Source organism: Arachis hypogaea, chromosome 18 (assembly GCF_003086295.3).
Source record: "Arachis hypogaea cultivar Tifrunner chromosome 18, arahy.Tifrunner.gnm2.J5K5, whole genome shotgun sequence".
In the NCBI taxonomy this organism is placed as follows: Eukaryota; Viridiplantae; Streptophyta; class Magnoliopsida; order Fabales; family Fabaceae; genus Arachis; species Arachis hypogaea.
This window is the reverse complement of record NC_092053.1, coordinates 121,602,086-121,674,174: the sequence shown is the minus strand read 5'-3', so window position 1 is coordinate 121,674,174 and position 72,089 is coordinate 121,602,086. Positions and strand designations below refer to the sequence as shown.

General features: G+C 33.1%; 3 protein-coding genes and 1 long non-coding RNA gene across 10 annotated transcripts; 3 read left to right on the top strand and 1 right to left on the bottom strand.

Annotated features, from left to right (window-relative positions):
• Nucleotides 1–7,704: 7,704 nt before the first annotated feature.
• LOC114925836 (uncharacterized) lies at nucleotides 7,705–11,301 on the top strand. 3 transcript variants are annotated; one of them, XR_011875904.1, is made up of 6 exons: nucleotides 7,705–8,268; nucleotides 8,717–8,760; nucleotides 9,111–9,192; nucleotides 9,849–10,089; nucleotides 10,649–10,762; nucleotides 11,046–11,301. It is a non-coding gene; the product is annotated as an uncharacterized lncRNA (long non-coding RNA). The 3 variants fall into 3 exon arrangements; XR_011875906.1 differs by having other exon boundaries at nucleotides 9,111–9,300; XR_011875905.1 differs by lacking the exon at nucleotides 9,111–9,192 and having other exon boundaries at nucleotides 7,721–8,268.
• Nucleotides 11,302–12,866: 1,565 nt separating this feature from the next.
• Nucleotides 12,867–16,694, top strand: LOC112771501 (phragmoplastin DRP1E). 4 transcript variants are annotated; one of them, XM_072224130.1, is made up of 9 exons: nucleotides 12,952–13,349; nucleotides 13,893–14,048; nucleotides 14,122–14,320; nucleotides 14,732–14,782; nucleotides 14,868–14,929; nucleotides 15,348–15,438; nucleotides 15,525–15,589; nucleotides 15,740–15,934; nucleotides 16,317–16,694. In XM_072224130.1, the coding sequence occupies exons 5-9, from the start codon at nucleotides 14,906–14,908 to the stop codon at nucleotides 16,428–16,430; spliced, it is 489 nt and encodes a 162-aa protein (XP_072080231.1). In that variant the 5' UTR covers nucleotides 12,952–13,349; nucleotides 13,893–14,048; nucleotides 14,122–14,320; nucleotides 14,732–14,782; nucleotides 14,868–14,905; the 3' UTR covers nucleotides 16,431–16,694. The 4 variants fall into 4 exon arrangements, with proteins under 4 accessions (XP_025672051.1, XP_029150990.1, XP_072080231.1 ...); XM_029295159.2 differs by having other exon boundaries at nucleotides 13,004–14,048; nucleotides 14,122–14,243; XM_025816266.3 differs by lacking the exons at nucleotides 14,868–14,929; nucleotides 15,348–15,438; nucleotides 15,525–15,589; nucleotides 15,740–15,934; nucleotides 16,317–16,694 and having other exon boundaries at nucleotides 12,867–13,349; nucleotides 14,122–14,243.
• Nucleotides 16,695–33,256: 16,562 nt separating this feature from the next.
• On the top strand, nucleotides 33,257–39,868 carry LOC112769055 (phosphatidylinositol 4-phosphate 5-kinase 5-like). Its single transcript, XM_072224129.1, has 8 exons — nucleotides 33,257–34,954; nucleotides 35,163–35,330; nucleotides 35,545–35,710; nucleotides 36,568–36,684; nucleotides 36,927–37,120; nucleotides 37,911–38,087; nucleotides 38,125–38,214; nucleotides 39,208–39,868. The coding sequence occupies exons 1-8, from the start codon at nucleotides 33,771–33,773 to the stop codon at nucleotides 39,497–39,499; spliced, it is 2,388 nt and encodes a 795-aa protein (XP_072080230.1). The 5' UTR covers nucleotides 33,257–33,770; the 3' UTR covers nucleotides 39,500–39,868.
• Nucleotides 39,869–40,169: 301 nt separating this feature from the next.
• LOC112772435 (protein LATERAL ROOT PRIMORDIUM 1) lies at nucleotides 40,170–45,890 on the bottom strand. Of its 2 annotated transcripts, none has more exons than XM_025817380.2 (3): nucleotides 44,824–45,890; nucleotides 44,100–44,422; nucleotides 40,170–40,568 (listed from the first exon to the last, which is right to left on the bottom strand). In XM_025817380.2, the coding sequence occupies exons 1-2, from the start codon at nucleotides 45,533–45,535 to the stop codon at nucleotides 44,121–44,123; spliced, it is 1,014 nt and encodes a 337-aa protein (XP_025673165.1). In that variant the 5' UTR covers nucleotides 45,536–45,890; the 3' UTR covers nucleotides 40,170–40,568; nucleotides 44,100–44,120. The 2 variants fall into 2 exon arrangements, with proteins under 2 accessions (XP_025673165.1, XP_025673164.1); XM_025817379.2 differs by having other exon boundaries at nucleotides 44,797–45,708.
• Between the last annotated feature and the right edge of the window lie 26,199 nt (nucleotides 45,891–72,089).

Genomic DNA, 72,089 nt, shown 5'->3' with positions numbered 1-72,089 from the left:
ATAAGCTTCCAAGAAAAGATTCTATTTTAGAAAAAATCAAAGGAGCAACTTGGTTTTCATCTCTTGATGCAAAATCAGGATATTGGCAACTTCGTTTAGACGAAGAAACAAAGAAATTAACTGCTTTTACTTGCCCAACAAAAGAATCAACAAGTGTGTTGCTCTATGAATGGAATGTATTACCATTCGGATTAAAACAAGCCCCAGGTATTTATCAAAGATTTATGGAAGAAAATCTAAAAGAGTTAAATGAATTTGTTTTAGTGTACATTGGTGATATACTAATTTTTACAAAACAGGATAAAGAAGATCATCTTCAAAAATTATTAATAGTTTTAGAAAGATGTAAAGAAAAAGGATTAGTTCTTAGTAAAAAGAAAGCAAGAATAGCAAAACAAGAAATAGAGTTTCTTGGGTTAATTCTATCCACTCAAGGAAAGCTAAAACTACAGCCAAATGTCCTAGAAAAGGTAAATTTATTTCCTAGTAAAATAGAAGATAGAAAACAATTACAAAGATTTTTAGGGTGTATAAATTATATTTCTGATCAAGGATTTTTAAAGAATATAACAGAATACACTAAAAGCTTATTTCCAAAAATAAGTACTAAAAAAGAATGGAAATGGGACGAAAAAGACAGTATGCAAATTCAAAAGATTAAAAAATTATGTGAAAAACTTCCAGAACTTTATATTTCAGAAGAAAATGACTACTTAATAGTAGAAACAAATGCTTCAGACATAACCTGGTCAGGATGTCTAAAAGCTAAGAAAGCTATAAAAAGTTTAGAACAAGAAAAAGAATCACTAGATTCTAAATATTCCCCAAAGGAATTACTTTGCAGGTATATTTCAGGGACTTTTACTCCAACAGAACAAAGATATACCACTCATGAAAAGGAAACTCTAGCAGCAATTAAATCTCTTAAGAAATGGAAAATTGATTTACTACCCAGAGAATTTACATTAAGGACAGATTCAAGTTACTTAACAGGTTTTATACGATATAATTTAAAAGTTGATTATAATCATGGACTATTGGTAAGATGGCAATTATTTTTGTTACAATATCCAATAAAAATTGAATATATTAAGGGTGACAAAAATGTTATTGCAGATACATTAACAAGAGAATGGAGTTCGTCTACAACGCATTAGATCAAGAAATTCAAAAATATGAGCAAGAACTCGAAAAATGCAAGCATTGTCAGCAAATAAGGACACAGATCCAATCCCTCAAGAAGGCCATTGAAGCAATGAAATCAACACAACAAGCAACACCATCAGAGTTCAGCCAGCCAAGCGTGGTGGACAAATCAGGTGAAGAAAAAATTTCGGAAAATAAAACAATTGTTGAAATTATTAAAAAATCCACCCAAGATAAAAATATTATGTAATTTATAATGGCCCCATGAAAGGAGTATATGATGCCTGGGAAAAAGCAGCACCATTCACACTTCAATCAAGGATAATTCATAAAGGAGGGTTTCTAACACTGGAAGAAGCAAAGGAATCATTCAGGGAATATGAAGCTCTTCATCCAGAACAAACCTTAAAAAGAGCAGATAAAGCTCCAATTCAAACCCAGAGAACAGGGATAATAAGAAACATCCCTACAAGGGCTGAAATAAAGGAAAAGAAAAGGGTCTGCAGATCAAATCTCAGAGAAACCCTTAACATAGTCCTGAATTGGACTGAAGAAAAAAGGGCAATTTTGGGATATTATCCTATTGCCAAAGAACAGCTAACAAAGCTGGTTATATTTCCAGATGCTTCCCCATCTGACACCTATCAGTTTTTCCAATATGGATTAATTGATACAATTTTAATTTTTAATGATCTAAAAATTATTAGTGAGTTTCCTGCAGGATTCGTTGATGCAGTAAAGAGATTTAAAAATATGATTGACAATGTAAATCCAAGGGATATATCCCTAAAATTTACAAACAGTCAACCTATTTTTAATAAAGAAGAAGAATGCTTGGTTCCAGCACACCAAGTAATATTCATGTCCGTCTTCCCAGGAAATTTTCAACCAATTGATCAGATTCAAGACTTAACAATTTACAGTCATGAAGGAAGGCTAGCCAGCACATTAGCAAGGGTCTTTGAAAGAACTCAAAAAATAACGAAGGAATCTCACACAAGGATTAATTATAAAAGTAGAAATACTTTGCTTGTGTCCAGCAAAAGAAATGAAATTGAAGAAAGAGCGATGAGACTCTTGGTGGAATTTGAATCAGCATTCTACAACTTATCCGGACTTTTAGAAAAGCTCCCTGAAGGGATAAAGAGGAATCTCTGCTATTTGATAAAAGACAGAGAAGACCACAAGTGCCAACTATGTGCCTCAGAGTTATCTGAAGAAAGCAATAATGAAACGGAATCAACTCACATGATGAAAGAAGAGGACAATGCATCTGAGGGTCACATGATAAAAGAGGAGGACAACACATCTGAAGCATCTCTCAATATTATTGCATAGTGACGTAAGCACTTAGGTCATAAAGCACCAACGATGTAGCTGGTGCAAGATAAGCAAACAATGACGTAAGCAATGACGTCATAAGAAGGGTAAGGATGGGAATTGTCCATCAAACTCAACTATTATAAATAGGTTGCTTAGGCAATTGTAGAAGCATCAGAAAATAGAAAGCAGGAGGCAAAGAGTACTCACATGCTAGGAGAGCAAGGAGGAAGCTGCCGAGGCGATTCTATGGTCTGAGGAAGAATTCCTTTAGGAAAAATAGTTCTAAACTCCCCTCTGGAGTTAGTATTTACAATCTCCCCTCTGGAGATAAAAACACCTTATGTAAAATATATTAAATAAAGGAAGTTTTTCTCCAGAAAGGTACATCTTCATCCTAGTCTTTCATTTATGAATTATTTAGAAAGTTTAGAATTAACAGAAGAATCTGATTATTATAAATTAACTGCTTTATTAGATAATGAAAAACAGGCTGTTCTAAAAACAGAATTAAATCTCAAATCAAATGAAAATTTTAATAAACAGAACCTTTTAAAAGAAGTTTTTAATAGAAAAAATATAATATACTATGGAAAAATTCAACTTGAAGCCCCTATAAAGATAAAATCCGCCAATGGAGAACTTGAAATAGCTTTGATAAATGATGAAGAATTAAGTAAACAGATTGGAAAAATTAAGGATCAACAAAAAAGATCTAAAATTGGATGGATTCATATTAGTACTATACAAGTCTTAATCAAATCTACATATATGAAATGAATTAATTCACCAATAAGCTTAGCAATCTGTGACAAAAGAATTACTGATGACCCAATAGATCAAATAATTGGAATTGTTCATGGAAACTTGGCAAACGTAAATGTTAAATTCAATGCCCATCTTGGATATGCTATACCTTTATCAACTGAAAATCTTGGAAGATCTATAAGTTTGGCTTATAAATTTCACAGAAAGAATCTAATGGAACAAGATGATGAACCATTTTCAATTACATATGCAATAAATTATGCTTTAACAAATAGCCATCATAGTATAATATTTAAAAACAGAGAAAGAATTTATGTCTATGAATTATTTTAGAAAATTGTAAAAACAGAAATACCAAAATATAAAGCTATTGAAAACCCAGTTCTATTATTAAAAGAATCATCAGGAAAATTATTTTCATCGAATTTTCAAATAAGAGAATCTAAAATTAATAGCCCTTTAAGTTTATCTAAGTTAAAGATTAAAGAAGAAAATTCTGAAATAAAAGAATTAACAAAAAAGGTCGAAAAATTAAATGAAACCCTAAACACTAAATTATGACAATAAATAAAGAAGAAATATATGTAACTTATCAAGACAAGAAACAAGAGCTCTTTGAAAAAGAAAATCGTTTGAATTATTTACAGTTTTCTGAAATAAATCAAAGAGCATTTGAAGCTCTAAAAATAATCTATGACAAGTTAAGAAGAGAAGTTGAAGAGTTAGAAAAATTAATAGAATCTCTAGAAAATAGTGATGAATCGATGATAGAGTTTGCAGAAATTTTAAAATAAATAATGAAGCATAAAAAGATTGAAAAACCAGAAAATAAAATAAAAAGAAAAAGGGCGGAAAAATTAAAAAGTAAAATAAAAGAGTATAAAAGGGAATTAAATAACCTTCAGATCGAAATTGATGACCTTATAATAAAAAGGATAGAAATAAGAATAAATATAAATAAGTTGGAATTAAATTTAAAAAATTTATAAATGCCTGGAAAACCATATTATGACTTAAAAGAATTAAAACTGTTGAAAGAAAAAATGGAGGATGAAGTCGAAAAATTAAGAAGGTATTTAGAAACAACAGAAAGTGTAGAAATAAAAGAAGTTTTTGAGGATTTGAGAAATTATATTAAAGAAAAAGACAAACAGATAAAAGATTTTATATACAATAATCCATGCAAAAAAGAATATTATAAATTAAAACAAGATTGAAAGCTATAAAAATGAAATCACAATATACATCAAGGACTGGTAAAAAATTGGATAGAAATGATAAAAATTGGTATCAGAGCCAAGTTAACAATTAAGGGTAACACTTTTTCTTTAAGCAACATTTTTTAGTGAAACGCTTTTTTGCCATAAAAGACAAAAATCTGTAAAGATGCATCTTTACAGTAGATGGCACCAAACATTAATCATCACTTTCCTATGTATTCTCCTACAATTTTATTGGGCAAAAAATCACCACTAAAATTTATAAATGAGAAAGGAATAAAATTGAACAAAATAATTTAGATAATAATAAAAATAATATAATTAAGTGATAAAAGTGACAAATTTTTAAAATATATAAATAAGTCTATAATAATTTTTTTTATATCATAAAAATTACATTCATAAAAAAAACTACACGCATAAAAGATTTCTCAATTTTTTTTTCTCTAATTTTTAGTCATTAATTTTTATATCAAAATTTGTCATATAGTAATAAATACCTTAATCATCTATATATATAGTTTGCTAAGAGTAACGATAATAGAAATAAATAAAACAGAGTTATTCAACGTTATCAGAGGAATATTATTAATTTGAACTTTATCATCTTATTCAACCTTGTCATATTGCATGATAAATTCATAAATATCGACTAGGACTTTATCTTTTCACTTGTTTATAACATTTGATTTACTAACAAATTATTCTTTGATTAAGTCAAAGATTATAATTAACTAACTTATCCTATTTGACTAAGTGAAATAATATTGTAAGTATCCGATTAATTAATCTTTCAAACTATTATCATATAACTATTTTATTTGACAAAATAAAACAATATTAACTTTTTACAAATAATTTTACTAAGTAAACAATAGAAATTGTGAATAATGTGAATAATAAAATACATCTCACATTCACTAAATATGAATAAATCTAATTGATTTAAAATTTGAATTCTAAAATTAAAATTAACTTTCCTAATTCAATTTATTATTTAGGTTGTTTATTACAAGCGTTGTCCTCTTAGGTAGCGTTTGTTTTTGGAAACAGGATACAGAAACATGAACAACAAATGTTTAAAATATGTTTGGAGGCAAAGACATGGACACGGAACACATTGTCTCAAGGACAATATTTTATATTTTTGTGTCCAATCTTTTAAGAAGAACAATGATAAACATGAAATTTGAGGAGCTGGACACAGACTTTTTTATCAAAATTTTTTTCCTTTCTATCTATAGATATTTTTTATTATTCTACTATTATCCCTTCTTATTTTTTCTAATTTTAGCTTCTTGTCTACATCGTAGTTCTTCTTTCTCTGCATTCTTTTTTTACCAGATACTCTCCTTTTTAGTATAATTTCTTACTTGACTGAATAATTAATTTATTCTTTTTTATCATTCATTCTCTTCTCTATGGCATGATGTATTAATGGAGACTTAATTCACTCTTCTAATTTATGTTACTTTATTTATTCTTAATTTTATTACTTTAATATCATTTTTATCTTATTGGTTCATAGACCATTTTTTTTGTAATTTTCTGTACTGCTACTTACTCTTATTTTTTATTAAATTAATTTGTATTTGATGTAAAAAATTTGGAATCACATGGCTATTTTAGTCATTTCGCATAATATCTTAATTTTGTCCATGTCTACAAGACATTACATTAGTGTCTTGTCCATCGTATCCAAACACAATACACAAAAAATAATTTTTAGTGTTTCTGTTCTATTGTCTCTGTCTTAGTGTCATGTCATGTCCTGTCTTCAAAAACAAACGCAACCTTAGTACTTGTTTCGGTGCCATTAAATCGATAAAAAAAATTTAATTAAAAATATCTTTTTTATTTTTTAGTGTGTTTGGCAAATTTCTAATAGTAAGAGTAAAAGTACTAGAAAAATAAAAAAAATATCTTTTTTGAGAAGTTATAATTTATATTTTTCTTTAAAAGATCTTTTTTTTTCCTAAAGAAAAAAGATGTCTTTCACATAATAAATAAACAAAAAAAATACTTTTATCTTATTTTATTCAAACATAATTAATAGATAAAATGATTTTTTACATGAAATATTCAAACATAAAATCACTTTTACTTTTGTAGAAGATCTTTTAAAAAAATATCATTTAAAAATTTTTTTTTTTTAAGAATGACGTCCAAACAAGCCCTTATACTTTTTCTTTTACAAATTTTGTAAATTAAATATGACAATCTACCGTGATTTTATTCGTGCGTATTTTTTCTTTTGTAAAAATTGAGGATTTAAAGTGTGTGTTTAGATTGACGTTTGTCAAACTAGAGTTTGAATAAATTGATTTTATAAAATTAATTTTGGGTAGAAGTGAGTCTATGCCAACATGATTTATATTTGGCAATTCTATACTAAAATTGATTTTAATAAAATGAATATTGTTTGAATAATATTAGTTAAAATTACTTTTAGATAAATAATTAGTTAATTACTAAAAAAATATAATATTAAATTATAATATTATTTTTTTAAGTGTATTTAATCTTTTTTAATACTTCTTGTAGTATATTTTTCTATAGTACTCAATTTTAGTATGTTATAATTTTTTACTATTATAATAAAAATTAATATTTATTTATAAAATTAAAAATAATATAAAAATTAACAATTTTTAAGTATTTTTTCTATAATAAAATTAATATTTATTTATTAAACTAAAAATAATATATAAAATAATATATTTTAGTATTCTTTCTAAGTATTTTCAATAATCTTATTTGTATTATTATTTTGGATTCTAACTTTTTAATAGTTATGTTTTTATTATTATTTATAGTTAATTTTTTATTTAATTTAGTATTTTTAATAAGAACAATAACACATATTATAAAAAATTAGAATAATAAAATTAGTGCAACTCTCTCTATATATATTTATTCACACATGTAGACTTTTACCGTCACTACAATATTTTTGGCCTAAGGTAACTCTTATTCGAAGCAACATTTAATAAAAGTTGTCTTAGATAGGCAAAGACAATATTTTTGACGAGTTACCTTTGAATAAGGCTAAGATAACCAATTTTTTGGCAACCCACAAAAATTATTGTCTTTGATAACTAAAACAACACTCAACAAATGTTACAATATAAAATATTTAAGACAACATTTTTAAATAAAAATACAATATTTTATAAAAATTATAAAAAAAATTAATTAAATAACATTTATAAAAAGTTGCCTAAAATTATTCAGAGTTACAAATTTGAGAGAAACTTTTCATAACCAATTATTTTCCAATCAAATAACTTAGAAAAAAAAAAGACACAATTGCTTCATCAGTTCAACACTTCCTTCATCACCTAGCTTCATCACTTCATCACTATACTGTAACCCTAACATTTGAAACGAACCACACAGACGGCCACATTCCCTCCACCGATCACGGCTTTCCTCCACAACGACCGCAGCTCTCGGCCACACACCCTCCACCGATTGCGGCTCTCCTCCACAATGACCGCAGCTCTCAATCGCAGTGCTGTCCACCCCAAACGGCGACGGCGCGGTGCTCCTTTCCACGGTCGTCGGCACATTGCTTTCCTCCACGGGATTCTGCGCATTGCTCTCCTCCATAGGCGTCGGCGCGGTGCTCTCCTCCACGCACGCTGCTCCACGGCTCCTCATCTTCCTGTCTCGGCTCCATGTAGAGGGTCTTCTTCGAGAAACCCCTTTCCTGTTCCTGCTTCCACTTCTTCCCCTGTCTCGCCTTCTTCTCTTCGCAAGGTCTCACAATACTACACGCAGCTGTAACCCCCTCCTCCTTCTTTGTTTATTGGTAAGAAAGCTTCTAAATTTTACTATGGAATGAAATTTCTGAATGCATTGATTGTGAATGAAGATTAGAAATGTTCTGAATTTTAGTATGAAAATGGAATTTCTGAATGCATTGAATCTATCTTAATTTTTGGGGCTTCTTAATAATTCTGATTTTAGGGGTTTTATTTCAATTTTTCTGAAGTTTTCATGGTTCTGATTGTTGCTTCTTAGGGTTTTTCTGAATTTTTCTGCATTTTGATTATGAATTTCTGAATGCATTGAATCTTAATTTTTGGGGCTTCTTAATAATTCTAATTTTAGGAGTTTTATTTCAATTTTTCCAAAGTTTTCATGGTTCTGATTATTGTTTCTTAAGATTTTCTGAATTTTTCTGCATTTTGATTATGAATTTTTGAATGCATTGAATCTTAATTTTTGGGGCTTCTTAATAATTCTGATTTTTGAAGCTGTTTCCTGGAGAATAATACGAGGATCTGCAAAAACTGTTAAGGTACATCCTCTATATGATTTCACAATTACTTTTTTTCTTGTCAGAATTCTCTAAATTGCTGCGGTGAATGCTATGGCTATAGTTTCATATTTTTGGGTTATTGTAGCCAGCTAATATCATCAATCATCATCCTGATTTAGAATATGACTGAAAATTCCAAGGTTCATCCAATTTTATATTATAAAATACAACCATAATTTCTACTAACATTAGCAAAATTGTAAAATATGCTGATGTCCATTGTTCTTGTTATATTTGTTGGACTTCTAAAGATTTATGTAATGTAAGTCATGAATAAATATTTTGTCTTAATCTCTATGCTTACAAATATGTTGATTTCATTAAACCAGGTCCATGCGATGCAACCATCGCCTTCCCTTTGCTTGTTGCCGAAACATTTGCCCCAAGAGTGAAACCTTGTAATCAATAGAGGTTAAGACAAACTAACTGTCAAGTTTGCATAAATTGCATTGTTTGAGGACATTGATGAACGTGTTCACCGTTGGTATTCGATTAGGTCATCATGCCTGTATTTGATCGGTATCCCCATCACTATCGTGTGCATTTTATGTTATACCATAAAAGAAAAAGTAATACACTAATCCTGACTGCATGAGAGACATGAATTATAGATGCAGTAACCAATTTTCATTGGTTTATGTGAGTTTTGGGATGAGGACTTCTTAAACAAATAACATTAGAAACTTGAAAGTTCATCAACTTTGCAAGTCAGTATATTTTTAAAGGGTTGCCTCAACCTGAATTTGTTGTAGTGTATATATTCATGGTGTTCCTTTTGAAATAAACCTTTTTATAGTTAAAATATAAATCTAGCTGTTATATATATATCATCAATGTTAAAATTAGTCTTTGTACAATAAGAAGGCCTTTATTTCAGTCTCTACCCATGTAACTTTTTGAAAGAAGCCCCTACCATCAAGTGAAATTAGTGATTATGTTTCACTATTTGATTTTCTCCTCATTTTGCTTTTTTTATATGATATAGAATTTGGCAATTTTTGTTATGTTTCACTACTTGATTTGCTTCTTATTGTGCTGTTTTATGTCTGTTTAATATTTTTATACAGCAACATAATGAAAAATGGAGCAACTTTAAAGAGGAAAAGGCTAGTAAAAAAGTATCAAGCTCATTTGAAAAGAGAATAGGAGCATATTGAAGTTCCAATTACTGAGGATGATAGATCTAGGCCATTCCCAAATGATGGAGGAAATTTTCATATCCCCATGAGGAAGATTATGTTGGTGAATATGAAAATGACAATTTTGATGTGGAAGCAGACCAAGTTATGGAAGATGCTCATGTAGAAGGTGATGTCCTTTTGTTTGTTACTATTTATTTTACATTTTCTGATTATCATCATTTGTTTTACAAATTCATATTTGATTCACAGCTTTCCTTTCTATATGAATAGTAACATGTGCATATACTTGTTTAATTTGGAAAGACTTCTATATGATTCACGGCTGTCCCTTTCTATATGAATAGTGGTTTTTTTTTATTTTAATTTGTACTATTTCTCAATTTTTTAATTTAGAAACTCCAAAGGTTAAAAAAACTCATGAAAAAATAAGATGCCTAAAGATTTATGCAAGAACTTGAAAAGAAAGGGAGAAAGTGACTTTTGATCGTGGAGTAGCCATGGGGCCAACTCCTCAAAGAGTGAAGGAAGTAACCAATTTTATTGGAACAATGGAAAGGAATAGTGATTTTATTACCTTGATGTACACTAATTGAAAAGCTGTGCCTAGGCAAATTAAAAAACGCATATGAAAGTATATTAATGTAAGCTCCATTTATTTTTATATTTATGCCATATGTTTATAATCTTTTTATTCATATGATATGATGAAATCGATGTATTTGTAGTCAAAGTTCATTCTTCCAAAATCCTCAAAATTATGGGTGATGACGGGTGTTTAAGGAGCATGGAAGCGATACAAGACAAGAATCAAGAAGAAACACTTTGAACCATAATTTATTGTAAGTTATTCGATAATTTTCTTGTTTTAGTTGCTGTTTTATAGTTGTTTTGGTTGTTGTTTTAGTTGTTGTTTTATGGCTGTCATGGTTGCTAGTTTATTTGATACTTTATGGTTGTATTGTGGCTGTCATGGTTGCTATTTTATGGCTGTTTAATGGCTGTCATGGTGGCTGTCTTATGGCTGTCGTGGTTGCTGTTTTAGTTGCTACTATTGTTGTAACACTTGAATACACATGTTATTGTTAGGCTAATGTTTTGACTATATTTTTTTTGTCCATTTAGATTTGACTGCGACTTTCTTATGGTTGGATGAAGTTTTCTAAAGAGATAAAGGCAACTCTTGGCACAATGGTGAAGCACAAAGTCTTTTTGGTTTCAATTGGAAAACCAGTTTCTTTTTTGTTCAATTTCATCATGAGAAAAACATGTATTTTGTTTACTTATGTTTATCATTTATTTGACTTGGTAACTTAGCAAGTATGTTAATTAGTACTTAGAAGACCTTTCTATATATATGCAATATATTTTTATTAGCTCATTCTCTTGTTATATTGATTTAATTGAATTTAAATATTTAAATATTGTTCCTTTAAATGTCATATAAATATAATAAAGATAAAATATATTGCTTTAGATATAAAAAAAAAGAGAACTTAAGAAAAACTCAATAAGGTGTTGCTTTAGATATTAGAAAAAGACAACTATAAATAAACTTAGATAAGCATTGCTTTAGGTCTATAAAAAAGGCAACTTAAAAAAATTTGGACAAGTGTTGCTTTAGGTATATGAAAAGACAACTTAAAAAAAATCTGGACAAGTGTTGCTTTATGTAAATACAACTCGTAAAAAGTGTTGACATAAAGTCTTATCTAAAGCGTTGTCTTTGGGTGCTCTAAGGGAACCCTTTCCAAGAGTTGCCTTTTTTGTAGAAAAGGCAACGTTTTTTGAAGGTTGCCATAAAAAAAGTTCTCTTTGATACATAAAAGCGTTGGCTTAGACCAAAGGTAACGGCCGTATAGCCAACCCCAAAAAGCGTTGCGTTTTGTCAGAAAGTGTTGTCTTTGATCAAAAGCAACACTTTTTCGTATTATAGGCAACGTTTTTAAAGAATTGTCAGCCCGAATTTATTGTAGTGCGTACATACATGTGTTTATCTAATTTTGAAATTGCAATGGAATTAAGACTTAAATAGCAATTAGCAAGTCATAAAATGCATGCCACTAAATTCCACCCTACATAAATATGAAAAAGGTCAAAGATTAATGCGGGATAGGGCTTTTTTATTAAAATAAACAAAGAAAAACCATTAATTCCTCGATTACGCATGCATGAAAATAATTTTAAGAATATACAGCCCCATGTCATACAAATCACCTATGAAATGGGGTTGTCTACCAACTCCGAGGAGCCACCCACAAAATGGAGAGATTGATTGACAAATCTGCGTGAAAGTCTAACTCAACTATGGCATCCACGAGATGGGACATGTCAGTGGCGGTGGCAACGAAATGGGCATTACAGCTGAGGCGACCACGAATTGAGCCAAGCCGTGGCTGGCACAGATCATCTCCATTGCGGCGCCCATGAAATGGCCACAACAATTGCGGCAGCAACGAAATGGTATGGGTTTTTGTTGAAGGCTGCAAGTTTTTAGTAACATGGGCGATGGTAATGGTATGAACGTGGAAGAAAATCTTAATCGGTTAAACGAAGTGCATATTGCCGCGCATTTGATTCATAAGGTTAGTGTCATGTGTGGTTAATTTTGTTATTAGTCTCTATCATTATTTAATATTTGCTAGTGTAAACTTAAGTGTGGTATTCCGGTTTTGATGTTGCAATCCGCACGTGTTCTGACGCCGCATGGCACACTTGTTGATGTTTTCACGTCGGAGCCGGTGGATCCAAGCATGGATCTCAGGCGGCAGAGACTTGAACCATATTTACGACGAGTAGGATTCTATTATGCGTCACTAATAAGGCATTTTGAGTTTGACAATCCGCTGATAAGTGCACTACAAGATTTTTATTTATTTATGGGACTTTTTTTATGGATGTTTTTTAAAACCTCCCCAATATTTTTTATTTGTGGCATAATATAAAACTCCCATTAATTACTACTAGTTAAAATTTAAAAATTTTTAAGTCCAATCATCTAAACAAATGTTTATACTCTAAATTATTATAAGCCCAAATAAATTTCACTCTAAATAAAAACTTGTCCAAACAAATTTAGAATTGAACAAAAAAATTTGAGATCTGAACCCTAGATCTACTCGCCGCATCTCCGCCATTATCACCATTAAGCTCGCTGTAGTGTTCGTGATCAGAGGGAGAGTAAGCTCGCCACTGTCGCCGTTCATGTCCTCGTCATTGCCGCCATCAAGCTTCTATGTCAATGTCGTTGCTCGCCGTCTTCCTCTGATCATTCCGCCGTTGCTCATCGTCGTGTCATTTTTTTCTCACCATCGCCTCCTCTGCTCAGTCCTTTGTCGCAGATCATCGCATCGCCGTCCAGATCTGTCGTTGCTCATCATGGTGTCATTCTTTTCTCGCAGTTGCCTCCTCTGCTTGCCGCCTCCTCTGGTCTCACTATTTTCGTTGTTCTTTGCTTTTAGTGCTGTTTATTTTCGTCTAGTAGCCAAACTTGAGAAATTGAATCTATATACTATGTTTGATTCTGCGTATGACTTGCATTGACTGGTAGTGGTAGGTGATATCTTCGTGCTTAAGCTAATTTGGCAGCTCTTCTCGTTAGGAAAACCTTTTTATTGATTTATTCATTTATGTATATGGAGGACATGGTTATGTTCTTCCTAACAGTAAATTAAATTATAAATTTTATTGAGTAAAGTATTGAATCTTATTTGAAGAAAAGTTGGCATATAATACATAGAGTGGGGAATTTAGTATGCAATTCTTTGTGGTTAATTTTGGTCAAGTGAGAAAAAAAGGATTGGTCTTTGAATTCAGTATAATTTGTTTGAGATATGGTGAACCATGAGTAGAACATGTTTGTGAATTTGCCTTAGTGAATGTAGGTACACTGCTATGACTATCATATAATTATGAAGTGAGCATGTAATAGTTACTCACCGATTTTAACTGAAAATTCATATTACTTGCTAGTGCGGGAAAGGGAGTATGGTGTCACAAACAGTTGAGCTCCTCAAGAATGAGATTCCTCTGGAGCAGGAGTCAGTGGTATTAACCGAAGCCACTGTCAATGGTCTTGTTCTTGTGGACATCATAAATGGATTCTATACTGTTGGTTCTGGAAATCTGGTATTCTTTATTAACTAGTATTCAGATTTGAGACCCTACATGTGTGTTTGTGATTGATTTACTTGCTTTTCAGGCTCCAAGAGAAGCCAATAGGCAGATATCAGGAATGATCAATAAATCAGAAAGGCTAGCAAGATTGTTCTGTGAGAAGAAATTTTCAGTCATGGCTTTCCTGGATTCTCACCACCCTAACAAGTCAGAGGACCCTTATCCTCCTCACTGTATTCAATTCAGAGATTAGCACTTATACGATCTTCTGCAATTAAGAAATTGTAATGCCTTCAGATATAACTATACTCTTTCTACTCCTCTTTGCTGTGACAAAACCAATGTGAAGACCTCCTTATTCAAGAAATTCTTCCGATGAGTCGCTTCATTGTTAACATTTCTTTTTCATGGGAACGTAAATAGATTATAACAATAGCACTTCTTAAAAGCTTTTAAATTTCATTTATTTAATTTGCATCATCGTCTTTTTCCCTTTATTATTTTCTTTTTGTATATTATATTTCTATTCTTTCTTTTGTTATTTATATTTGTATTTAAATTCCTGTAAATTGTTATCATATTGCATAAGCTGGAACTAGTAGTTAAATTGTCATTTGCTATTACATAACTATTCTTTCTGTTCTTTGTTTTTCCCCTAATTAAATTATCCTTTTTTTTCTCTGTTTTTTGGGCAGTTGTCAACCTAACTTTGGTTGATCTACCAGGGTTGACTAAAGTTGTTGTAGGTATGATTTGCATTCAATTGCTTTATACGGTATGATATTTCGCTCCTCTATAGTTTGCAGTCATTGATTACTATGCCATTTACAGAAGGACAGCAGGAGAGTATTGTTCAAGACATTGAAAATATGGTCCGGTCTTACATTGAGAAGGTAAAATGAAATTTTTTTAAGAATGTATATATGTGTGTGTGTGTGTATTTTATATATATATAAAAGACAAAACTGAAAAATATAAAAGGGTACTTCTTCAGTTTGTGTAGATTGTTTTGATAAGGTCATAAAGACTTAGGGAGTCAATGACTTATTTGTAGTATTGCAATGCTTTTATTGTTTCCTCTTATACTGGTGTTGAATTTTAGATTTAGATTTTTGTTTTCGTTTAGCATGCTTTTCTTTCTTATATTTATTATTGCACTGGGTGACAAATTATGAATTCCTTGATTCCAAAAAGACACCTTTATTGTGTTTCTCTCTGCCTCTGGGAACCATTTTATGACTTCATATTGTTGATGAATCATTTAGTCTGCAATTGAGATGCCATTAACCAATATTTAATGCGTTTTGACAGCCTAATTGTATTATACTGGCAATATCTCTGGCCAATCAAGACATAGCAACTTCTGATGCTATTAAAATTGCAAGGGAAGTGGAGCCATCAGGTACTTACATGGAGTAATTGTTTGTTCCTTTTGCTTGAAGCCCTGACATCTGTTTTTCACTAATTTCCTATCTGCAACCTGTCCAGGTGAGAGAACATTTGGAGTGTTGACAAAGCTGGATTTAATGGACAAAAGAACTAATGCATTGGATGTAATCTCTCTCTCTCTCTCTCTGTGTGTGTGTGTGTGCACGTGCATGCAGCTGAATATATCCTTTTGAAATTCTTGGAAGTTTGAAAATTGAACCTGTGAGACTAATCTTATAATTTACTCTGTGATGTTACCCTTTTATTGCATCAAGGTCCTTGAAGGAAGATCCTATCGTCTGCAACATCCTTGGGTTGGTATAGTAAATCGATCCCAAGCTGATATCAATAGAAACGTTGATATGATTTTTTCTAGGCGCAAGGAGCGAGAGTATTTTGCCACCAGTCCTGAGTACGGGCACTTGGCAAATAAAATGGGTTCAGAATACCTTGCAAAACTTCTCTCTCAGGTTTGGTCTCTGGTAGCTGCTATTTCTCATTCTCTTAAAGAGATAGAGCCAGCATAATTATGTTAGATTTTTTTTACAGTACTTGGAATCGGTAATTAGGGCACAGATACCTAGTATTATACCTAGTATTTTTTTTCACTTACATTTGGCTTAATTTAACAAATTAAATCTATATAAGGTTAGTATTTTGTGTATGAATCTTATCATAGTATTTATTTACACTACATTTATGTTTCATTTACATTTTTGCTTCATTCTGAAAATTGGATTTATTTTCCAAAGTGGGATGCAACTAAGTTCTATTTTTCTGATATAACAATTAGTATTTATGTGCATGTTGGTAAATACAATAATCTCTATCGTCTTCCAATTTAACATGTAGGTTACAGCTCTATCAAAAATAGCTCAGAGTACTCAAAATGTTGATCCAAATGCTGTTGCTGTTTCTCAAACAGCTTCAATTATATGGGAAACAAGTAGTTCATTTGAGGTTTAGTTACTGTAAAATTCTTTGTAGTTTCATTGAGCTTTCATATTAGGTATAAAACTGCCTTGTTTTTTGTGGATATTATTATAAGTTAGTGGAAAACAAACCTGCTTCAATTGCTCAATTTTTTAAGGGCACTCCCAATCTGGATAAGATTGTAACTCTCATGTAGTGCAATTTAATTCTAGATTCATGTTTGTTCTTGTAATATATACCTCTTGGTTGTATTGGGGTAAAATAACTATGAATGGAAGCTCTTTGGAATTGATCTATGTGTATTTTGATCCGTGCAAAACTCACCATTAGTGTTGAATTTTGATAGAAAATTTTATAATTGATAAGTAGCTAATTAATGAGATGAGAGTATGTAAATGAGATGAGATTAATGAATGATTTAAAATTAAAAATAAATAAATAATTACAGGTTTGTGGAGGTTTGAAAATCTCACAAAATAGTTAATTTTGTTAAAATAAAAAATCAATTTGTGGAGGTTTTAAACTGCCACAAAAGTGATTTAAAACTGTCACAAAAATTCAATATAAAACTCCCACTAAACACACACAAAACCTCCACTAAATAGATTGTGGAGGTTTTTAAAAACTCCCACAAAAGACCTCGTGGCACCTCAAATTTTGGGGGTTTTGGAAACCTCCACAAATCATTTGGTGGGGGTTATAAACCTCCACAAATAAGAAAAAAAACTGCCACAAATAAACAAAAATCTTGTAGTGGTGCATTTGTTGAACGATGGTGACTCGAGACGCACACATTTCATCTCCCGTGGGGTGAGTGTACCATAACACTAGAGGATATGGCTATGTAGTTAGGGTTACCCATTGATGGCAAGCCTGTTAGTGGTACTCTAAGGTCATGGAACAAGTTTCACCAGAGAGATATATGGCAATGGTGCGAAGAGCTACTTGGTGATTTTCCACCCGGACATGTAGGGACAGCGAAGTACAACATAAGGCTGAAACTCACCAAGTAGCTCTTCGCACCAAGTAGCTACATGTCCTGGTGGAAAATCAACAAGTAGCTCTTCGCACCATTGCCATATATCTCTCTGGTGAAACTTGCTCCATGACCTTAGAGTACCACTAACAGGCTCGCCATCAATGGGTAACCCTAACTGCATAGCCACATCCTCTAGTGTTATGGTACACACCCCACGGGAGATGAAATGTGTGCGTCTCGGGTCGCCATCGTTCAACAAATGCACTTATCAGCGGATTGTCAAACTCAAAACGCCTTATTAATGACGCATAATAGAATCCTACTCGTCGTAAATATGGTTCAAGTCTCTGCCGTCTGAGATCCATGCTTGGATCCACCGGCTCCGACGTGAAAACATCAACAAGTGTGTCATGCAGCGTTAGAACACGTGCGGATTGCAACATCGAAATCGGAATACCACACTTAAGTTTACGCTAGCAAATATTAAATAATAATAGAGACTAATAACAAAATTAACCACACATGACACTAACCTTATGAATCAAATGCACGGCAATATGTACTTTGTCTAACCGATTAAGATTTTCTTCCACGTTCATACCGCTACCATCGCCCATGTTACACTTTTATATTCAAACCATAGTACAAAAATATTAGCCAAAACTCACTTTTTTTTCCCTCTTTTCCACGGTTTACAATTCTTAACTCTCTCTTCCACTATTTTTCAATGCATGAAGCACTTGGTCCCTTACCCCGTCTGCCCTTTATATACACACCAATTCATCAACCCCAATCTTACCACCCCATGCACCCAATGCATGCATGTACGGTACTGATGCACTATAAACTTGCAGCCTTCAACAAAAACCTATATACCATTTCGTTGCTGCCGCCATTGTTGTGGCCATTTCGTGGACGCCGCAATTGAGATGATCCATTTCGCGTGTGTCAGCCACGCCTTGACTCAATTCGTGGTCGCCTCAGCTGTAATGTCCATTTCGCTGCCGCCGCCACTGACATGTCCCATTTTGTGGATGTCATAGTTGAGTTGGACTTCCACGCAGATTTGTCGGTTATCTCTCCATTTCATGGGTGGCTCCTCGAAGTTGTAGGCAAATCCATTTCGTGGGTGATTTGCATGACATGGACTGCGTATTCTTGAAATTATGGGAGAGCACACCAACAATTGGACAAGTAATTAGTTGAGTCCATAATACTCTAGTTTTAATACATACAAATATAGCTTATTTAAAAAATATCCTGACTTGCACTTTCTTCGCATACTCATCTTTACAAGAAGCTGAAGATGGTGGTGTATAACAGCGTATATACATTCTTTCTGATTTAAATTCATGCTGATATTTGATGAATACTGAAATATCTCCATTGTATTTCGTTACAGCTACAATACCATGATAGGTTTGATCTTTATATCTATTTGGCTCGAAGTTGTATATATTAAATTAAAATTTTGATATGCAAATAATTTTTAATTTTTTAAAAATACTTTTAGTCAAAATATATACATGTTGATATGCAAAAATTAAAGTGAAAAAGAACAAAAAGCAGTTATCAAAATACAAAAGTCTTTGTTATGATTCATGTAAATTTTAAATTTTTCTTTTATTTTTAAATAATTGTTAAATAATTTTTATGAATACTAAAAATAATTTTAATAAAATATGTTTTATTGTCATTAATTATAAAAGAAGGGTGTTCAAAGTTATATATTTTGATATTTATTGCCAAGGAAATGTGTTTAATTGTTTTTAAAGAAAATACATGTTATATATTTTCTTATTTTTTCCTTATAATAAATTTCTTATTCTTTTGATGGACAACACTTGGAATTCAAAATGCAGTTTCAATACATTAATCAATGGAAGAGCTTAGTGGCATCAAATAATGGAGAGAGGCATGAGGATATAATCATTGTAGCAGGGATGAAAGAAGTGATATGTGGAGTCTCATTCTCAAAGCTAAGGAAGGAGTGGGTGCAAAAAGTATTAAACAAGAAAAGTTAAGAGGAATAGGGATGGAGGGATATAACAAAGGGAAGCACAAAATGGATGAGATTGACGGAAAAAGAGGGGTTGCAGCCACAATATGCAAGGAGTTATTTTATTATTTAATATTTTGTCAGGTGTTTTAAGTTTTGTTGATTGGTATGAGGATTACTTTTCGTGTGTCCTAGTTGTTGGGTTTTAGGATATTCGTTTTGGAGAAAGTTTAGAGGACTTCTATTGAAATTTCAGTATTTAATCATAAAAAAATGATTAATTTTACATCATTAGATATCATCTTACATCATTAAAAATATTTATGATGATTAATTAATATTGTCTTCTAACATTTCTTTTTTTTTGTGTGTGATTTTGTTTTATTTATGATTTTTTATTATTCTTGATGGGGACACCGAAGGAAGTGATTGATAAATCATACACATTATCTCTCTTATTTTGGATCGAGTTTATACCAACAAAAAAATAGATAATATATTGTAAAAATAATATTTTTTAAAAAGATTACACAAATCTATAAATTTATTGTTTGTAAATAATAAATATTAAATAGTAAATAAGACACATAAATTCATTGTTTGTATATATTAAATATTAAATAGTAAATATTAAATAAAGTAATCTCCCTCTAATATAAAATAAGACATAAATATTTCTCTAAATAGTAAATACATGAATGAATGTCACCAATTTTGATCATAGCATAACCATAACATGGCCACTTATCTTTTAATTTTTGTATACCAATTCAAAGATGCGCCCAAAAGTAAAAGTGACAAATTAAACTACACAAAGCTGTGGAAACAAAACAGGTATAACTGTATAAGAATAAAAAGCAGATTAATTAATTTTAACTGCTAAAGTTATATTTTTGTTGGTAGATAATTTAGAATATGTTAATAAGTTACTTAAATTTTAGTATGGATTCGATCGATCATTTAAGAGAGAATCAACTATTTTATTAAAAAAATATATTTTTCTAAAAGTAATTTTATAATATAATATCAAAATTTTTATGGTGTAAAAATTTAAAATTTAATTTTTGTTAAATTAAAAAAGAAAAGAAAGAAAAGAAACCCAAGAAAATGTTGCTATTTGTGTCAACTTTGGCAAATCGGATAAAGCTTCAAATGCCTCAATGAAATGCCAAGCATATGCACGAGTATAAATGACTAAGAAAAGAGAACAAAATCCCTTGAATATGATGAAAGTATATTTGGATATCCAAATAAATTAATTTTTTAATAAATTTTAAAAATCAAGAGTACAATTATTATGAGTAAAAAACAAAATGATGCTATTTTAAAATCCATTATAAACCTGAAATAGGTTGATGAGTTTGGAAAACTCTAAATTAAATTAATGATGATCAAACATTATTAATAGCAAAATTATTAATCTAATTTTGATTGATATATTAATTAAATTAATTTTGCTGTGCAGGTTTTTAATTGGGCCGAAAATAAAATATAAATGATTACAAGCCCAAGTGTGAATTTTTGCTTAGCATTGATTCAAATATTAATCAATGAAGTTTGGCTTAATTATTGTTCTTGTGTTGGGCCAAACTTAATGCTTGTGGTTACAAGCCCAATTATAAATCTTTGCTAAGTGATCCAATACTTAGCCTGAATCAAAATATTATGGGGCCAAAATCAATGTTGTTACTACCAAGCCCAATTTTAATTTTGATGAATGATTCCATTGCTTGATCCGAAACAAAATTTATCAGGAAAGAAAATGTTACCATTGCCTCACACCTTCAACGGATTTCATTTCTCTCTTTGATGGATTTCAAATTTAATTTAAGCATTGGAAACATAAGTAAGTGAGAGAAGATTGATTTGATTGCTATGATAGCTATGTACGCCTCTCAGCAAAGGGAAGTAAAAGCAACCTTTACTTGTGTAATATGTTTATTACATTGAATTGCTTTTTCCAAGTTGTTTATTCTCTCTCATATTTTTCTTCTCTTCGGACATTAACCAGGAAATAATGAAAGCCATGGTAGCTACACCTACTCACCGAAAAGAAGATAGAGCTCGTCTCAAGACCATCATGAAGATGGCAAGAAAACATACTAAAATAAAAATGAGCTGTGGCTGAGATTTTCACCAAATATAGTTAGATTTGGTGAGGTAATCTTGAGCTCTTCATGCTCAAAAAGGAAGAAGAAGATTCGGCCAGTAAGGAGGAGATTCTTGGAGGCATGGCTTGTCTTTGATTCTGCTCAACCACCACAGGAAGTAGCTAGAGTGGCGAAGTGATGGTAGAAGCAGAGATTGAAGCAGATGAAGTCATCATCATTATGAAGCATCAATGGCCAGAAATCCATCTTGGAGAGCAAGCCAAGGATGGAGAGCTCGGATTGATGAAGAGTGATGATCAAGAAAGGACTAGAGGTAATTGCATGTTGGGTTTTGCATGGTTATCTCTTCTCTCTCTATGTGGCCGAACCGGTTCTGTTTCTTGAAGGAAGAAGAAGTTGGCTTGGTTTTTGGCTTCAATAGTGGAGGCTTCCCTCTTCTATAAAAAGAGAGAACAGCCACTGTTTGAAGCAAGGAGAAAGTTTGAGAGTGCAAGGCACAGAATTCTCAGAGCTACCTGAGCTAACAGTTTTCTCTTCTCCTTCAATGTATTCTGTTTAAGTATTTTTCTGTTTAATTTGTCATGTCTTGAGTCTCATGGAAAAAGGCAAACAGTAAGGTTTGTATGAAAAAGGCAGAGAGTGCAAAATTAAAAGAAAAAGCCATAGATGTCTTAGAGTTCCTTTGTTCATCTATGTTGTGTTTCATGATTCTGTGGGAATCCCCTTGTAAGTTGGGTTAGCACTTTACAGTTTGTAATCAGATTGATTATAGTAAAATTTTATCATGTTTGTGATGGAGACTGGATGTAGGCTGCACTGTACTTAGCAGCTGAACCAGGATATATCTGGGTGTAATCTTCTTCTCTTCTCTACTCCATTTCTGTTTCTACTGCACAGGAGCAAAATCCAAAAATATCTCGTGCCAAGTGACGAGACAAAAAGAAAAGTCTCGTGGCTAGGGATGAGACAAAAGACAAAGTCTCGTGTGAAGTGATGAGCTAAAAACAGAAAAGTTTCCTCTAAGTCCAGCAAGTGTTAGCAAGCAAAAAGGGGGCTAAGATTCAACCTCCCTTCTCTTAGCCACTGAAACCATCAATTGGTATCAGAGCTTGGTCTCAAAGAGATCAAGCTTTGCAGCTTGGAGAAAAGATCCTTATGGCAGAAAACAGTGGCGCAAATGTGGTGTCCTATAATCTGACTGAAGGTCAATCGAGCAACAGACCTCCTCTTTTCAATGGGAAAAATTATACCTATTGGAAGGAGATGATGAAGATATTTGTACAAGCAGTGGATTACAGACTTTGGAAGATTATCCTGGAAGGGCCCCAATTTCCAACTACCACAAATGCTGAAGGAGTAGTCTCCCTCAAACCGGAAGCAAGATGGACCAAAGAAGATAGGAAGAAGGTAGAGTTAAATGCCAACGCAATAAACCTGCTCAACTGTGCTATCAGCTTTGAGGAGTACCGACGGGTATCACGATGCACAACGGCAAAGGAAATCTGGGACAAGCTACAAATCACTCATGAAGGAACCACCATTGTAAAGAAGACTCGGACAGACATGTTGAACAGAGAATATGAAATGTTTGCAATGAAGGAAGGAGAGTCCATTGATGAACTGTTTGAACGGTTCAACGCCATCATTGTTGGCTTAGATGCTCTGGGAATTACACATTCTGAATCTGTGCTAGTGAGAAGAGTGTTGAGATGTCTTACAAAAGAGTGGGAAACAAAAGCTTTAATTATTTCTGAGAGCAGTAGCTTAGATTCCATGACACTTGATGATTTGAGAGGAAATCTTCTTGCTTTTGAAAACACCTATTTGAAAAAAGATTCAAAAAAGAAAGGAATTGCTTTTTCTTCTATGACTAACCCTCTGGATGATGAATCCAGCGATAACTCTTCTGAAAATGAGTTTGTGTTGTTTGCAAAAAAATTCAGGAAAATGGTGAAGCTCAAAGGCAAAGGCAGCAGCTCAAGGAAGATGAAGAAAGACCTTAGCAAATTAACCTGTTACAATTGCAAGGAAATGGGGCATTTCAGATCTGACTGTCCCAAGTTAAAGAAGGAGGAGAAGCCGAAAAAGGGAAAGAAGAAGTGACTGATGGCCTCATGGGAAGATTTGGAAAATGACTTAGATGATGATGATGAAGAATCGGAGACCAAGTCACAACCGTGTCTCATGGCAGATCATGTAAATCAGGTAGTCTTTCATAACCCTAACACTGAAGATCTTCATCTTATGATAGACCACCTTTCTGAAAAAATAAGATGTTTTCTGTTGGAAAATCAAGAACTTGAACAACAAATCACCATTCTTAAAGCTGAAAACAGTTTTCTAAAAGAGAAAGTGAGAGAGGCCAAAACTGCTTGTGATCTTGTTGAAGAAAATAAGCAGTTAAGAGCCCAAATTAGAAGCTGTGAAAGTGACCATTCTGTCCTTGCATATATAGACTGTTTTAAAAGAAATGAAGAGTTGCTTAAAGAGGTTAAAAGGCTTAAAGAAGACTTAGCCAAGTTTACACAAAGTTCTGAAAATCTTAATCAAATTTTGGCTAGTCAAAAACCTCTTTATGATAAAGCTGTGTTGGGGTTTTATAAATCTGAAAAATATCATTTTGAAAACATTGCTTCATCTTCAAATGATACAAGGTATCAAGACCCAACCTACTTTAACAAAACAGCAACTCCAAGATTTTGTAGGCTATGCAATCGAAATGGACACTTTCCTATTCAATGTTTCTTTGGTGAAAGAATGATTGGTGATAAAGTTTGTAAAGTTGTTTTTTATTACAATGGTTTAGGACATAGAAGATGGTTTAACGTAAAAGGATCCAAAAAGATTTGGATACCTAAGGTCTCTTAAGCTTGTTTTGTAGGTGTGCCTAGCATCCAAAAGGAAGGAGAATATGTGGTATATGGACAACAGATGTTCTAGGCATATGACCGGAAAGACAACCTTCTTCATAAAGCTTGATGAGTATGATGGAGGACTTGTCACTTTTGGTGATGATGCAAAAGGAAAAATAGTGGCTGTTGAAAAAGTTGGTAAAAATTTTTCATCTTGTATAAACGATGTTCTTCTTGTAAATGGTTTGAAACATAACTTACTTAGTATTAGTCAATTGGTGATTTAGGTTTTGATGTTATTTTTAAGAAGTTTGTTTGTTTGGTTGTTTGCGAGAAAACTGGGGATATTTTATTTGAAGCCAAAAGATGCAACAATGTGTATGAATTAACTCTTGAGGATTTAAAGGAACAAAATGTAATATGTTTTACATCTTTTGAATCTGAAAAATGGCTTTGGCATAGAAAGTTGGGACATGCTAGCATGTACCAAATTTCTAAGCTAGTCAAAAGGAAATTGGTTAAAGGTATTCCAAACATCAAGTTTGATAAGGATCTTACTTGTGATGCTTTTCAATTGGGCAAACAAGTAAAATCCTCTTTTAAATCAAAAGATGAAATCTCAACCAAAAGGCCATTGGAGATGTTAAATATTGATCTTTTTGGTCCTACTAGAACTCAAAGTTTAGGAGGTAAACACTATGGCCTTGTGGTGGTAGATGATTACTCTAGATTTGGTTGGGTACTTTTTCTTGCTCATAAAAATGATGATTTTCATGCCTTTTCCACTCTTTGCAAGAAAATTCAAAACGAAAAGGATTTGAAAATTGCCCATTTGAGAAGTGATCATGGAAGAGAATTTGAAAATCAAGATTTTGAAAAATTCTGTGATGACTTAGGAATTTCTCATAATTTTTCATGTCCTAGAACCCCCCAACAAAATGGGGTGGTTGAAAGAGGAATAGAAGCCTTCAAGAAATGACTAGGGCTATGCTATGTGAGAATGAAATTCCTAAATTTTTGTGGGCTGAAGCTGTGAACACAGCATGTTATATTTTGAATAGAACAATCATTAGAAAAGGGTTAAAGAAAACCCCTTATGAGCTATGGAAAGGAACCCCCCAAATCTTAAGTACTTTCATGTTTTTAGATGCAAATATTTTGTGCTTAATAATAAAGAAAATCTTGGAAAGTTTGATCCAAAATCCTATGAAGGAATGTTTGTTGGATATTCCACCACAAGCAAGGCCTATAGAATTTATCTCAAGGAGCATAGGACTATAGAGGAATCCATACATGTTACTTTTTGTGATTCTAACTTAATTCCCAGTACTGTGATAGATAATGATTCAGATGATGAAGAAGCTGGAACAAGCAAAGAAAATCCCAAATCTATTCAGAATGAAGAATCTGCCAGTCCAGTTTTGTCTCGTCAGAATGGAGGAGACATTTCCATTTTGTCTCCTAAGCAGGCACGAGCAACTGAAACAGTGAGACCACCAGAAGTTCATCAAAGCTCTACACCTGCCCGAAAGCCTAGAGAATGGAAGTCCATGAGGGGTTATCCTCATGACTTCATCATTGGTGATCCCTCTCAAGGAGTAACAACAAGATCATCCACCAAAAGGCAAACCGAACCTAGCAATCTTGCTCTCTTGTCACAAATAGAGCCCAACAATGTCAAACAAGCTCTTGAGGACCCATCATGGGTTAAAGCAATGCAAGAAGAGCTTGCTCAATTTGACAAGAATAAGGTTTGGACACTAGTACCTCATCTGGATGGTAAGAAAGTTACCGGTACTAAGTGGGTATTCAAAAATAAACTTGGTGAGGATGGACAAGTTGTTCGTAACAAGGCTAGATTAGTGGCCCAAGGTTATGATCAAGAAGAGGGTATAGATTTTGATGAGTCTTTTGCTCCGGTAGCTAGAATGGAAGCAATTCGGTTGCTTCTTGCCTATGCCGCCCACAAAGGTTTCAAAATGTTTCAAATGGATGTTAAATGTGCTTACCTTAATGGCTTTATTGATAGAGATGTGTATGTGGCACAACCCCCCGGTTTTGAGCATAAAGAATTTCCAAATCATGTTTTCAAACTAACTAAGGCCCTTTATGGTCTTAGACAAGCTCCAAGAGCTTGGTATGAAAGGCTAAGTGCCTTCTTGTTGGAAAATCAATTTCAAAGGGGTACCACCGACACTACTTTATTTATTAAAGCATCTAATGATGATATACTCCTTGTTCAAGTTTATGTTGATGACATTGTATTTGGATCGGCCAACATTTCCTTATGTGAAGAGTTTGGAAAACTCATGACTAGTGAGTTTGAGATGAGTTTAATGGGAGAGCTTACTTTCTTTCTTGGCCTCCAAATTAAACAAACTCCTAGTGGCACTTTTATTTACCAAGGAAAGTATGCTAAAGAGTTTATCAAAAAGTTTGTCCTAGAAAATTCCAAATCAATGGGAACTCCAATGCATCCTAATACAAAACTTGAAAAGGATGATGATGGCCAAGATGTGGATGAAACAAGGTATAGAGGAACGATAGGTTCACTTATGTATCTTACCTCCTCTAGACCGAACATTGTCCAAAGTGTGGGTGTATGTTCAAGGTTTCAATCTCACCCAAAAGAATCCCATCTTACGACCGTTAAACGCATTATTAGATACATTAAGGGAACTTGTAATTATGGGCTATGGTATCCTAAATCTGATGACTTTTGTGCAGTAGGGTTTTGTGATGCAGATTATGCAGGAGATAGAGTGGATAGAAGGAGCACCTCCGGCATGTGTTGCTTCCTTGGAAGCTCACTCAACATGTGGTCAAGCAAGAAACAAGCCACAGTGGCTCTATCTACAGCTGAAGCTGAATATATTTCCGCATCTGCATGTTGTTCACAATTAATTTGGTTAAAAACACAATTGGAAGATTACAATTTAAAAATCAATAGTATACCCTTATTTTATGATAATATGAGTGCTATAAACATTTCAAAAAATCCGGTTCTGCACTCAAGAACCAAGCACATTGAGATAAAATATCATTTTATTAGGGAACATGTGCAAAAGGGTACTATTGATATTCAATTTGTAAAATCTGAAGACCAAATTGCTGATATTTTTACAAAATCCCTCTGTGAAGACAGATTCTGTGCCCTGAGAAAAAGTTTGGGAATGTTTGATTTAAGTTTCATTGATAAATTGTGAAAAGTTGATTCTGTTCAGTTTTGTCTCGTAGGTTTGGACGAGATAAAATTAGAAGTGTTGGAAGGGCTGTGATCAAGGGGGAGACAGTGTCTAAAGTGAATTCTCATGGGTCCCACCAAATTTTCTTGACCCCACTTTGCCGTTATGTTAGTTATCTCTCTATGCAAATAAGAATCCTCTTCCTTGTGTCATCATATCTTTTTGGAAGTGGTTATTGTCAAATCAAATCCCTCTCTCCATCTAATCCCTTGATTTAAGGCAACAACTTTTCAGTTTTTGATTTCAAAAATAAAAAGGGAATCATTTTGGGTAATAACTACACCATAATGGTCATTAACCGTCCACTAATGGTCATTACCTCCACCAAAGTCTCTCTCTCCAATCCACATTTAATGTGTCACTCACCTTGCTTCTCCCTCACTCAATTCGGTTACTTCATCAATCTTTCATATTCCATTCTTCCATCACCATGAAAAAGAAAACCGCGCCAAGAAAGAGTGAAAGAATCCTTCTCTCTCAAAAACCATCAACCCCTCAAACCCACACTCACATCCACATACATTCTACTTCTTCATCTTCTCCCTCACCCCCAACCAAGCACACCGAAGCTATGAGGAAGAAAGCAATAGCACAGAAGAGTTCTGGAAGAAGAAGAAGCGGGAAAAATAAGGAGCCCCGCATTGAGGAAGAGGAAGAATCTCATACCTCGCCCATTCATTCACCACCACCTTCATCACCAAAGAGAACTATTTCCGGAAAAAAGCTCACAGAAAACCAAGGGTTTTGCACTAAACAGCACCACCGAACCTCCAAATTTGGAATCCCTGGAATTCAAAAACAAGTACAGCAAGACTCACTCTCATTATGATCCGAGCAGATTCAACTCTTGTGCCTCATTTGAGTTTCACAATGAAGTTATAGAAAAACGTCATTTGTGTGCAACCTACCTTGTCAACCTCGACACTCTCACTAACAAAGGCATCAACATCTCCTCTTTGTTTGAACTCCTCAACTGGAAGCCACTTCTTCTCATTCAGAAACCAGTCTATCCTGGCCTAGTCCGGGAATTTTACGCCAATATGCGACTTATTGACGGCTCTCTTCATTCCTATGTCAAAAGGGTTCAAATAGCCCTTGATTCTGAGACCATTGGAGCGGTCCTGGGCTTCAAGGATGAAGGACCACGAGCGTACATGGCAGAAAAATGGGATACACAAGTCGGCATTTCATACAAAACGGTTCTTCAGCACATTTGCGAGAACCTCTCTGGCTTGCATGGAACGACTCCAACACACAAAGCTCTAGGACTAGTCAACTCTCTGATTCACTAAATCATCACCCACATTCTGACTCCCCAAAGCGGCTCACACAACCGAGTAACGTTTTCTGACTGTCTCATATTATTTGCTTTGGTTACCTCTACACCGATATCCTTTGGTTATATTATGATTAGGCATATGTGGGATTCTGTTAGAAGCACCAAAAAGGCTAACCTGCCTTATGGTATGTTTTTAACTAGAATTTTTGAATACTTTAAAGTTGATCTGTTGAATGAGGCTGTAGAGAACAAGGTGTCTTCAATCAAAGGAGGAGGAGCGACTAAGGGAACCAAAGGGCGCAAATCTGTTGCATCCGATAGTGACTATGAGGGCAGGCCAGAATCTTCCAAAACAGCCGAATCCATCAAACAGATCTTGGGTGAATTCTCCAACATGGCAGACATGATGGTTCAATCTCACAAAGAGGCCCGTAAGCTAGCTTATGACAGCGAGAAAGCTTGGAAAAGATGCAAAGATAGGGTCGGTCTGATGCTAGAAAGTCTTAAGTAGGATCTGGGAGATGATAGTAAAGAAGGCGCTGAGGAATCTGATCTTAATCTATCAGATGATTGATGACTGTTGTTTTATGTTATTTGATATTGGCATGATTAGGCTCAATCTTTCTTTTGTAGAAGCATGACTTGATACTCACTGCTCCTTGACACTTTGACATATTTGGCATTTTATGAATATTTTGTTGTATTGCCAATGCTTTCTTGCTGCAGGTACATAATGCCCCTTGATGCCAAAAGGGGGAAGAAATTGATCCAAAATTGAAACTGGAAAACAGGGGATGAAATTCTCTTTGAGAGTTCATGATCACCCTTGTTGATGATGGATAATGCATTATGAAAATGCATTAGGATTATGTTTGATGATGTTTTGTTAATATAGCATTCGGTTCTACTTTAATTACTGCCATTACTTGATGATTATCTTGGTGAAATATGTGTTTGTAAGATATTTGAATTACCTTGATAGAATGATTGATGATTGGATTTATTTTTGGCAGTTCCTTTAGTTTGAAATGATGAAAGTTGCTGTGTTTGGAAAGATTATATCATGTTGATGAAAATATTTTTCCTACCATAACCATGATTGCTCTGATTTGTTGAAAAAAAAATTTTTGAACAGCAATATTTTTCTTCGAAATAAATTGATTATGTTGTTTAAGCAGAAAATCAGTTTATGATATCAAATGAGTTTTGATTATCAATTTAAAACTGCTCATAAATCAAGCATTTAGCAACATATAATATGCTAAATAACATTGTTCTTGAAGCTTGTTTAAAATGTTACAGGTTAGTGCTTCCCTTGGTAAAATAAGCATACATCAATGGGGAGCCATGTGACATTTAGAAAGGGGGAGAAATTCAATTTTCAAAGGGAGTACTTATACTCAATTTTTTAAATTTCTTTCCATTTCAATTTTAATAATGTTTGTCATCAAGGGGGAGATTGATGAGTTTGAAAAACTCTAAATTAAATTAATGATGATCAAACATTATTAACAGCAAAATTATTAATCTAATTATTATTGATATATTAATTAAATTAATTTTGCTGTGCAGGTTTTTAATTGGGCCGAAAATAAAATATAAATGATTACAAGCCCAAGTGTGAATTTTTGCTTAGCATTGGTTCAAATATTAATCAATGAAGTTTGGCTTAATTATTGTTCTTGTGTCGGGCCAGACTTAATGCTTGTGGTTACAAGCCCAATTATAAATCTTTGCTAAGTGATCCAATACTTAGCCTGAATCAAAATATTATTGGGCCAAAATCAATGTTGTTACTACCAAGCCCAATTTTAATTTTGATGAATGATTCCATTGCTTGATCCGAAACAAAATTCACCAGGAAAGCAAATGTTACCATTGCCTTACACCTTCAACGGATTTCATTTCTCTCTTTGATGGATTTCAAATTTAATTTAAGCATTGGGAACATAAGTAAGTGAGAGAAGATTGATTTGATTGCTATGATAGCTATGCACGCCTCTCAGCAAAGGGAAGTAAAAGCAACCTTTACTTGTGTAATATGTTTATTACATTGAATTGCTTTTTCCAAGTTGTTTATTCTCCCTCGTCTGTTTCTTCTCTTCGGACATTAACCAGGAAATAATGAAAGCCATGGTAGCTACACCTACTCACCGAAAAGAAGATAGAGCTCGTCTCAAGACCATCATGAAGATGGCAAGAAAATATACTAAAATAAAAATGAGCTGTGGCTGAGATTTTCACCAAATATAGTTAGATTTAGTGAGGTAATCTTGAGCTCTTCATGCTCAAAAAGGAAGAAGAAGATTCGGCCAGCAAGGAGGAGATTCTTGGAGGCATGGCTTGTCTTTGATTCTGCTCAACCACCACAGGAAGTAGCTAGAGTGGCGAAGTGATGGTAGAGGCAGAGATTGAAGCAGATGAAGTCATCATCATCATGAAGCATCAAGGGCCAGAAATCCATCTTGGAGAGCAAGCCAAGGATGGAGAGCTCAGATTAATGAAGAGTGATGATCAAGAAAGGACTAGAGGTAATTGCATGTTGGGTTTTGCATGGTTATCTCTTCTCTCTCTATGTGGCCGAACCGGTTCTGTTTCTTGAAGGAAGAATAAGTTGGCTTGGTTTTTGGCTTCAATAGTGGAGGCTTCTCTCTTCTATAAAAAGAGAGAACAGCCACTGTTTGAAGCAAGGAGAAAGTTTGAGAGTGCAAGGCACAGAATTCTTAGAGCTACCTGAGCTAACAGTTTTCTCTTCTCCTTCAATGTATTTTGTTTAAGTATTTTTCTATTTAATTTTGTCATGTCTTGAGTCTCATGGAAAAAGGCAAACAGTAAGGTTTGTATGAAAAAGCCATAGAGCGGAAAAAGGCAGAGAGTGCAAAATTAAAAGAAAAAGCCATAGATATCTTAGAGTTCCTTTGTTCATCTATGTTGTGTTTCATGATTCTGTGGGAATCCCCTTGTAAGTTGGGTTAGCACTTTACAGTTTGTAATCATATTGATTATAGTGAAATTCCATCATGTTTGTGATGGAGACTGGATGTAGGCTGCACTGCACTTAGCAGCTGAACCAGGATATATCTGGGTGTAATCTTCTTCTCTTTTCTACTCCGTCCATTTTTGTTTCTACTGCACAGGAGCAAAATCCAAAAATATCTCGTGCCAAGTGACGAGACAAAAAGAAAAGTCTCGTGGCTAGGGACGAGACAAAAGAAAAAGTCTCGTGTGAAGTGATGAGCTAAAAACAGAAAAGTCTCCTCTAAGTCCAGCAAGTGTTAGCAAGCAAAAAGGGGGCTAAGATTCAACCCCCTTCTCTTAGCCACTGAAATCATCGTAGGTTTTCATCACAAATATGTATATTATTTGGTAGGGAGTTCAACCTTAAAAAATAATTAGCCAAACCAAAATAGTACAAAACCATCTTTGAGAAACACTTTAAGAAACATAAAAATTTCTATAAAATGAAATGGTTTATTATTGTATAAAAATAAATCATATGATTTAAAAGAGTGGTATTTAAGTAATTAATTCTAAAATTAATAGTAATTGAGTAAAAAAATCTCATAATAATTCTATAAATATTTATATTGGTAGTATATTAAAATTAAAATTTTATTATCTTATTAGAAAAAAATTTGAATAAAGTGGCAAATAAGTCCTGAGAATTTACACTTCAAATAAATTAGTCTCTTAAAGAAAAAAAAAATACTAATAAAGTCTTTCAAAATAGTAAATATAGACACACTACCTTCAAATTAGCTCCTATGATTAGGATAGAAGATGTTAATTTGAATTAACTTATCCACATTTATTATACTGAAAGACTTTACTAGTATTTTTTTCTATAAGAACTAATATATTTAAAATATAAATTATTAAGAATTTATTTGTCATCTTACTCAAACTTTTTTCTAATAAGATAATAAAAATTTAATTTTAATCTACTACCAATATAAAATAATTTTATATTTATATTTAATAAATTGCTTTTGACATTAACTGCATAAATAATTATCATAAAAAAAATGTGATTGAACCATTATATTGTCAATAAACTCAAGATAATAATAATACACTCATTCATACAACCACCAAATAAAAAAAATTCATTACACTCTTAATTGAATTAATCCCCCTCTCTCCAATTTACAAGAATTCACAAAAAATATAAACAGAATTTTCTTTTTCTAAAAAAAAAATTAAACATGTGAGGGGAAGAATTTAATAAATCAACTAAATTTAGGAGCATGTTGCTAAAATTGGCATTGACAACCTCTCGAATCCTCTCATTCGTCTATTTTAAAGTCTACTATTATTTTTAGGAGACAAATTCGGAATCAATAGAATGATGTCTTACGTCTTCTCAATCTACACAATCTGAAAAAAGTAAATAAACAAAAAACAGTCAACTATCTTCCGTCCAAAAGAAAAAAAATTAAGGAAAAAAAAAAGAGAAAAATTGAGAAAAAAGAATAAAATAAAGAAAATAAAATGCAACTTAAAAAATAAAAAAATAAAAAAATAAAAAATAAAAAAAAGAAAAGAAAAAACAAAAGTCAGTTAGTGATTCCAACCAACCTCTTTTGCACTACCATTCTAACAGGATCTACTTTCTTTTCTTTCAAAATCTGAATACAACCTATTACCATAACCAAATAAGGAGCCAAATTCTGGGCTAGAAGGAAAAAAGATAATTGTTCCTTTGATTTTACTATAGCAGAAACTCAAGATGCATTTTGAAACTCTTCTCTGTATAAACATTTCTCCTTGATTTTCATATTCTATCTTGATGGTGGCAATGCAGTTGCAATGGTGGGTGGTAAAGAAGGTTAAGAAGAATAGGAAAAATCAAGGATGTGAATGTGAACGTAAAGAGAAGGTTAAAAAAGTTTATGCGTCACGAGAAGAATGAACAAAGAGCAAAACCAAATTGTAAAGGCTTGGGAAGCAGCAGTTAGAAAATCAGCTGGTCCAAAAAGAAGGGCAAAGAGCATTTTCACACCAATGTCTGTTGCCCATGTTGATGATGACGATGATGATTTGAATTCAAGCCATGACCGAGGGTTCGGGTTCGGATTCGGAATCGGGACAATGAAAAGAGGAGGAGAAGAATCTGGAACCCATGTTGAGAAAATCCTGTCCAATGGCGACTTCTACACTGGAAATTGCCTTGATAACCTCCCCCATGGGCAAGGTAAGTACCTATGGACAGATGGGTGCATGTATGTTGGGGAATGGCAAAAGGGTAAAACCATGGGTAAGGGTAGGTTTAGTTGGCCTAGTGGTGCAACCTATGAGGGTGATTTCAAAGATGGTCATATGGATGGTAAGGGTACTTATATTGGTTCATCTGGGGATACTTATAAGGGTTGTTGGGTAATGGATTTGAGACATGGAAATGGGACTCAAAGTTTTCCCAATGGGGATTTCTATGATGGGGAATGGAGGAAAGGGATGCAAAGTGGTCATGGTAGGTATCAATGGAAGAATGGGAACCATTACATTGGTCAATGGAGGCATGGTTTGTTCTCAGGGAATGGGACAATGATGTGGAGCAATGGGAATAGGTATGATGGTTGTTGGGAGGAGGGCTTGCCCAAAGGGAACGGAACCTTCCGCTGGGGCGATGGAAGCTTCTATGTTGGGGTTTGGAGTAAGGATCCAAAGGAACAGAGTGGGACTTATTATCCATCAGGATCTTGTGCTGGAAACTTGGAATGGGATCCTCAAGAGCTTTATTCAGTTGATTTGGATGAATGCAGGTTGTGGCCGTGCGAGAAGGTGGCTATTTACCCTTCGCACAAGACGTTGAATCCGGCCGGCTTGGAGGAGGAGGAGGAACCGACGTTTAAGAAGAGCGACGCCTGCGAGCGGCCGAGGTGGAAATCCGTCGACGGAAGGCTTAGTAATTATAGCTCTGAAGATGGTTCTTCTTACTCTTATGATGGAAGTAGTTTGGGAAGTCCTCTTGTTGATCCTTCGCTTCCAAGAGCTCCCAATTTCAGGCTTAAGCCCCCTAAACGCCAAGGAGAGACTATAGCTAAAGGTCATAAGAATTATGAACTCATGCTAAATTTGCAACTAGGTATCAGGTACTGATCGTGCCTTTTTCTTCTCCCATGTGCTTCTTAAATTTCAAAAATTAGATCTTTTTAGCATTAAACGTTACAAAAACATTTCTATCCATCTCAGGCTACTAGCAAATATGCATCAGCATATTTTATTATGGAAAAATATCTGTTCCTTTACATGATTCTAATTTTAACTGTGTGGTTATTAATTTCTTGTGCCATAGCACAGACATGCTGTTGGAAGACCTGCTCCTAGTACATCTCTTGATCTAAAATCTTCTGCATTTGATCCCAAAGAAAAAGTATGGACAAAGTTTCCATCAGAAGGGTCCAAATACACACCACCTCACTCATCTTGCGAGTTTAAATGGAAAGACTATTGTCCGGTAGTGTTTAGGTGAGATTTTTAAGGATACCATAAAGCTGTATTTGACTGTCCTTACGTTTTTATTAAAAAATTTTATGTTAGTTATGTGAACCATGATCACATCAGATTGTAACACCTTGTTAAGTGTGTTCTTGCAAATTATTGTGTTAAATAAATATTATTTGTTTGTTCGGATTCATCGATCATGATAACTCATAGTTTATTGCATATTTAAAATTTGCAGGGCTCTAAGAAAATTGTTCAAGGTTGATCCAGCTGATTATATGTTATCGTTATGTGGGAATGATGCCCTTCGGGAACTCTCATCGCCAGGAAAAAGTGGTAGCTTTTTTTATTTAACCCATGATGACCGATACATGATCAAGACCATGAAGAAAGCAGAATGTAAAGTGAGTTCCCTTTTAGTTAAGCTAGAATGAGGAAATTATCTTATGCTGTCAATTCAATATTGGATTGACAATGAGCAATTAAATATCCAGTAATTATCACTATCAAATAAATATATAAGTAATTACTATTTCTATAAGTATCAATTAAATGTCCAATTTTAAATTGGATTTAACTAACATGTGTTTAAGAATATATTTAGAATAATAAATATAATAAAAATTTAAATTTTATGTTTTATATAAAAAAAAATTTAACTAATAATCTTAAAGTCACATGTTTACTTAAATTCTTTTAAATATCAAAATTATTTGAGAGACAATAAAAATCAATTTAAATCAGCTAAAATTGTCTTATTTTATATTTATTAATTAATTCTAAAATAATAAATATATAATATTAGAGATAATAAATATGTCATTTTAGATATTATATACATAAAATTACAGATATTAAATTAAATAAGATAACTTTAAATTATTATCTCCTTAATATTACTGTTTAAATATTTACTTTTCTACTAATAATTGTCTATTTAGGAATTTTAGGTAACATTATTTGTCATTTTACCACTTATACTCTTATTCGATATAACTCATTTTGACAGTACATTTTCTCAATCCTATTAAATGTTCTTCTATATGCTAAGGACAATTTATTCAATTACATCATCGTTTTCTATAAGTTTAATATTTTTCTATTATTGTTTAAAATTAGACAACTAAAATGATACTGTAGGGACGGAGTAGGCACTATATGTTCAGAAAAGAATTGCCTTTGATGCAAGTCTTCAAATAATATTGCTTTGTTTTTTTATGTTATTTCTCTAGTGAATGATGAATTCATAACATGAATGTAGGTTTTTCTTAGAATGTTGCCTGGTTACTACAAACATGTTAGAGCTTTTGAGAACACTTTAGTCACCAAGTTTTTCGGCCTCCATTGTGTTAGATTAACGGGAACAGCTCAAAAAAAGGTAATGCCAAGGTGTGTAAAATCTTTTTACATTAGAATAAGAATTTAATTTTAATGCACTAATAATATAAAACATTTTATATACATTTATCAAATTACACTATTTGTTAGAAAATTATTCACACTATTAATATAAAAAATTGTTATTTTATAAAACGGTTTTACGCTAACAATGCGTCAAATTAAATTCTTGGAATAATCACTAGGGAGAAAGGTATATTGATTATGTAGTATAAATTTCAGGTTCGATTTGTCATCATGGGAAATCTATTCTGTTCACAGTACCCCATCCATAGGCGCTTTGACTTAAAAGGTTCAACCTTTGGTCGAACAACTGATAAGCCTGAATCTGAAGTAGATCCTACCGTAACACTCAAGGACCTTGATCTAAATTATTTATTTCGATTGCGGAAGGCTTGGTTTCAAGAATTTTGCAGGTATTTGTCACTCTGCGTTGCATGGGTAACACGTATAATTATATTACGTATACACTAAATGTTAATCATAAAATTAATTATTTATATAAATAATATATTAAAATATAAAATATAAATATATGACATACATGTACTTATATGTAAATACGCTATAACTTAGGATAGTGTATTTGTTTCTTATGATTAAACAATGATTTTACAACTTAATTTATTTGGATAATTGAAATCAATTATGTTAGATATACACTAAAATCAGTTATTAGTATAGAATATATATTAAAATATAAATTATATATTAAAAATAAATTAAATTATATATATTTATATACAAATATATAATGACTGATTTTGATTTTAGTGTGTAAATAATATTTTTGAATTAAAATATTTATTTTAAATGAACGATACTCAATTATGTCTTTAAAAAAAGGTGAAAATTATTTTTTTAATTATTTTATTTAATTTATATAAGTATGTCAAAACTGATTTTTATTTGAAAAAGCTAAATCAAACCCATCCTAATTTATGTGAAAAGTTTAAGAACCAATAATTTTAATTTATATTAATCAACACTTTTATATATTTTTAATTAATATTTTTAAAAATATTCCTAGTCAAAAATAATAAATTGTATTGGTTTTGTAACATTATCAGTAATTTATATACACAGTCAATGTAAATAGATTTAATATAGATTTTCAATTATGCATTTTTACGGCCCATAACTGGAATAGTTTGATGCTATGAGAGTAAAGTAAGGTTATACATTTGATATAAGTTTTGAACGCAGGCAAGTGGATAGGGACTGTGACTTTCTTGAGCAGGAGAGGATTATGGATTATAGCTTGTTGGTTGGTCTTCACTTTCGGGGAATATCGTGTGGTGAAAATGTTACGCCTTCTTCTGGCCGCAGTTCAGGCACTCGAACCCCAACTGGTTATGCCTTGTCTTGCATGGATTTTCTTAAGTTATTTTGAACTTGAATGTTTCCTAAATACATCAAGCTGTGTTGTAGGGAGTGGTAATAATTTCGATGATGGAGCCCTTCGCCTTTTTGGAGTGGACGTCGATCCCCTTGCAACAGATCCTAATCGGTAACTACAATATTAGTTTCATTTACTGTTTTACTGATTCAATATAAATATTAGAGTAAAGTGAACATTAGATTTTTGAAGATATTGATTTTGGACTAATTAGTCCTCGAAGAAAAAAAAGTATCAATTAGGTCCTCTAAGATAGTAATTGGTGGACATGTATGTCCTTCTGTCAATAAATAGTGCCAAATGAAATAAAATTGTTCATGTATTTCGTTATTTACAGTGGTGCATGTCTTGTTACTGTCACATGAGCATGAAAACGATTTAGTTGGACAGTGAAACATTTATTATCTTTTGAATTTTCATATACTCTTTATCAACTGTTCTCTATTTATCATAAATTATATAAAAACAAGTGAAGTTTCGTTCCAAAAGTTGTTATTTACATTATTATCTTTTATAGATAGACACGTCATAGTAATTAACAGTATATATAAGCATTACCATTAAGTTTTAATTGATAAATTGAGAGAAAGACATCATGTGTCCCCGGTTTGCTATGTTAAAAAATCAAATTGGTATTTTTTTTCTTTAAGGGCCAATTAGTCCAAAATCAAAATCTTTAGAAAACTAACTGTCACTTTACTCTAAATATTATAATACAATTTAATTTTAACTTGGATAAAAGTTTAATTTCTGCATTTTTTCGCATTTATGTCCTTTTCGATTCTTGATCATTTGTTTGAAGGACAAATTGCTCTTTTACCATTCGAAAGTTTCTAATTGGTCCTTAACAATTCAAGTAACTGGTGAACTGCCTATACATCAGGGCTGCTTAGTCCAATAACAAGAGCCACTTAGACCAATTATTGAAATGGTTAAAGATTGATTAGAAATTTTCAATCAGAGGCTGGAAAGGACATTTGCTCTTAATTTTTTATACTTAAAATTTTGTTCACCCTTGTTATTGATACTAAAGCCATAGGCAAGATTTTGCTATCAAAATTGTTACCTTGTCTGAAAATATTTGCATTACTTGTCTTGTATTAGGTGGATTCACTTAGGAATAAGCATGCCAGCACGAGCTGAATCTACAATGCGAAGAAGTAGCGTTAGTGAGACTCCTCAGCTGGTTGGAGAACCAACAGGGGAGTTATATGACATCATCATTTTCTTTGGCATTATAGACATATTACAAGACTATGACATAAGTAAAAAGATCGAGCACGCTTACAAATCGTTCCAGTACGATCCCACCTCCATCTCCGCCGTCGATCCAAGGCTATACTCTAGACGGTTTCGCGATTTCCTCTTCAGAGTTTTTGTAGAGGACAAGGTTTAGATTTCAAAAAATGACCAGCACTAACCGGCAACACTGATTTCTACACACTAGTTGGAGGGTGTTTTCTGAAAGACAGAATATAACACATTTCTCAACTTTAATTTGTTGATTTTTCCCTTTCCATCTTCAATACACACACCCCCCACTCCTCTTACACTTTGTGATTTCATTTTGATCATAGCATGTATGTTTTAGATTAGATCAATATTGTTCAGAGTTAATTATGCCTTATCTCCAATTGTAAATGAATCAACAAAAAGGGGTCTGTAACAACATTCGAAATTATTCTTTTTTGTTAACCTTTTTTCCCATGTTAACCTTATGTCTAAGGCTGAATAAAAATATAAAAAAGATGAGGTTATGGTGGAATTATGTTTTTGTGTTACAATCTCGTGCGACCTCTTAAATGAGTACGAGAAGACTATACCATTTGAGCTATAACTCATTGGCAATATTTCCATGCATATGAAGTACATTCAAGAGAAGTGTTGTATGAGTTAGCCTTACTCATTTATTAATACTCATTTATTAATATTTATTTTAAAATGTGAAATGGACTATTTAGCCTATTAAAATATTTATTTTAATTTAGCTTGATTATTAGAGTTTATATTACTATACTGCTGTTGAATTTGACACACAAAAATTTTATTAAAAGAAAATTATAACGTACTTTTAAAAAGAAATTATAAAATTTACAATAACTTTTTCCAAAAAAATTGTATCACATACCTATTTTCATATGGATCAAGGTATAGTACCCGTATCTATGCAACATAGATAAAATAAAAATACTGAATGTAAAGTTAAGCAACATCAATAATAATGTCTCTATTCTGATGCAATAGAATGGAACTAGGTCCATGTAACCAAAAACGATGAAACTAGGTCCCTGTGATTTTTATATGCAAAATATAAACATGCTACATATATAAGAGAAATTTTACAAAATAACAAAAGTAAAAGGCACTTAGCAGTTAGCACATTTTTATGCCGTCCGATCCGTTTTCCCCTGCAAAACTGTAGAATGAACTGTCTTCAGAAGGTCATCATGAGATTGATCCATCCCCTGTCATCCACAATTATTAGAATGTTTATCTATTGCTACTCCTCAACAAACAAAATCTTTTTAAGTTTTACGTTTACTTTCAATTTTATTCTTAATTTCAAATATATTTCTATTATATTCTTGTAGTAACATTAATCAGATATGTCGCTGATAATATAGGAAGTGATATTACTAAGTAGATAATAGGCAACAAAATAGGAAATTTTTTTGGTGAAGAATAAATTAAGATGAGGTGAGGTAGGTAATACGAAGTGATATTACTAAAGGTCCGTTTAAAAAGTCTCAAGTTATTTTTACTAAGGGCCTATTTGAAATGTCTCAAAAGTTACTTTTTTGAGTTTCTAACTTATGAAAAATATATAGTAATATTAATGTTTGGTGTAATTTTCAAAATCAAATTTTAGCTTTTTAAGAAACTATTTAAGTGCTTATAGAGAAGTTAAAAAAATAATTTCTCTCATAACAAAAAATATTTTATCATATTTATTTTAAAATAAACACTTTAAAAACTAAAAACTCAAATACAAAATAACTTATTTATAAGTTACTTTTAATATAAATATTTATTGTTTAAGCTATTTTTTCAAAAAAAAATTTAATTAAGTTGTTTACCCAAACTAAACCTAAATAGATAATAAATACAACTTGAAATGAATGAGGTGAGCCTAATACACAACATCCCACCAAACCAACCATAGTATAAACATTGTGTATAGTGTTTTTTTTTTTTTTTATCACTGCTTATCAGAACAGGGTAAGATGTTTAAGAAAGAAAAGGAAAGAATTTCAGTAATTCACGTAATGGAAATAAAGTTGGAGTAAAAGAACCTTCCCATGTCCTCAAGAAAAGCCCTACTACAATGAGTGAGGTGGATAGGAAAGAAGGTTTAGGTGATAAAGGAATGCCAAACAAAGTAGGAGGAAAATTGGATACTAATAATAAGGCAAATTTTTTGGTGTCGAAATTATCAAACTTACTTTTTATGATAGGTTTTAAATATTTAAAAATTATTTATTTTTATATTTTTTAAATTAAATATTAATTTTTTTTAATAAATTAAATATATAACTATATATATAGGCACTGTAACATGTACCTAATAATAATAGCAGTGAAAATGGCAAAAGTGTAAAAAGGTAAAAGTATACTAAGATGAACATGTTAATGGGGGGTGCTAGATCTGACATATGTAAACAAAGCTAGCTATGTCCCAAAATACTATATAAGTAAGGCACGGAATTTCCTCATCAATTGAATGCATGAATCATGAATATAACTCAAACCTATAATAAATAAATAAAATGAATGTGGTAGTGGAAATGTAACAAACACTCTTGTTAATGGACAATGAAAGTGGGAGCAATCTTTCCTAGTTGTCCCTCCTCCTTTGATTGAAAATGACATTTCTTTTTATTATTATTATTATTATTATATATGAAGTGCCCATTATTTACTCGAGTCCCTCGCCCATGTTAAATCTTCAATATGAAATAAAGAAATGGCAAAAGAGAATGAAGGCCTATGATGTTTTTATTTGGAAAGTGGACTACTACTCTTTTTGTTTTCCACCCTTCCCTTAATTTATATATGCTATATCATTACGGGTGACCACATAGATCCTTTTGTTATGTTTCATTTTTAATTGATTTCCTAGCTAGTTCTTTTCCAATAGCTAAATTATAATTGGCGGAAATGCTACTACTCATAGTGAAATGAATCAAATGATGATGTATTAGAATTTTCTATGCTTTTGTTCATGAGTTTATGAAATCCCATGTGAATAGGTCTTTTTTTTTTTTTTTGGGTATTGAATAGGTCTTTTAGTTATTAGCATAGTTTATGTATAACATTTAGGAAAATACCAAAAGAGTATTGTAGTATTTATCTAGCTAGGAAATTTTGTGTGTTTATTTGTGGTGATGCTATGAACATTTTTTTGTCTTTTTTCTTTAGATAGATTATCAATAAAATTACCAAAAACTAATAGCATAATAATATGTTAAACAATTAATCAATGGAAAAGTTAAAAGCTAAAAGCAATTAAGAATTTTTCTTTGCTTATTACTAGTAAAAAAAGTTTGTGTATTATTAAATGCATTTAGCATGAACTTTATAAAAAATAAAAGTTCAAAACTATTCATTTTTGTTTTTTTATGGTGAAAATTAACTTTAAAAATATTAATTTAGTCTTCATATAAAGTTGATAATTAAAAACTATTTGATAATAATCTAATCAACTTTTTACAAAGACTGAATAAGAGTCTACACTTTTTTTTATGTATAATCTTTAATTATTGGATTTGGATCCTCTAAAGTTTGAATTTCACTTTAGAGAATAAAGTGTGATCTCTCACCATTGATTTCATATGTGGGACCAATAATAAATATGAAAGAAAAACTATTCAAGGTAGAAGATCACACTTTACTCTCTAAAGTGAAATTCAAACTTTAGAGGATCTAAATCCTATATTACCATTATTATTGTTATAAAAAAAAGAATAATTATGATTACCTAGTAGTCTAGCACTCAATAAAAAATTCTCCACTACTAAATAATTTGGTGAATATAGGAATGGTAAAATTCTCCTAAGTGCGGAGATCCTTGTGGGAACTGTCCCAAATAGGAACCCGAAAATGGAGAATATTTTCTGCAGAGATGGAGATAAAGCCAAAACTCTCCCGAGGCAGACGTGAGAATTCGAGCAGAGATCTCCTCTCCATCCCTACTAAATCCCTGAATTATGAAATTTATTTAAATATTTTTAATAATTTATTTCTAATATAAATTTTTTAGCAATTTCACGTATCATATATATATATATATATTGAAAAACTTAACTCTAATTTTAAAAGTGTCTTTCTTTCTCTCCATAATACTAACACTGCGTTGTCCCACTCTTCAGTCACTCCCAAAAGGCCAGAACTCACAAATCCCAATCTCTCATAGCGTCACAACCATATCCCTAGCCACTCGTGCTCAATACTCATCGTGTCGTCACCCCCTCGCCGCCTCATTGTCTTTGATCGCGGTGTCTTTTTCCCTTTTCACTAATGTGCGACTGTGTCCTTGTATATTGTAATAGTGTTTTCTGAATTTTTTTTTAATTTTTTATTAGAACTTTCATATAAATGATCAATACAGGAAGATGTAGAATGGAAATCCGCAAAAAATGGGAATCCACAAAGAATGAGGATGGGGGTAATATTTTTTCATGGCAGGGATTGAGACGGAGATAGAGTAGAATAAATCTGGGGCAGAGACGGGGAGCGAGAAAGTATGCCCCCGCCTTCCCAGTTGCCATCCCTAGGTTAATATTCAGATTCACTATTTCCAAGTGGCAACCTCCCCATAGTGAAAATATAAAAATCTTACTAAGCAACCAAGAACCAACAACATAACTACATAAGAATATATAAAATCTTGGTGATATTCATCAAATAATTGGCTATAATGTTTTTAGCAGTGTAGCAATCAATGGAGAATAATATATAAATCTTAAGTCTGAGTAAACCTTGATGAATTCTGGTACCTTTATTTGAACAAGATTATATCAGCAAGCAGAAGCAGGGTAGGCACTAATTGGAACCCCAATTGGAGTTGGAGAGGAACATTCCCCATTGTTGTTGTTCTTCCCACTGTTTCCAAGTTGCAACACTGAAACACAAGGAACTTCATCATTCTTGCCATCAGCACCTTGATCATAAAGAAACCCTTTGAACACATGGCCACAAATGTGGACAGTGGCCAAGTATGTAATTTCATCTTCGCCATTGCTAATAGCAGACACTCTGTGGCACCTAAACGCCGCCGGGGCGCGAACGTGGCTCGGTAAAGATTGTTTGAATTCAGCATCTGCAATCCAAGAGAAATAACCATTTTTTAATTTGTGAGTTCAACCTCCAAATTTTGTGTTATGAAATCGTTATGGACTGTATTCTAGTATAGACAACTTGTAGTATAATTTACTAGTCACATTTTCATTCTTTTTTTTTCTTTCTCTTACAAAACCTAAATTCAATTCGTCAACACCAATTTTTTCTGTAAAGAAGAAAAAGTATATACTACTCAATTTCAAAATTGTTCCGGTTTGAAAGTTCTTAATCGATCTCTCAATCATCCAAATAACTGGTTTAAGCGGTTCTGCTAACAAAAGCCGTTTAGACTAATTACTTGTATGGAGTGAGAAATCGAAAAAGAACATTTATTGAAATGAAAATCATGATCACCCTGGTGACAAGAGGTAGAATCCAAACTCTTAGTTGTGGTAGCATTAGAAGTTGAACTATGAGAGGTATTAGTAGTTGTAGTTGTTTGTGATGACCCAAAAGCTCTAAGCCTCTTATTAGCCCCAAGAGCAGCAGCAGCACCACCACCATCACTAGCAGCAACAACGGCCATATCACGTGCCCGGCGATGCGACACGGGGACCCACGTGCTCTTCACGTGAGTGCTGCAATCATATCCACGCCCCTTGCAACAAGTCCTGCACCTCTTGTAACTGCAATCTTTCTTTGCCCTGTTGCCACAATCCTGGCACACCCTGAATTCAGGGCCATAGATACTACCACCACCACCGTCTCCGTTGTTGTTTCCATCACCACCGCCGCCGTCGTGTTCTGACACTTCAGGACACATCTTGAGGTTCCAGTAACTGTTATTGGTGGTGGTGGTGGTGTTGGTCCCAACAAGAAGGTGTTGTTGGTCATGGTGAACGTTGTTATTGTTATCTTGTGGCATGCAGGGTGTGGCGGTTATGAGGGGGAAGATTCCAAGGCCAACGCTGAGTGATGATGGAGGAAAAGGAAGGTTATTGTTATTGTTATTGTCGTTGTTGTTGGTGGTGTTGGTATGGCCATGGCTATGGTGGTTGTCTTGTGAGATTATGGTTTGGCCTTGTTGGTGATGATGGTGAAGGGAATAGGTTGGTGCTATGAAAACTAGGTCTCTCAGGCCTAACATGTTCATTGAAAAAACAAAGAAAAAAAGAAAGATCTTTTAGGCACTGATGAGTGGTGTTGTTTATAGAGAGAGAGAGAGAGAGATTGAGATTCTCTATATGATTCTTCTTTCGCCTCTTTTTCTGTGATTTGAGTGGAAAAGATTTTGGATGATATGTTACTGCAGGTTCTCTTGTTTTCTGACACTGAAACTCTCACTTGTTTGGATGGGGAATTTAATGAGGGAAGAGTTCACTTTTGTTGCCTTGTTGGTGTTATTATTGTTATCATGTGTTGGCAACGCTGCAAAGGAATTTGGGCCCTTTTGGATCTCTGACCAATCACTCACTACTGCAACTCACTGCAGTTTCAGATTCTTGGCTAGATAGCGCTTCTGCTTCCTTGCACCTTTTTTAAAGGAGTCATTATCATGCCCAAATTATATTAGTTTTACAGGAAAGGTTTATTTGCATACTCTCAATTTATATGCTAACTTATTATTTTTCTTCCAAATATTTGAGATAAATATTAATATGTCAAAAGTAATTGGATATTGTTTTTGTTTTTGATTTCATTAAAAATACTATCAGATGATGATGTATATATTCTTTTTTTTTTTTTTAAATTTAGTAACGAAGAACATAGGTAAAAGAATATAATAGCCATAAAAGTGTAAAAAAAGATTATAATATCTTCAATCTTTTATATTTTAATTTCTAATAATATTATATGTATACTAAAATTAATTATCAAAGTCAACTTTCATATAAAATACATGTTGAATTATAAATAAATATTAAAAATAAATTAAATCATATATACATTTATACATAAATATATTGATGATTAATTTTAGTGTATAAATAGTATTTTTGTTTAATTTTCATTATTTTTCTTGTTGTACGGTTTATGTAATCACCTTTGTTAATATTTTTTTAAGAGTTAATGATTGTGATAATACGCCAATTTTAAAATATTTTGAGACAAAGAAATAATAAAATGACATTTATCCTAGCTTGATTTTATGGGCATAAGAAAGTCATGGTTGCAATAGACTTGCTACTTACCCCAAAAGTATGTAACTTGGAGTTTGAACCATGAACATTGACTCCAAAGTCTTAGCTCCACCGTAATTACCACTACGCATTTTTATGATTCTTACTCTATGCATTGTGAAAATTTTATATAGTGACAAATTCCGTGCATGAGTCTAATCCTTTCGGAACAGCATGCTCTAAGCATGTACTATTATTTTTGGTACACTATGTGACAGACACCGTTTTACACATGTACTTGGACATAAAATGTGTCTAGATATTATTTTGATTTTCCAATGTACCAAAAGAAGTAAGAGTGATAATTTGTAGTTTATATATTATTTTTTTTTTTTTTGGACCTGTAGTTTATATATTATTTAATTAATTAGATTTGATGGTATGAAATACTTTTACTATTCCAAAATTTATCATTTCAAAAGTTTACACATGGGCCTTTTGTTAGTGATAGTTTTTGGGCAACTGATCCAGAAGTTCTTTAAACTAAGGCCCTCTCTTTTTATAAGAATCTTCTTGGCTCTACTAAAGAGGTTGTTGTCAATTGCTTGAGAGACTTTAATTTCTTGTTTTTCCTTTGAGCACTTTGGCTTGTACTAGACTTACTACATCAGTTACCTTTGCAAAAGTGAAGTCATTAATTTTTAGTATGAATTTTTTCAAGGCGTCAGGATCAGATGATTTTCAAGATTTCTTTTTAAAATTAGGATATAGTGGGTGCTGAGGTCTAGAGGATTATTATGACTTCTTTTTAAGGTGAATTGCTAAATCTTAAGATTATGAAAACTCTCGTTATTTTTATTCATAAAGTGGACAATTCTACTATTACGAAAAATTTTAGACCTATTAACTTGTGTAATGTGATTTACAAAATTATCATTGAGATTGTTAGTCCAATTTAGGACAGCTTTTTTTTAAGTCGGGGCACTCCTGAAAATATTCTAGCTTCATTTTGGGTCAGACGTTTTTGTCCACTTTATGAAGCATACTAAGTCTACTAAAACTAATTTTGCTTTTAAAATTGATCTTAAAAAAGCTTATGATAGAATAGATTGGAAGTTCCTTAAATATATTCTCAATATTTTTTGCTTTCCTAGTATAGTTACGAGGCTTATTATATCTTGTGTTAGAGCATCTTCACTTTCTATTCTTTAGAATGGCAACAAATTGGACAGTTTTATTTCTAAAAAAGGTCTGAGACAGGGTGATCCAATGTCACGTTATTTGTTTGTGATTTGTATAGAGATTCTTTCTTGTTATATATCTCAAAATGTGGATGAGGGTGTTTGGAAGCTGTTTTCTGTTTTTAAGGGTGGCCTAAAATTTTTTCATTTGATGTATTTGCAGATGATTTATTGTGGTTCTATAAAGCTATTAAGTCTCAAGTTCAAACCATGATGCACTCTTTGAGTGTTTTTTGTGAGGCTTCAAGGATAAAATTTAATCTTGATAAGTCTAAAGTTCTTTGTTCTAAAAATATTTTAACTCACATGAGGGATGTTTTTAGAGGTGTTTCTTCTATTAGATTTGTTCTGAACTTAGAAAAATATCTTAGTGTGACTCTTAACCATTTTCAGGCTTCCAAGACATCCTTTTATAGGGTGATTGAGATGGTTAGAGAAAGACTAACAAGTTGGAAGGGCAAGCTTCTTAATAGAGCAAGAAGATTGTGCTTAATTAACTCTGTAGTTACTTCTCTTCCTATCTATCACATGCATGTTCTCTCCTTTTTAATCAGTGTTTGTGATAAATTATCTTCCATGATGTGTCAGTTTCTTTAGAAGGAACATTCTGATGGCCAGCTTGGTTAACTGACAAAAAGTGATTACTCCTAAGAAGTTTAGCGGACTAGGTTTTGGAATCTATCTTGTGCTAACTTATTTTTACTTGAAAAACTCATATAACCAGCTATTTCTTTATCTGAATAAGCCTTGAGTGGCTCTTATGAGGTCGAGGCATCTATAGAAGAAGGGTAATTTTGACGGTTGTCCTCCCAGAAATGCTTCTCATATTTGAAAGAGCATCTGTAAAGCTTTTGTAACCCTCAAAGAAGACTTTTTCTAGTATACTGGTTCATCTAATCAATCTTTTTAGTTTGATAAGTGAAGACTTGTAGGTCCAATTGTAAAAGAACTCCCTATGTTCACATTTCAAATTCTCTTTTAACTATTCAGGATGTTTTGCATGATGAGAGGCGAGCTCTTAATAGGATTTATGCTCTTTTATGCCCTTATTCCTGAGAAGGTTAGACAATGCTTAAAATATTACGCTCTAGACCTACAAGTTGGGGAACATCGTGGTTGGATTTGGCATGCCTCGGCCTCAACATCTTATTCTGCGAATAGTGGGTACAGTTGATTGTTAAAAAGAAAGATCAGTCGGGTAGAAGGAGAGAATTGGCTTGGATTTGGAGGCATCATATCCCGGAAAAATACAAACTCTTGATATGGCTCTGTCTTCACAATGTTATTCCTACGATGAATTTCAGATGTAAGTGTAGTTTAGCTACTTCTAATATATGTCATAGATGTAACACTGCTCCTAAAATTATTTTGCACTGTCTTAGAGATTATCCCATGTGATTTGGAATGGTCTAGGTAGGGGTGGCAAGCGGAGAAGCCCGCCCTACCCCGCCAGAAGGCCGCCCTTTAGCGGGCTGGCCTGCCCTGCCCCGCCTAGTGAGGCGGTCCCAGAATCCCAGCCCGCCCCGCCTAATGGCGGGTTGGCGGGCCGGCGGGCTAAACCTGCCAAATATCTTTTTTTTTTTTAACTTTTAACTATTAAATAATATATATAAAGGCATAAAAAATCTCTTCTATATTTTATTTTTAATTATTATAATTTCTAAAAATATAAACAAATTATAATTTTTATATTCACAAACATTAAAGTCTTTGTAATTATAAATATTGTTCCCAAAGCAAAATAAACATAATCCAAAACATAATTATAAATATTGTCTCTAAAACAAAATAAATATAATCCAAAACACTCAATTTTCATCTTCATTCTCTCGTAAGTTGGGTTGTGAGAAGTTGGGTTTTGGCAAAAAGAATAGTAAAAATACCACTCACCAAAAAAATTCTAAGCCCGGCGGGAAAGCCCGCCCCGCCCCGCCCCGCCAAAGCCCGTCGTTTAAGCGGTGCGGTTTAGGCGAGCTTTTGTTATTTGGCGGTCCCAATTTTTCAGCCCAACCCACCTTTTTTGGCGGGTTATACGGACCAGCCCGGCGGGTTTAGACCCGTTTGCCACCCCTAGATCTAGGTTTCACTACAAAAAAACCTTAGACTATCTTTTTGGTTAAAAAATAGCCGCAAGAATGATAATTTCGCTCTTTTTTTCTCGGCTATTTGGTGGATTTGGCGAGCTTTGGAATATTGGTAGTGTGATTAGTTTGATTAGAGAGTCAGCTAGGAAATTACACATTATTTTTACCATGCATCAATTTTTAAGTCATTCCCCTATTTGTCATCCCTCTGCTGATGTTGTTAAAATTAATTGTGATGTTAGCCTTTGTAATTGAAACGGTACGGTTGATTTTGATTATATTTTTCGTAATTCTGGTGGATGTTGGTTGAAGAGTTATAGTAATTTCATTGAAACTGGTAGCGTTCTTCGAATAGAACTTCATGCTATTTGAAAGGATCTTTTCTTGCTTGAGATTGTGATTACCAGGAAGTGTTGTGTGCAATAGATTGCTTAGAAGCTTTCTCTTTGCTGTAAAAAAAGGAGGCTTGGTGATATTATGCAAGAGCGTAATTTGGTAAGCAAAGTCCAAGATATTTTGACCACTGGAGAGCTAGTATTTCTTTGATCCAGAAATTAGTCAATGGTGCGGCTGACTTCATTGCTAAGAAAGCTTTGTTGAATGCGGACCATCATGTGAAATACCTGCAACTTTCCGGTGAGCTTCTTCATCTAATTTCTTTATATTGGAACTCTATCATGTGATTTGACTTTTTTTTTTTTTTAATCTTTGCTGTTGGTTTTCTTTTATCTTTAATCAACAAAAAAAAAATGAACTGAAAAGAAAACAAAAAGAGGAAAAGAAAAAAAAATCATTCCTTTATTTTTTTTTTTTTTGTGGTGGATGAGGATAAAGACTAGCAACGAGCAATGTTGCTAAGTTGGGTGACATGTTAACTGTTAAGGTAAGCATCACTAAATCATTCAAATGCTATTGATGTATCGTTTGAGATCTTTAAAAAAGGGTTGGCAACAAGGTGGGGGACCAACCTATGAAGTTGAGTATGGAATCATATAAATGGTGGATCAGAAAAATTTACCACCTCAAATAAACAACACGGAACCACAAACTTTATATAAGAGTCTACATAGGTCATGATCACAGCCCTAAGTCCCTAACCCTAACCTAGCTCTAGCAAATTGCCAATAAATAGATTTGCCTTATTGGAAACAATTAGCCCGGATCCCCTGTGGCTATGGCCTATACTCTAATATAGGCACCTAAGTTTCATTACATAAACAAAGTTGGCCCATTTCTTTAAATTTGGCCAACTGGATTGACAGTGACGTGGCATAATGACATACTGTTGTTTCCAATATAATATACTGATACTAATTACTTTGGTGATGAGAGTATAATAGATGAATTACTTTAATTTGGTTTTTAAATTTTAGTGAATTAATTAAATTTGTAAGTTGGTCTTTTAATGACTTAAGTTAGTCTCTCATAAAATTTGTAAGTTAGTCTTTATAAAGTTGTAATAATTAAAACAAAATTGCTTCTCATAAAAAAGGAATATTTTTGTTTTAAAAAAAGAAAAAATATAATAATATTTAGTGTTTTTGTTCTCTGAATTTTGTTAGTGATTTTAAGAATAATGAATATAAAAAATATTTAAAATCTTTTCCTCATTCGTAACTTAGAGACGTATTTCGAGTTTGTCACTGAATGTTGGTATATATGTTCTTTTGCAAAATTAATTTTTATTAAAATTTGATTGATATTAATATAATTTCTGTCTGGATATTTTTCTTTAAACATAATTATTATAGAATAAATGTTATTTGAATGGCAATTATCAAAATTACTTTTGAGCATAAAATTACTATAAAGGACATAATTTTTTATATTTTTATTTGATTTATATATTTTAATTTAACTTTCAACATTTCAAGACATACGGTTAATTTATATGAATATTATATTTCACAAAATTATAAAAATTTAAATTTTAGAATACTTGAATAATTTTATTTTTACTATTAAAATATAAATACTTCTAATATTTACAACAAAATTTGGATGTATGTACATCCTTATGCATATCTTCTTACCTTTGTTTTTTTTTTTTTAATAAATAAAAAATCGTTTTGAAATGGCTTTAATGCAAATATAATGGTCAATAATTCCCCCCCCCCCCCCCCCCGAAAAAAGGACAAGTTCTTCATGGTTTCTATTGTTTCAAGTTGAGTAATATAAGGAGTTAAATTTTAATTTGGCCCCTAAAATTTAGCCCGATGCTCAGAATAATCCTTACAATTTCGTTGGTTTCAATTAGAACCCTCAAATTTGTAATTGTGGCTCTAATTTACCCCTGCGATCATCTACGTCACCAGAATGCTGATTTGATGCAATTGCATGACAGGGTAGACACTACTTAAACGACGGCGCATTAGTTTCGTGCCCAAACCCTTTGGAAACCACGCCGTTTCAGTTTTTTGTGGGTTAAAACTCTCTTTCTTTCCACTACGACGATCATAAGTTGCCAAACATCAAGAAAACTTTTACACTACGTGGTTTCCAAAGAGTTTGCGTGCGAAACCAATACGCCGTCGTTTAAATAGTGTCCACCATGTCATGCAATTGTGCTAGATCAGCATTCCGGTGATGAAGATGATTGCAGGGGCAAGTTGGAGCCACAATTATAAATTTGGGGGGTTCTAATTGGGGCTAACAAAATTGTGGGAGTCATTCTGAGTATCAGACCAAATTTCAGGAGACAAATTGAGATTTAACTCGTAATACAAGTTACAAATTTACAATAGGTGATGAAGGTCAGATTCGGAAAGTTAAAATCCATATCTTACTTTAGAGTAGGCAACGGAAAAATTTGGTTTAATTACTCTGTTGGTTCCTATAGTTTCGTGAAATTTTTAATTAGGTCTTTATACTTTTTTTCTTTATAATTGGGTCTGTGTACCAATTTTTTTTTTCAATTAAGTCCCTCTTAGTAGTAATTGGGTCCCTAAACCCTAAACCCTAAACCCTATACTAAGAGGGACTTAACTAAAAAAAAAAAATTGGTACAGAGACCTAAATAAAAGAAAAAAAATGTAGAAACCCAATTAAAAAAAAATTGGTGCAAAGACTCAATTAAAAGAAAAAAAAAGTATAGGGACCTAACTGAAAATTTTGTGAAACTATAGGGACCAGCAGAGTAATTAAACTGAAAAATTATAATGTCAATGCAAGCTTTTTTTAGTTTTTTAAAAGAAAAGGAACATTTAATTAAGGGCAAAAAACGTTAATAAGCCATGGTGACCAATTATTTACACAAATCTGTCAAAGGTAAATCTGGTTCATGTATCAACCAAACCACATTTATATGTAGTTCGAATCACCTAAGCTCGAACTGCGTTTACATATAATTCGAATTGTTGAGTCTGTAGTGGAATTTTGACTTCTAATAGATAGAAAGTAATATGAAATTGAACACTACCCACAATAATGCACTAACTATAACAAAGCCAATATGAGAAAATAGGATGTGAATTAACTTTCTTCTTTATTTGATGATGTTTCAACTACATTATTACAGAAATATATATAGTATCATCTATGCTATAATTTTAATGAATGAGAATAGTTTCCTCCTATGAAAACTCCCTACAAGTTCTTTTCTATTAAAACTCCTTGCAAACCTTATTTTACTCCCTAAGTTTGCTCTTAACCTTTCTTTTATTCTCACAATTCTCCACCTCGTTCACAATTTGAAATCTACTCAAATTTTGGGCGATCAAAGTGTGTTATTCATATCTGGTTGCATCATTTTTTACAATGACTGCCTACGTACCCTTGTTCAGGATCAAACCAATCGTAGTTCCTCTATTTCTCCATGTAATGCCTAACATGAAGTAATATTGAGCAATTCCAAACAGTGTTGGAACTTATTTCCCGACATTACTTTAGTCAACATATCAGCAGGGTTTTCATCTGTGTGTACTTTTATAAGAGAAATGTTACCTTTCTCTATAACATCACGCACGAAGTGATATCTTACATCAATATGCTTGGTACGAGCATGATGAACTTGATTTTTAGCCAAATAAATTGTACTTTAACTATCATAACTCAGATTCACGCAATCTTGCTTCAACCCCAAATCATCTAGAAGACCCCTTAGCCACAATGCTTCTTTCACCCCTTCTGCTAATGCCATGTACTCGACTTCTGTAGTAGATAGTGCCACTGTAGCTTGTAACATCGATCGCCAACTAACTGGAGCACCTTGTATTTTATATACATAACCAGTCGTAGAACGTCTTTTATCTAGATCACCAGCATAATCAGAATCAACAAAGCCGCTGATTTGACATGATTTTCCACTAAAGCATAAACCTATGTCAATGGTACCCTTCAAGTATCTTAATATCTATTTGACTGCTTCCCAGTGTGCCTTACCCGGGTTTGCCATGAACCTGCTAACAACACTGACTGCCTGTGAAATATCTGGCGTGTACACACCATAGCATACATTAGGCTACCGACTGCACTAGCATAAGGTACATTTTCCATGTAAGCCTTATCCTCTGCTGTTGTGGGAGATTGTTTACCAGAGAGCTTAAAATGTGGAGCCAATGGCGTTACCACCGATTTAGCATTTTTCATTTCAAACCTTTCAATGACGCGCTTAATGTATCCTCTTTGGCTCAAGAATAATTTTTGCCTTGATCTCTCTCTTTTAATTTCCATGCCTAATATTTTTCTTGCAGCACCCAAGTCTTTTGTTTCAAATTCTTTACCAAGTTGAACCTTTAACATATCTATCTCTACTTTACTCTTAGAGGCAATAAGCATGTCATCCACATACAATAGAAGATAGATATAATCACCTTCAGGAAGCTTACGAATGTATACACAACAATCATAATTACTTCTGGAAAAACCTTGTTTTAACATAAAGGAGTCAAATCGCTTATACCATTACCGAGGAGATTGTTTCAATCTATATAGCGATTTCCTCAAGCGACATACCTGACTTTTTTTACCCTCAACCTTGAAACCCTCAGGTTGATACATGTAGATTTCTTCCTCTAAGTCACCGTGCAAGAATGCAGTCTTCATGTCTAGTTGTTCCAACTCAAGATCACCATGAGCGACAAGACTTAAAAGCACCCGTATGGAAGTGTGTTTCACCACAGGAGAAAATATCTCATTGTAATCAACACCTTCTTTCTGTGCAAATACCTTTGCTACTAACCTAGCTTTGAATCTTGTACCATCTGACTAAGTAGGATCTTCTTTTCTTTTATACACCCACTTACAACCAATTGCAGTCTTTCCCACGGACAATGGGACCACATCCCATGTCTCGTTCTTATGAAGAGATTGCATCTCTTCCTCCATAGCGATAAACCAACTCTCTCTATCCTTGTCTTTGATAGCATGTTTGAAGGTGACCGGCTCATCATCCTCCACTGAGAGTGCATAATCTACCAAGTTTACCTGCCCATAATGTCTCAAAGGCTTGTCTGACCCGAACTTCTGAACAAATTTATAATTCTTCTTTGGCCTAGTAAATGCCAAAGAATCCTGCTGCTGCTGTTGTAATGCATGTGCATTTTCTTGCTGAATTTCCTCATGATCAAGTTCATCCTCTGCGTCATGTCGAGTAGCATTAGGATGCTCCACCTGAACATTACTAGAGTCTATTTGTTGGTATTTAGACTCTATCTTCACCACTTGAGTATTTGAAGTTTTTCCAACATCACCATCATCTGGCACCATATCTTTAGACAAAGCTACCATAGATCATTCATCAAAGGTAACATCCCTGCTAATTACAAACTTAGAATCATTTACACTCCAAAGGCGATAGCCTTGAACCCCTCTTGGATACCCCAAAAAGATTGCCTTATTTGCTCTATCATCAAGCTTATTATCTTTGACATGATAATAGGCTGTGCATCCAAAGACTCTGAGTTTCTCGTAATCTGCATGTTCCCCTGGCCACACCTTATAAGGTGTGTTTCCATCTAGAGAAGAATGTGGGGATCGATTCACTATGTAGCAAGCTGTAGCAACTGATTCTGCCCACCATTCTCTGCCTAACCTGGAATTAGAGCGCATACACCTTGCCTTCTCAAGTAGTGTACGATTTAGTCGTTCGGCGACTCCATTCTGTTGTGGTGTTTCTCTAACTGTCCAGTGTCTTGTAATGCCTTCTCGATCACAGAACTCCTTGAAAGCCCCATCTGTGTACTCTGTGCCATTATCAGATCGTAGAGTTTTTAGCTTCCTACCTGTTCGGTTTTCAACCATTGCTATCCACCGTTTAAAAGTATCGAATACCTCATTCTTATGTTTGAGGAAGTAAATCCAAACATACCTGGAATAATCATCAACAAAAGTAACAAAATACCTGGAACCACCCTTGGAAGTAACTGTAGCCGGGCCCCAAACATCAGTATGCACGCAGTCTAACAACTCTCTGCTTTTATGCTTGCTTGTAGAAAACTTCACCCTATGTGTCTTTCCATACACACAATGCTCACAAAATTCCATTTGTGGTTTCTTCATATTTTTCAGCAAACCTTGTCCACAAAGCAATGATAGACCTTTCTCTGATATATGTCCAAGCCGCATGTGCCATATTCTTGTGCAATTTGTTTGATCTCTACTTCCACCGATTCCAACTGCTAACTCACCTGTGACTGTTGTCCCCAAAAGAGAATAAAGATTACCATAACGAACTCCCTTTATCACTACCAAAGAACCACGAACAACTTTTAGTACCCCATTTTTCGCAACTATTTTGCAACCATTTTTCTCCAACAAACCTATGGAGATAAGATTTTTCCGCAAGTCTAGAATATGTCTCACATCCTTTAAGGTTCTTACTATTCCATCATGCATCTTAATTCTTATAGTACCCAACCCCACAGTTTTACAAGCATGATCATTGCCCATTAAAACTGTGTCACCATTTATGCTTTCATAAGTAGTAAACCACTTCCTATTTGGACACATATGGTGAGAGGCTCCTGAATCAAGAATCCACTTACCGGAGATTTCATAAGATTGTTCTGTTACAGAGTAACAATCCTCCTCATCATTTGAGACATAGCTTGCTTCTTGCTTTTCTTTCGGGTTGTCGTTGTCGTTGTTCTGTTTCTTGAAAGTTATCTTCTTATTTGGATAATTTGCTTTGAAATGTCCAGCCTCACCACATTTAAAGTATGTTCTCTCCGTGTGAGGTCTAGATTTTGGCCTAGACTTTCCACGCTTATTACCTTTTCCTCTTTCATTAGTCCTTCCTCTAGCCGCAAACAATCCTTGTGCTTGATCATTATAATCTCTTCCATTTGAAGATGACATTACACTTGTAGCAACCTTACGTAGATCATCTGCTAAAAGTGATGCCCTCGTCTCATCCATGGTCATAGTGTCACCCACCAGCATCAATGTCTGCACCAGATTTTCATAGGACTTCAGTAATGAAAGTAACAATATGAGTGCCTGGTCTTCATCATCAACCTTCACATCTATATCCTTTAAGTTTGATATGATCCTATCAAACTTATTGATATATTCTCGAGTTGAGGTTCCTTCCTCCATCTTGCATGTATACAATTTGGATTTTAAGTAGATCCTGTTAGTTAGAGTCTTTGTCATGAAGTTACTCTCTAACTTTAACCAGACGCCTGCTGTAGTTGCTTCTTCGTTCACCAAGAAAGCAACATCCCTCTCAAGGCATAAGATTATTGCAACCCGTGCCTCAAGATCTAATTCTTCCCAATCCTCATCTTTCATTCCTTCCGGCTTTTTCTCTTTTCCCGCTAGTGCCTTGTGTAACTTCTGTGATATAAGCAGATTTTTCATCTGCATCCTCCAATAGGAAAAATCTTTTTTCCCATTGAACTTTTCGATTTCATATTTGCCTACTTTGACATTACTACTAGTAGAAGTCATTATATTCAAAATTGAATTTTACCACTCAAATAATGAATAATATAACGTTGGCTCTGATACCAATTGTTGAGTCTGCAGCGGAATTTTGACTTCTAATAGATAGAAAGTAATATGAAATTGAACACTACCCACAATAATGCTCTAACTATAACAAAGCCAATATGAGAAAATAGGATGTGAATTAACTTTCTTCTTTATTTGATGATGTTTCAACTACATTATTACAGAAATATATATAATATCATCTATGCTATAATTTTAATGAATGAGAATAGTTTCCTCCTATGAAAACTCTCTACAAGTTCTTTTCTATTAAAACTCTTTGCAAACCTTATTTTACTCCCTAAGTTTGCTCTTAACCTTTCTTTTATTCTCACACGAATCATACTTATTTGAATTATATAATAACTCACATGCACATATAATTCGAACTCACCTGATTCGAATTACGTACACACCAATAATAATTCGAACAAGGTTGATTCGATTTACTCAAGAAGACGGCGTTCTATGTAATTCGAAGTAAGTTGGTTCGAATTACATGATATACAGTTCGAATAATAATAATAATAATAATACTAACAATAATAACAATAATAATAATAATAATAATAATAATAATTATTATTATTATTATTATTATTATTATTATTATTATTATTATTATTATTTAAATTGGTTTAATTCAAATTATTATTATTATTATTATTATTATTATTCGAACTGTACATCATGTAATTCGAACCAACTTACTTCGAATTACATGGAACGCCGTTTTCTTGAGTAAATCGAATCAACCTGGTTCGAATTATTGTTGGTGTGTAATTCGAACCAGGTGAGTTCGAATTATATGTGTATGTGAGTTATTATATAATTCGAATCAGCATGATTTGAATTATATGTAAACGCAGTTCGAGCTTAGGTGATTCGAACTACATATAAATGTGGTTTGGTTGATACATGAACCAAATTTGTCTTTGACGAATTTGTGTAAATAATTGGTCACCATGGCTTATTAACGTTTTTTGCCCTTTAATTAAAATCTGAATTCACGTTCATGGATACTGATAAAAAATATCTAAGAAAAAATTTAGAGACCCAGCACTTTTATTAAAATTTGATTTGACCAACAAAAAAAAAGTGAATAATCTCACACCATTAGATATAATTTTATACTATTAAAAATACTAATAATAACTAATTGACAACTAAATCACAAAATTACCAAACATAAAGATACATCATTCTAAAACAATAAAAATACGTTTAGATGATATAATGATATAAACAATAAACCAAACACGCACAAAATTACATTTCTTTGTTTTAGGGGGGGAAAAAAAAAACTTTCTTCATTTACCCTGTTACTCTCCTATGACTCGATCGAACATGACACCTAATGATAGAAATGGTTATAACTATTTATTAACATCACACTCAATATCTCCAGTTTTGTCTTGTATGAGAATTGAGAGCTTCAACTTTTGTTATATGGAATTTTATTATCCTTAAAGATCACTTACGTTTGTAATTTTGCAACGACTACACATTTGAATTCAGAGTTTGAGAGTAAGCTACGAGGCCATGCCTATTATAGTCACTTAGTCAATCCAAGCATGTTAATTTTATAGAATTCAATTGCGGGCTATATATCAAATCTTTTCTATACAATTAAATGACTTAGTTTTAGTAAAATTAAATTATTATTATTATTATTATTATTATTATTATTATTATTATTATTATTATTATTAGAGTTTAAACATTTTAGAAACTGTATTCTTAATCATTTCTAAAATGTACTCTTTAATATTATGTTACCATAAATTAATTTTATATTAAATTTTGTTTTTTTTAAGTTATTAAAAATAAAATGAAAAATTTGCTACTAGTGTAACTAAAAAATTCATCCACATTAGCTCATGATTACTAGAAGAATGCATGATATATTATTTTGACTAATTTTTATATACTGATAATGATATAAAATGATTTTACTCTCTATTAGTTGAAAAGTTAAGGATAAAATATATGCATATTGACAAGGTAAAAAGTGTTTTATTATCAACCAATAAAAATAAAAGAAGTGTGAAAACATGCTAGATAATTATGATAGTGGGTTGTTATTTAGGGAAATGGATTATCTCCATTTTTTTAATATTTGAGAGAATAAAGTGTGATCTCTCACCTTTAATTCTACAAATGGTACCAAAATTAAATAGGAGAAAGAAAATAATAAAAAGTGAGATTCTACACTAAACATCATCCAATTTTTTTTACTGAAAAAAATCCACTTCCGTTATTTAGGATCATTTGGCACTTTCTTAAATCTCTATTGTTCATTAGCTTGACTCTGTAAAATTATTGAATAATATCATGCCTAAAAGTTAAATCATATTAAAATTATACGAATAGTATTTAAATGTAACAGGCAGTTTTTTTTACAGTTTTATTAATTATCAAACAAAATATTGTTATAATAAAATGTTTATAAAATATTAAATTTACTATAATATTTTTTTTGTTTTAAACCATGATTTTTCATGTCACATTAAAAAACTATGACTATATATAGATAATGATTTTTTATCAATAATCACGATTTTGAATCTTGGTTTTAGAAAATAAGTTGTCACAAAATTTTAAATAAACCTAACAATAGATATTAAAAGTCACGATTTTGAATAATAAGTTTTTTAAAATAGAATTATTTTTAGTTTTAGATTTTTTTTATGTCACATTTAAAAACTGTGACTTAAAATTATCGATATTCATAATTTTTTAAAAATTGTAACCCAAAAAAATTTATAATCATAGTTTTAAATTGTGACTTAAAAAAATCTATAGTCACCTCTTAAATCTGGGACCGAAATGATTTTAGTGTATCGATACAATTTTTGTATATAAAGTGTAGAAAATGCAAGCAAATGGTAATGTTTAGCTTTCTTTTCATAAATCAAGTTGAGTTGGTCCAATAATTAGCACACTAATTCGTTTAAATAAATATTACAAATTTAAATTTTGTCTTGTGTATGCAGTACTCTATTGACTAACAATAAATTTTTAATTATTAATTTACTTCAGATTTTCTCAAGTTCAAGTAACAATTAATTTTGAAAAAAGAAAGTACGCCTAATTTTTTCCTATCAATTATACTGCACGAACTTGAAAGAGTGAATATCCAATTTCACTGTTGATGTTACTGCACCTTTGCTCCTTTATGCTATATTGCTATCTTGCATGAATGCATGATGCAACTTCATCCGTGTCACCTTCCTCAAATTACGATTCCCTCTAATAAAATAATTAAATAAAACGCCACCTTTATTATATTAAAACATTAAAAATGAATATAATTCGCTCATTTTAATCAAAGGATCAATAATTGCGAGGCGTAGTAGATCTTTATCCCTATCCTATTGCTTTCAGCAGTCTCATATTTAGGGGTTAGGCGGTGAATCTTATAGGCACATAGGTGCAGCGTTTAGGTGAGTCCTACACGTACGTTTAACCTACAAATATGACCAATTATGGAATTTTAAATTTTTAAAGGTCCTTTGAGGCTAATTTTGTTTTATATAAAAATATTAGTATTTTTTTTTGTTGAAAATAAAATTATTTGATATAATTATAAGTGGATAGATTTTATAGGTAGAGACACCACAAAAAAAATCAACTTTTTACCACACTTTTAAAATGTGCCAAAAAATGTAACAAAGCGTAACGATAATTTTTTGTCATGTTTTTTGAATTATCGACACGCTTTTGAAAGAGTCACATCTGCAAACGTGTTGGTTGTTTTATTGTCACGCTTTTGTCAATTTATTGACACGCTTTAATTTTTGTTACTCTTTCATCTATTTCCATACTTAAAAGTAACCTTATAACTATGTTTTTAAAGCATATCAAAAAAAGAAACATATAACTATATTTTTAAAATATGTCAATAGTTAAAAATATGGTTATGCTTTTTTATTCGTGTGCCTAAATGTAAATCTATTGTCACATTTTTAAAGCGTGGTTATATTCTTATCAAACAAAAAAATAATCCTGGTACGTGATTATGATTGAAAAAGATGGGCAATAATCATCAACAGTTTCACATGGTGACTGTTTTTGACCAACCCTTTTATGGGTTTCTCATCATCTCTAACCATCCATCTCCATTCCATAGCATTCCAAACAAGCTACTATTTCTTTAACATTTTGGACTTTAATGGGTGGAAACTCATAATTACAAGGTCATTGGTTACAATCCATCTAGCACAACACTAACACAAACACCAAAAACAAAATGACAGAGACATATACTTATACACACATGCATGTAAAATACATGTGAACTTTAGACACACAAACATATGTGGACTTCAAATTTAAAGAAAATGATTCATTATTCTCAAAAAGCTTAAATATAACTATAGTCCTTGCAATCATAAGCCATGTGTTTTAAAGAATTTCTATAATTAATTCATAAAGAAAATTTGATTACATAATTGTCATACAGCAGAGACTGACTTCAAAACATTCACAATCTCAATAACAACTCAACGGGAGAAACCTCATATTTGTTGCAGCAGCTTCAATTTTTTCCATTGTTTCATTGGGTGTTTGGATCCAAACCTTGCCTTCTGCTTCTTGTCTCCAAAATACTCCCCTGCATACCTTATTTCAGAAGAGGCACCAGGTTCTCATGCCTTATTTTAGAAAGTAGGTTTAGCTACAAGTACTGTCATAGACTAGTTAGATGGCACTGTGTAGATACCACAAGTATCAAATTTTATTTTGGTTAGAAATCTTTGACTAGTAGCCAAATTTCATCAATGTCACTTTATTATACATCATTGAATCAATGCTATTGGAACTTTGATATAGCAATTAAATCAGAACCAAAGCCTTCTTCACCTATTGGAACTTTGAATTGAAGTAGATTTTATCGAGAAATCATCTATGCTATTCAATGAGAATATCACATCTGCATTTTGTTTGTGGAAATACATGTCAAAAGAAATCCTAAAGTTTGGATTGGAATCTTGGACCAAAATAATATGGTGTGCTACACAGAATAAATCATATGATGATAGCAATGTTCTTTGACATAATGATCGCTCTAAGTAACATTATGAGATAGTTTAAAAATAATGAGATGAATTACAATCTTTGATTTGAATAAACTACCATTTGTACCTATGAACTTTGCGAACGTTAACAAAAGTACCCATCAAAAAAGAAAACTAACGTTATACGCATGAAAGATGAGTTTCGCGTGACAAAAGTAACAAAATCCTAATTTTTTGTTGACTTTTTAATAAAATTTTCAAATTAGCCCCTTTTTATTTTCTTCCCCAAATTTTCACGATCCTCACCACCATTGTCACCTTTCCTGATTACCACTGCCTCCCTTTTCCTTCTACACTGCCACCACTCACTATCATTTATGAATTTCATTGCCATACGAATCGTGATGCTCTTGAATATTGGGAATCAGTGTTTAAAAACCTTAGTCACTATCTCTATCATGAAACCTTATCCCTCGTTTCCCGAAATTTTATCTCCCTAACTAACCGCCTCCGCACCTCCCTCACCATAACCGACCCCTTCCTTCTTCTCCTCCCGCCCTTATCGGCCGCTTCCCCAGGCTCACATCCATTAACCTCACAACCATCTATCTCTCTCAGAGCTTCTTCATCGGCGACCTCAATGCTTTTCTCGCCCAAATCGGTTCCTCCGACTTGCCATCCCTCTACTCCCTGAGCCTTTCTTACATACTCGCTTTCCCTCTATTGGATTGTGAAAATTTGCCCTAAAGTTTCCAAATTTGAAATTGTTGACGTGTTACTGAATCCTTGAAGTTGCACCCACGGACTTGGAACTCATCGCGAACTGCTTCCCTAACCTTGAACAACCCAACCTCAGGTTGTCGAAAGTGAGAGCCTAGTGATGCATGAGCATCTTTAGTTGTTTTCTTTGTTTATTTCTTTGAATAAAGTTAGTGATTTTTTTATTTGAATTAAGATTTTTGTGCATTAATTAATATTTCTTGAAGTTTCTTTGAGTTTTGTCATTTGTAGAAAAGTGTTGAAAATAAGCAAAAATAAGGATGAAAAGAGGCAACCAAAGAAGCTCCTGGGAGAACTAAGGAAGGTGGCATGCAAAATAAAGTAACCTTCTAGGGAACCAAGAATTGAAAACAAATGCAAAGAGAATTTAGTGAGCTGCCAACTCTGACCACTTCATACTCCAACGAGCATAACTTGAGTTATAGAGGTCCAAATGAAGTGGTTTAAGTGGAATTAGAAATCTAACATCCAGATCTTTCCAATGATATATAAATATTTATAGTGGACATTGATTCTGAGGGGGGTAATTTACCATTCGTTGCTGCGGAACAAAGTTGACCGCAGAACCGGCGTGTTATGCGCCCAAACAACACTAAACTAGCGTGTAACACGCCTTTGACCCCAAACCTCCCAGGCACACCAATGGCGTGCCACACGCCAGCCCCTCTCCTTGCCACCTCCATGCACCCCAAAGACCAATTCCAAGCATGACATGCCACACGCCTTCGATGGATATTTCCAAGAGCACAAGAAATAAGCATTTGGGCATGCCACATGCCCTCAAAGGCCTTTAAGTCTCTAGCCAAACTTGCTTGGCGTGCCACATGCCAATCTTGGGCATGGCACGCGGGCCATTTTCTAGGAAGACCTCCAAGACATGAATGAAGGGCACAACACGCCAATGCTTGCCGTGCCACACACCCAAGGAAGACACTCCCAGGGCTAAAATGTTGTGGCGTGCCACTGATGAGTCCATATTTGATGGTAAATTTTTGCTTGAATTGAGTGGATTTCATCACATAAACTCACATTTATTCACTTGAATAGCATACTTTTGTAATCTCTCTCTAAATTGCACCTAATTGTAAACATGCTTTTTTGTGCTTAAATTAATCAATTTAATTAATTCTACTTTTATTACATTTGATGCCGTGATATGTTTCCTTGAGGGATTTCAGATCCAATAGGCAAGAATGAATTTGGAGAAGTGGAAGAAAAGCATGCAAAATGGGAGATTTCATGAAGAAAATAAAGGAGAAGAACACACTGCAGTTGCGTACGCACAAGTCCTGATGCGTGACTCACTTAAAAAGTCATGTGACTCGCAATTTTGGGGGACTTTTGGTCCAATTTTGGAGGTCCTGAAGCTGAATTGGAGGCTATATCAAAGGGACAACATTCCATAACATACATAGACCATAGACCATAGTAAATAGTTTTAGTTAGGTTTAGGTTAGTTTTTCTTAGGTTTTCTCTCAATTCTCTCTTAGGTTTTATTTAGCGTTTATAGTAGAATTTGCTCATTTATATTTTTGATCTTGGATTTTAGCTTGCCTCTATTGTAAGTAGCCTTTAATTCTCTCTTTAATTATACTACATTTACTCTTACTTTCTTATAATAGAAGTTATTTTGTTAGTTGTCCACTTTTGAATTCTTGAGTTCTTGTTAATGAATTTGATGTTTTATGATTTATATATGCTTGATTGAGTTGCTATTGTTGATTTTCTGCATAGATTGGTTATAGCTTTCATTATCCTTTGTAATTTATCATGTTTTATTATTGTGCTCACCAAGTGTTTGTGAAAATGTCAATTATGAATATTGAGTAGATTTTCACTCTTTGACTTGAGAAATGAGTATCTAGGATACTAGAGTCATAATGTCCAATATTTAGTGGTAATTTTTGGATTGTTAGTTGCTCTTATTTCTACTAACGCTAGCTTTTTACTAAGTTAATTAGTAAGTTAGCTAGGATTTGTGGATTAAGGCCAATTATACTTACTTGACTTACTTCTCGATGTTAGGGCTTAACGAAGTGAGATTTACTCATTGTAATTGCCATAGTTATGGTTATGACAAGGATAGGATTCCTTAGCTCTCATTTCCAAGTCAAGGTTCCTTCATGCATTGAATTACATTCTCATTAGTTTATTGCTTCCATCTTTAGTTCTTATTATTTCATTGCTTTAGTAATTTAATTTCTAGTTCTTTTAATTTCCGTTCTACGCTTGAAAATCCCAATGTTCACAACCAAACGTATGCGCTCAATTGTTAGTCCGAGGAAAAATGACCCGAGATTTAAAGCTCTCGGTTTTTTTAGTGGTTTAAATTATGACAAACAAATTAAGCTTTGATTGTGAGGATTGAATGTCGGTTTAGGTTATACTTGCAACGAAAATATTCTTTTATTGAGAAATTCTAGACCAACATAAAATTCTCGCGTCAGCCAAATACAAATCATAAGGGACATGCCATTCCTACACGCCTTCGAAGGTTCCTCCAAGCTAGAAGTTGGTGTGCATCATGCCAAGGGTGGGCGTGCCACACGCCAAGGTTGCATACTCCTAAGGCTGAAATTTTGATGGCGTGCAACACGCCAAATGTGGGCGTGCCATACCCAAGTTGACAAGCCCAATTACCACTCCAAGCTCATGATGCTGAAGCATTAAATCACCAAGCTTTGAACCTCAATTACAAAGAAGATCACTAATTAGTTAAGAGTCATTAAGAAAAAGATTTTATTTGAATTAGATTTGATTTTGTTTGGATTTAATATAAATTTAAATTCTAGGTTATTGTTTAGGTTTTAAATAAATCCAAGGACTTAGTCTAGGGACATCACAGAACACACTATACCATACTTTAGGATTCTATTTTCATTCCACCATGAGCAACTAATCTCTTCTGTTAAGGTTAGGAGATCTATTCATCTTTTTATGGATTATTAATATAAATGTTTTACTTTATTTGAGGTCTATGCTTTAATTTATTTCATGATTGAGTTATCGTTCTTCATTCCTAAAGATTTATAAATATTGTAAAACATTCTAACTCTATTTGGAATTCTAATATTATTTTGGAAGAAGTAATATTGGAATTAGCTTGAAAACTCTTTCTCATGATTTTTTGATTTAACTAGAAATAGTGTTTCAAAGAGTATGCGACACTTTATGATTTTCACTTGCTTTAGTTTGAATAAGTGACATAAAATTTGGATTAGAAAACTTTTGGAAATCATTCTTTCGTGTAAGTTTCAATTGTTTAGGACTAGTTTGGATAAGTGACATATAATTTAACCTAAAGACTATTCTTGAATCTTATTTGAAACTAAGTCCGATTTGTGCTTAACCTCTTTTCTTAAATAATTGACTAAGGAATTAGCGATTAATTAGGTTAAAGAGAAAGTGAATTACCAAGGAATTGGAATTTGATTATTTATTTTTTGTCGTGATTGATATCTGCATACCTCAAATAAATGAACATAAGGATTATTTTCCTAGAGAGTGAACATCTTTGAAACCTTAACATTCTCATCATCATTGTCTTCACATTCACTGTTTACTACTTTTAATGCCCCTATTTACATGTTTGCTATAATTCCTCATTCATTCCCTGCTTCTTGATTTGTCTAATTAGAATAATAAATTAATCATTGTTTCTTAGTCCTTTAATCCTTGTAGGAACGATAACTTACTCACTCGTATATTACTTGATACGATTCGGTGCACTTGCCGAGTTGTGGTTTTGCAAAAATCCGCATCAAGTTTTTGACGCCGTTGCCGTTGATTAATTGAGATTAACAACTACCACATTAATTGATTCTCTAAATTAGGCCTCTTTATTTTCTTTTGCTATCCACTAGAATTTCCTCCACTGTGATGTTGGGAATTCCATCTTTTCTCTTTGTTATTTTTCTTGTGTGTTTTTGCATGCAGGAAAACAAAGATAAAAACCTCTTCAATTTGATCCAGAGATAGAGAGAAACCCCAAGCAACTAGAAAAGAATCAAGAAATCAGAGAAAACTAGAAGAAATTGAGGAGCTTGAGCCAGAAAGCATGGCAAATAACAATGCCAATACTAGGAGAACTCTTGGTTCTTTCACTAAACCCATTTTTGAAAATTGTGGAAGTGACATAGTAGTTCCTGCTGTGGAGGAAAACAACTTTAAGTTGAAGCATTAACTCATCACTTTGGTGTAATGAAATTGTCAATTTAGTGGGAGTCCTGAAAAAGATCTTGATTTGTACATCTTTAACTTTTTGCAGATTTGTGACACAATCAAATCTAATAGTGTCTCTGCTGAAGCCTATCAATTGAAGTTGTTCCCATTCTCTGTAAAGGACCGAGCAAAGCAGTGGCTCAACTCCAGATTTTTTATGATGGGATTACTCCTACTTCAAGGAATTCATTGGACAACTCAGTTGGAAGATCCATGCACATAAAGACCACTGAAAAATCCTTGAAATTAATTGAGATAGTGGTCAACAATCAGTACTTGTATTTCTCTAAAAGAACAATAAAGAAAGGAATGATGGAATTGAATACACTAGACACTATTCTAGCGCAAAACAAGGCTATAGCTCATCAAATCAGCACACTCACTAAACAAATGAGACAAATACAAGTCTCAGCAGTGGAAATTCAAGGCATCACTTGCGAATTTTATGGAGGGGTCTATCAAGGTGAAGCTTGCCCACTGTTTCAAGATAATTCCTCCTCTATTGAGCAAGTAAATTACATGAAAAACTTCTCAAAGCCACCACATAATGACCCTTCTCAAAAAATTTTAATCCGGGATGGAGAAACCACCCTAACTTTGGATGAAAAAATCAAAACCAAAGAAACAACAACTTCAATAACTTTCGCACTCCTCACCAACCACAAACACCTCTCACACAACCAACCCAAAACCCACAAAAGACCTCCCCTATTGAGAATGCCCTGGAAAAACTCTTTCAACACAGATCCACATTCATCCAACAAACCTCTAATTTCATGCAAGAGAATAGAGCCTCCATAAAAAAACTTAGAAGTACAAGTGGGCCAACTTGTCAAGTAATTTGCGGAGAAACCCAAAAATATTTTCTCCAGTGATACAATTCCCAATCCAAGAGAAGAATGCAAGGTTATTAGCTTGAGGAATGGAAGGTTGGTTAGCAAAAAGAATAACGACCAAACAGAGGCATCAAATAAAGAGGGCGTAGAAGAGAAGAAGCAAGACAAGGAAAGCACTGTCCATGCACCAATTGAACCTCTAAAGGAAAAGGAATCAATGACTCCATACCAACCAAGAATTTTTTTTCCTCAAAGACTAAAGAAACAACACTTTGATGGACAATTCTCTAACTTCTTAGAGGTATTCAAGAATCTTCACATCAACATTCCATTCATAGAGCCTTGGAACAAATATTCATTATGCTAAATTTATGAAAGAGTTGCTATCCAAGAAGAGGCATTTAAAAGAAGATGAAACAGTGGTAATGGTAAAAGAATGTAGTACCATAATTTAAGGTAATTTGCCAAGAAAGATGCAAGATCCAGGGAGCTTCTAAATCTCATGCACCATTGGAAGCACAACTTTTGAAAAAGCCTTGTGTGATTTAGGAGCAAGTATCAATTTAATGTCCTTGTTAGTGATTAAGAAGCAACAAATCCAAGAAGAGCAACCAACAAGGATAGCACTACAAATGGCGGACAAATCAATGAAATATGCACACTGAGTAGTTGAGAATGTCTTGGTCAAAGTGGAAAAATTTTTTCTCCTAATAGATTTTGTGATTCTTGACATGGAGGAGGATGAAAATGCCCCCATAATCCTAAAAAGATCATTTCTAGCTACATGGAGAGCTCTCATTAATGTGGAAAAGGGTGAGTTAATGTTGATGGTACATGATGAGTACTTAGTTTTTCATGTTTTCAAAATCATGCATCATTCAAATGAGAAGGAGAATTGCATGAAGGTTGAATCAATTGATCCAAGCCTCCAAGAACCCCTTGATAAAGTAACTCTGAAGGTTCTACTTTCATGCTTAGGAGGAAAAGAAGAAAGAGAAAAGGTGCAGCAAATTGAAGACACAAAAGAGGCTAACAAGAGTTTGTAATCCAAGCCCCCTTTGAAATCAACAAAACTCCCTCTAATACTAAGCCTAAGTTTGGTGTCGAGTGTGTATCATCAAATAAGAAGGAAGTTCTCAAGAAGGTGCTTAGAGAGTGGCGAAACAAGAAGATTCCTACAGAAGACTTCTCATCAGGAGAGAAAGTGATGTTAGTTCACTATCCCCTGAAGCCATATACAGTGAACAAAATTCTTTATCTTGAACACATTGAGCTCATAGATGAAGATACGAGGAGAAAATTCACAGTTAGAGGGGAGGAGTTGAAGGACTATGATCAACCTCCACCTTAGCAAGAACCAACCGTCAAGCTAGTGACGTTAAAAGAGCGCTTGTTCGGAGACAATCCAACCATCGGTAACCTTTTATTTTGTCTTTAATTTTGTTTTGTTTTTTATTTTATTTGTTTTATTTGAATAATTGTTGCATCACTTTTGTGCCTTTAATTGGTAATCATGATTATTCATAATTCCATCATCACTATTTTTCTTTGTTGCTTAAGGACAAGCAACCATTCTAAGTTTAGTATTGGAGGCTATGCTTTACATAGCCTAGAAGATGGTAAAGAGGGAGGTAACTCTATTTTTGAATTTTTATTTCTTATATCTTGCATCTGTTTTGATAATCATGATTCATTCATATGCATTCCACCTTACTTTTGAAATTGCTTGCACCCAATATCTTTAAGCATGCAACAAAGAGTTTTTGAATGAAAAAGTTGATTTTTTTTTAAATTTAGGGCAAGATTAAGAGAAGTGGAGGTTCTGATAATGTGAATATGACATGAGGTTACATGTTTGTGAAAAATTATATGGGGAGCTCTAAGATATAGAATGAAGTTTAGAGAAGTATTATGGAGGTTTTCAAAAATCTATAAAACCAAGAAGCAGCAAGAAAAGAAAAGAGAAAGAAAAATAAAAAGCAAGGCCCAAGGCTCTGAGCACCAATGGCTAGGAAGTTTAAAAAGAAACAAAGCTCAAAGAGTTATTTTCCTACTTAAGTGCTTGTGGTGTTGCTGTGTCAAGGAGAGAGGTTTGAGCAAGTAAGTCCGAGGGGTGCTTCAACACTCGGTACCTTGAACCAACTGGTTTGGGAGATCAATTGAAAACTCATCTTAAAAAGCCGTATTAAGATGGAACATTTAGAGTCAAAGCCAAGTGCAATAAATCCTCAAAAGAAGCAAGCTAAGAAAAGAAAAGAATGATCAAAACAAAAGAAAGAAAAGGGAGAAGCTGTCTTCAAGGTGAAAATATATAAAGAGACCTTCATAATATCATCCAAATGTTATTCCTACGTTCTAAGACTTTCAATTATAAGCCCAGTAAGCACTGGAATCCATACATGCTCACACAATTCGGAGTTCACCCCACTGTCACTTGATCACTTCACTCACTGAATAATTTTTAAACCCACTCCAATTTAGATGACTCTTTTATGCATAGTTCTTTTCTTGCTTAGGGATAAGTAAGATCTTAAGTTTGGTGTTGTGATGCATGAGCATCTTTATTTATTTTTTTTATTTCTTTGAATAAAGTTAGTGATTTTCTTATTTGAATTAAGATTTTTGTGTTTTATTCAATATTTCTTGAAGTTGCTTTGAGTTTTGGCATGTATAGAAAAGTGTTGAAAATGAGCAAAAATAACGATGAAAAGAGGCAACCAAAGAAGCCCCTGGGAGAACCAAGGAAGGTGGCATGCAAAAGAAAGCAACCTCCCAAGAAACTAAGAATTGAAGACAAGTGCAAAGAGAATTTAGTGAGCTGTTAACCCTGACCACTTCATACTCCAACGAGTATAACTTGAGCTAAAGAGGTCCAAAAAAAGCGATTCTAGTGGCATTAGAAAGATAACATTTAGAATTTTCCAACGATATATAAATATCTATAGTGGACGTTGAGTTTGAGGGGTGCAATTCACCATTCTTTTCCGCAGAACAAAGCTGACCGCAGAACCAGCGTGTTTCACGCCCAAACTACACTAAACTGGCGTGTAACATGCCTTCGACCACAAATTGTACCTCTCAGGCACACCAATGGTGTGCACATGCCCAGCATGGTGTGCCACATGCCAACCCCTCTCCTTGTCACCTCCATGCACCCCAAAGACCAATTTCAAGCATGATGTGCCACACGCCTTCGATGGACACTTTCAGGAGCACAAGATACAAGCATTTGGGCATGCCACATGCCCTCAAAGGCCTCTAAGTTTCTAGCCAAACTTGCTTGGAGTGCTACACGCCAATCTTGAACATGGCACGCTGGGCCATTTTCCAGGAAGGCCTCCAAGACAAGAATGAAGGGAGTGCAACACACCAATGCTTGGTGTGCCACATGCCCAAGGAAGACACTCCCAGGGCTAAAATTTTTTGGTGTGCCACACGCCAATCATAAGGGGCGTGTCATTCTTACACGCCTTCA

Excerpts from the sequence above, each read along its gene's own strand:
- LOC112769055 (XM_072224129.1), top strand. The coding sequence starts at position 33,771 with ATGAACAAAGAGCAAAACCAAATTGTAAAGGCTTGGGAAGCAGCAGTT. Across the intron at positions 34,955-35,162 it reads AATTTGCAACTAGGTATCAG|ACATGCTGTTGGAAGACCTG; the intron begins GTACTGATCGTG and ends GCCATAGCACAG. Across the intron at positions 35,711-36,567 it reads TGAAGAAAGCAGAATGTAAA|GTTTTTCTTAGAATGTTGCC; the intron begins GTGAGTTCCCTT and ends ACATGAATGTAG.
- LOC112771501 (XM_029295157.2), top strand. The coding sequence starts at position 13,125 with ATGTCCTCGTCATTGCCGCCATCAAGCTTCTATGTCAATGTCGTTGCT. Across the intron at positions 13,350-13,892 it reads TCTGCTTGCCGCCTCCTCTG|TGCGGGAAAGGGAGTATGGT; the intron begins GTCTCACTATTT and ends ATTACTTGCTAG. Across the intron at positions 14,049-14,121 it reads CTGTTGGTTCTGGAAATCTG|GCTCCAAGAGAAGCCAATAG; the intron begins GTATTCTTTATT and ends CTTGCTTTTCAG.
- LOC112772435 (XM_025817379.2), bottom strand. The coding sequence starts at position 45,535 with ATGAACATGTTAGGCCTGAGAGACCTAGTTTTCATAGCACCAACCTAT. Across the intron at positions 44,423-44,796 it reads TTCTACCTCTTGTCACCAGG|ATGCTGAATTCAAACAATCT; the intron begins GTGATCATGATT and ends CTTGGATTGCAG.